Source organism: Micromys minutus, assembly GCF_963924665.1.
Source record: "Micromys minutus genome assembly, chromosome: 30".
NCBI lineage: Eukaryota > Metazoa > Chordata > Mammalia > Rodentia > Muridae > Micromys > Micromys minutus.
Window position 1 is genome coordinate 30,749,349 of NC_137965.1, and position 72,089 is coordinate 30,821,437.

General features: G+C 46.3%; 2 protein-coding genes across 3 annotated transcripts; both read right to left on the bottom strand.

Annotated features, from left to right (window-relative positions):
• Nucleotides 1-10,424: 10,424 nt before the first annotated feature.
• ZNF667 (zinc finger protein 667) lies at nt 10,425-27,294 on the bottom strand. 2 transcript variants are annotated; one of them, XM_080941790.1, is made up of 5 exons: nt 27,192-27,294; nt 24,657-24,736; nt 23,477-23,603; nt 21,054-21,146; nt 10,425-13,527 (listed from the first exon to the last, which is right to left on the bottom strand). In XM_080941790.1, the coding sequence occupies exons 2-5, from the start codon at nt 24,687-24,689 to the stop codon at nt 11,951-11,953; spliced, it is 1,830 nt and encodes a 609-aa protein (XP_080797916.1). In that variant the 5' UTR covers nt 24,690-24,736; nt 27,192-27,294; the 3' UTR covers nt 10,425-11,950. The 2 variants fall into 2 exon arrangements, with proteins under 2 accessions (XP_080797916.1, XP_080797917.1); XM_080941791.1 differs by lacking the exon at nt 27,192-27,294 and adding an exon at nt 26,971-27,006.
• A 3,943-nt stretch (nt 27,295-31,237) lies between these two features.
• EDDM13 (epididymal protein 13) lies at nt 31,238-57,824 on the bottom strand (the record flags this gene model as incomplete). Its single annotated transcript, XM_080941906.1, has 6 exons — nt 31,238-31,359; nt 33,765-33,802; nt 35,820-35,941; nt 38,881-38,907; nt 40,198-40,224; nt 57,740-57,824. The coding sequence occupies 6 exons, from the start codon at nt 57,822-57,824 to the stop codon at nt 31,332-31,334; spliced, it is 327 nt and encodes a 108-aa protein (XP_080798032.1). The 3' UTR covers nt 31,238-31,331.
• Between the last annotated feature and the right edge of the window lie 14,265 nt (nt 57,825-72,089).

The following is a 72,089-nucleotide window of genomic DNA, read 5'->3' on the forward strand; positions in this document are numbered from 1 at the left end:
ATGCCAGACACCATTATGTCTCTTGAAAGTAATTCTTTTGAGGGTAGAGAACATCCCTCTCTGATTTCAGTCTTTGAAATTTATTGACACATTTATCTTACAACCCGTGAAAAGCCCTGGCTTATTGGACACATCATAAATACCTATTGGACAGTTGTTGAATGTATTTATATTGTTATAGAGTAGGATATGGTAGTCGATTTTGATGACGCCCACTATGCATTTACTAATTTGGCCAAGATTTACCAATTTTGAACACCCTGGTCTCAAAACACACAAAAAGGTAATGTTGGGCCACTGAACTAGCTCAGCAGGTAAAGGCATTTGTTACCAAACCTGAGCTAGGGGTAGAGGATTTACCACTGAGCCTGATGACCCGAGTTCTGTACTCAGGTCTGACATGGTGGAAGGAGAGAGAGAACCAGCTCCACCAAGTTGTCTTCCGACCTCCACACAAATGTCATAACAGTCACTTGTGTGCACACATTAATTAAATGTAGCTTCAAAAAGAAGTAACCTAATTTAGGACTGATAAGGGTAAGACTAAGCAAAGCCTGTACTAAATAAAAGCAAGTGGTTTGATTTTAAAAAAAAAGTATGTTTTCATGAAAGTATTGCGGTTTCAGGAATCAACTGAGATTTTATATTTAGTTAGAACTTATTCCAAAGAAAATTGTTTTCAGAACCACCTTTCCTAGAATGTCGTGACTAGCCATAAAGTTTAATGACTCACCAGACAGCTGGCGTGCATTTAGGTCTGGGTATCCAATGGGGTACTTCAGCTATATTCTTGACATTCTAAAATTGACTTTTAACTTGAGAGAGGACGAAATGATGTTTGAAGATTATATTATTAACTCAGATATAAGGTCTTAATTGTATCTAAATTTTAGTTAATTAATTTTTTAAAAGATAATTGTGATTTTAGATGACCTCTTTAATTTTTTATTTTCTAAATTATATTTCATGGTTATGCATGATTAATTTAATCAAATAACTTTCTTTCTTTCTTTTTTGGAGGATTCTCACTATGTAGCTTTAGCTATCCTGGAACTCACTATGTAGATCAGGCTAGCCTCAAACTCACAGAGAAGGGCCTGCCTTTGCCTCTCAAGAACTGAGATTAAAGATGTGTGTCCCTGCACCTGGCTCAAGGGCCTTTCCTAACTTAGTTTTAAGATGCATTAAGAGATATTAAATCCTTTCATTTCTTTTGTATTTTACTTCTCTGAGCACTTTCTTTTCTTCTTATGAATGAATTTTAAAACATCTGCTTTCTTGGTATCTTTCAGATTGGGAATATGTTTTCAAAGGCACTGAGTTTATATCAAAGCAAGATATTTATAAAGAATCTGCCAAAGTCCTAACAATGGGAAGAAGCCATTTTAGTTCCAGCCTTGACTGTCCCAATTTGAAAGAAGCCCATAAAAGTGAAGACTGGTTTAAGAAGAGGTTGGGAGGTCAGGAGGTGCATTCCAATCAAGTGTTCATCACTCATAAAAAAGTCTCTGAAGATCAAAATAATGGGTGTAACCCATCCTGGCAAGCCTTCCATCAGGATGCAACACTAGACACGCCACAAAGTTTCTCTACCAAAGAAAGAAGTGAGCCCCAAAAGAGAAGTTACCGGAAAAAGTCTACGGAGATGAAACATAAAAAGGACCACGTAGAAAAGAGAATCCTGAAGTGTACTGAATGTGAAAAAGTCTTTAACCAGAGCTCATCCCTTACTCTCCATCAGAGAATTCATACTGGAGAGAAACCCTACGCATGTGTCGAATGTGGGAAAGCCTTCAGCCAAAGCGCAAACCTAGCGCAACATAAGAGAATACACACTGGGGAAAAGCCTTATGAATGTAAAGAGTGTAGGAAGGCCTTCAGCCAGAATGCACATCTTGCTCAGCATCAGAGAGTTCATACTGGAGAGAAACCTTTCCAGTGTAAAGAATGTAAAAAAGCCTTCAGCCAGATCGCACACCTGACTCAGCATCAAAGAATTCATACAGGAGAGCGACCTTTTGAATGTATTGAATGTGGAAAAGCGTTTAGTAACGGTTCATTCCTTGCTCAGCATCAGAGAATTCATACAGGCGAGAAACCTTATGTGTGTCATGTGTGTGGGAAAGCTTTTAGTCACCGTGGATACCTGATTGTACATCAGAGAATTCATACTGGGGAGAGACCCTACGAATGTAAAGAGTGTAGGAAGTCTTTCAGCCAGTATGCACACCTTTCTCAGCATCAGAGAGTGCATACTGGAGAAAAGCCTTACGAATGTAAAGTATGTAGGAAAGCATTCAGCCAGATTGCTTACCTCGATCAGCATCAGAGGGTTCACACTGGAGAGAAACCCTATGAATGTGCCGAATGTAGGAAAGCCTTCAGCAACAGTTCATCGCTTGCCCAGCATCAGAGAAGTCACAGTGGAGAGAAACCCTACATATGTAAGGAATGCAGGAAAACGTTTAGCCAGAATGCAGGCCTTGCCCAGCATCAAAGAATCCATACTGGAGAGAAGCCTTACGAATGTAATATTTGTGGGAAAGCCTTTAGTTACAGTGGATCTCTTACCCTACATCAAAGAATTCATACTGGAGAGAGACCTTATGAATGTAAGGATTGCAGGAAATCTTTCAGGCAGCGTGCGCACCTTGCTCATCATGAGAAAGTCCATACTATGGAATCTTTCTTGTCCCTTTCCTCTTCATCACCCTCTATTTCCAGTCAGTTGCCAAGAATTCTAGGTTCTTAAATATGACCCAAATCTGACCCATTGGAACCATTTCTATTTCATCATCCTGTCTTCTGTGTGTCACTCGGTGGTGTGGAAGAATGGAATGGCTTCCTAGTGTGTTCACCTGTGCCTCCTGTCAGTGTCCACACTTCCTAGTGTGTTCACCTGTGCCTCCTGTCAGTGTCCACACCTCACCAAACTTTACAAAAACAACTTTTGGTCATAGTATTTATCTCTTGTTAATTGAAATTCTTTACTGACATCCAAAAGTTTGTAGGGAAAAAGCACACAGTCCTTAAAGTAACCTAACTGGCCACCTTGCCCCCAGAACCTTGTTTCAATTACCAGTTAAAGCCTTCATATCAAGATTCTCTCCCTCCCTCTCTCCTCTCTCTCGATACATACAGAATTAAAACAGACCTAGGCTTTATTGTTGCTCTTCCATCTTCCATCCCTAATTTTAGGAGACCATCTAGTTTTTTGTGACCTTCAGTCTTAGTTATACTATGAGACTAATAATAGTTCTACCTCAAAAGTAATTGGGAGAAGTAAATAATGCATGTAGATTTTTTTTAGCAGAGTGCCTAGCATAAAATAATATTAATCTAAAATAAAAATGTGATATACCAAGAAGAGTTGATTATTTTAATCATAAAGAAGCAAAAAACAGACCTGGGGCATTATAACACTTTTATAATTAGAAATAATAGAGTTAAAGACTGAGGGTGTAGCTCAGTTTATAAAGTTTATAAAGTGCTTACTAGCATGCACAAAACCCTGGATTCATTCCCCAGCACCACATAAGCTGGGCATAGAGATTCAGGGTTATCCTTGTCTATATAGTAAGTTCATGGCCAGCCTAGGCTACATGAGACTCATAAAATATATATACTATTCAGGTGACATCTAATGCAGCTAGACTTCCACTGGGCTGGTGATAGAGGGAAACGAGTTCTATTTTATGATGAATATGTAAATATATGACAGGATAAGAAAAAATGATTATCCAAGTTCTATGAGTCCACATTTGCTTTTCTTTTTAAAACAAATGACGAGGTAGAATTTACTGAGAGATATTCATTATATGTATGTAAACAAAAGCAAAACAGATACTTAATAAAGCAAGACAGAAAATCTAACCAGTAACAGTGAACTAGATGTACCACAGTTTAGGCCTAAAAACACATCTTCAGGCAGGCTTGAGGGTACACACCTTTAATCTTAGCACTCTGGAGGCAGAGGCAGGCAGATCTCTGTGAGTTGGAGACCAGCCTGTTCTGTAGATCAAGTTCAGTACAGCCAAGGCTACACAGAGAAACCCTGTCCCAAAAAAACAACAAAAACAGACCTCACATTCTCCAGTTATTTTTTAAGTGTGTGTGTGTGTGTGTGTGTGTGTGTGCAGGAAAGCCAGAGGAAGGTATTAGATCCCCTGGAGCTGGAGTTATACCTGTTGATGAGTCACCAAATGCGAATGCTGTATTCTTAACTGAGTCATCTCTCTATCCCAACATCTGTTAATTAAAAGGGGCTCAAGTCTTGTGAAATGTTTTCTGACCAGAATGGAATGAACTTAGGGACAAATAACTGAAAGATAACCCAAATGTACCCAAAATTTGAACCATACCAGCACACTTGCCATGAACTCAATTCAAAGAAGAAATCAGAGAGGAAAACATAAAATACTTTAAACTGAGTCAACTGAGAACATAGCAAATCAGAATTTGCTGGATGGAGCTCACATGGTACTTAGAAATACAGCAGCATCTCACACTTGTGCTGAAAGATCTCAGGTCAACCTTAGTTTGTACCTGAACAACTTAGAAGAGGAAGGGTGATGAAGTCCATGGCATAAGAGTGGACACTAGGGTTTGCAGATACTGCTCAGTGGTTAAGAGACTGCTCAGTGGGCCTGGACTCGGTTCTCAGTATCCACATGGTGGCTCACTGCCACCTGTAACTCCAGTTCCAGAGCTTCTGATTCCCTCATCTGGTCTCCTTGAACATGTGTGCAAGTATTGTACATACAAAACATATGTATAACATACTAAAACATCTTTTTAAAAAAGAACAGGAACTATAGAAAGAAGGCTTGGAGTGTGTCTTATTGGCAGAGTACCAGCTTAGTATGCATGAGGGAGGCCCTACCTATTACTTGTACATACACGCACATAAACACATACACACAAAAATACTCACACCCATGAATGGAAATCAAATAGAAATTCAAACAAAAAGCTGATTCTTTGAGAATGTCCATAAAGCTAATAAAGCCATTTATGGGTATATTCAAAATGGAAAGAATATATATTGCCAATGTCCAGGATTATAACAACTCCTTTTAAAAAGCATTGACTCCATACCTAGTCCCACAAGACCCTGTAAAAAGTGCCCAGGGGTCTCCATTATCTTAAACCTGCACTCACCTTGGATTCTAGGAACAGCAGTGTGATTGATTTTAATGAGACTTCAGAAATGGCTCAGTAACATGCCTTCCATACGAGTGTGAGGACCTGAGTTCAGATCCCAGCACCCTCAGGAAAGCTTGGTGCTGCAGTGTGTCAGTCCATGACCACAGCACTGCAGATGCAGAGAGGCAGATCCCATTGACTCATCAGCCTTTCCAAACTGATGAGCCCCAAGCTCGGAGAGAATCTTTCTCAAAGGAAAAGGTGACACGCCATCACTATGACTCAGCCCATAAAACCTTTGCTGCACTAGCGCGATGACCTGAATTCAAGCTCCAGGACATACAGGGAGGTTGTAGCAGGAAGTCTACTTCCCACAGTTGCCCTCTCATCTCCATATTAGCATCGTGGCACACATTTCCCTGACATCATGAATACATATATACTGTAATCTTTTTAAAGTGGAGAGCAATTGAAGTCAACTGACATCAACCTCCAAAATTATGCTTCCTCTGGTGCACACATACTTCCTACGTGTGCATGCACATTCACTTTTTTTCCTGATAATGGGTGAAAATTAACCTCATATGATGGTGAGATTGTACCCTGGTCCAAGAATAATCATCTTAAGTGTTACCAAGCTCTAGCCCTGGCTTCCCCTTTGCATCCTAGTCTATATGATCTCTACTGAAAGAATTCAGACAAGACACAAACAACGAAGTGTGTATGACAGGTGTCTGTTAAAGGACAAATTATAGCATTTCCAAAAGGATCACTGTAGGTAAAATTGGACAGTAGCCACAGAAATCTAGGCAGTGTTTATACTATTTCTGTTGTCTCTAGAACAGAAAGTTTTCCTCAGAGTCATTTTTCAACCTGGTGATTGACAGGCTCTTTTGGATGAACTCCTAAAGAAAAAAATAATGGAATATAAACCTTGTTCTTAGGGTTTTATTGCTGTGAACAGACGCCACGATCAAAGCAACTGGTTTAATGGAAAATATTTAATTGGGGCTGGCTTAGAGTTGCAGAAATTTAGGCTATTCTCACCATGGTAGGAAGGAAGCATGGCTGAGTGCAGGCAGATACAGTGCTGGAGGAACTGAGAGTTCTACATCTTGATCCACAGGCAGCCGAAGGGGACTGTCCTGCTGACAGACAGGAGACTATTAGACTAGGCATAGCTTGAGTTTATATATGAGACCTGAAAGTCTGACTCCATAGAGATACATTTCCTCCAACAAGGCCACAACTACTCCAACAAGACCATACCTACTAATAGTGAGACTCCTTGTGGGCCAAGCATTCAAACACATGAATCTATGGGGGCCAAACCTATTCAAACCATTATTCTAGCCTTCTGGGAAATTCAGAATGGCATCTCTTTACTGAAGGACAGAGATATGATTCTGAACCCACTGTTTGATCAATAATCAGAGTCCTACATTTTGTTTTCTGGTTTTACAAGTTGCTGTTACTGAGGGATGTGTCCATCCTCAACAATGTTAAGTCTGCTAACACCTCACTAGCTACCTAATGTTATGGTGACAGCACTGTTTCCCTCAAGTGATGATAATGTTAACTTTCTGGAACCACCCTGTAGAACCATGTTGTATGATGGACTTTCCTGGTGAGCTGCAACATTTCCACATTCTCACACACACCTACTCATCCCAGAAAGGCAACCCACTACAGACCAGAGTAATGATCACATCCAAGCCCAATTTGGTCAACCAGTGATGTTTTTATTTTTTGGTTTTTGGTTTTTTTTTTTTTTTTTTTTTTTTTTTTTAGATTTATGTATGTGAGCACACTGTAGCTGTCTTCAGAAGAGGGCATCAGATCTCATTACAGATGGTTGTGAGCTACCATGTGGTTGCTGGGATTTGAACTCAGGACATCTGGAATAGCAGTCAGTGCTCTTAACCGCTGAGTCATCTCTCCAGCCCGGATTTTTTTTTTTTAATTTGTATTTTATGTTCATGGGGTTTTGTCTACATGTATGTCTACTTCCTGAGGAAGCCAGGTGTCACCCCGGAACTAGAGTTATAAATGGTTGTAAGCCACCATAAGGGTACTGGAAATTTCTCAGCACAATGGGTTTTATTGGGGTTCCTTATGTTTTATGAGGGATTATTTATAAGAGTAGGGATTATAGACATGGGTGCTACCGAATCTGATTTTAACATAGGTTCTATGGATCCAATTGAGGTAGCCAGGCTTTTGTGAAAAGTTCTTTACCAGAGTTATCTCCCAGACTTGTTGATTTTATTTGTAAGTGTGTGGGTGGTTTTGCCTGCATGTTTGTCTGTGCACCGTGTATGCCTCATATCTTTGGAGGCCAGAAGAGGGCATCAGATCCTCGAATTGGAATTGTTGCTGACCACCATCTGGCACTAAACTGAAGCTGTGTCCTCTGGAAGAGCACCAAGTGCTCTTAACCACTGAGCCATCTCTTCAGGCCTCTACCTTTTGGTTTTGTGGACTACTAACTATCTATATAGTAGTCCAGGCTAATTTTGAACTCATAAAAATCCCCCTACTTCTGCCCCCTGAGTTCCGGGATTAAAGGCATGTAACATTCCTGGCTGTATTGTACTTTTTGAGAATGTCTCTCAACGAATCTGCCATTCACCTTTTCAGCTATTCTGTCTAAGCAGCAAGCTCCCCGAATCCAGCTGTCTCTGCCTCGAAGAACTGGAGTTACAGACAGTTGTAGCCATGCCTGACTTTTTTAAAGATTTATTTGTGTATTTTATGTGAGTACACTGTCTTCAGACACATCAGAAGAGGACATCAGATTCTATTACAGATGGTTGTAAACCACCATGTGGTTGCTAGGATTTGAACTCAGGTCCTCTGGAAGAGCAGTCAGTGCTCCTTAACCACTGAGCCACCTCTCCAGCCCCATGCCTGACTTTTAAATTGGTGCTGGAAATCTAAATTTGGTTTTTACGCTTGTGTTTGGAGAGGGGTTTCCCATGCATGTAGCTTGACCACCACAGAGGTAGCAAAGAACTTCTTGTTTTTGAAAAGGTATGTGGGTAGCTCAAGCCAAGCAGGGATTCAGGTTGCTTCTATTGGTGCTTTAACATCATTTAATTTGCACCTCTGTAAGTCAACTTATGTCCTTTGAGATGATGTGTTTTTGGAAACTGACCCCTTTTTTTTCTGTTGAAACTAAACCCAGGGCCTCACCACATGCTAAGCAATTACTCTATAACTGCTTTTACCCCCTTTCCCACTTGTTTCAGCTTTTTGAGTGTTTATACTACTATCCCACCAACACCACACAAAAAGCACCATTTTACATTTAATTTATGTATTTAAGGAATATTTCACGTTGTTCAATCTTACATATTCTTTTTAAAGATTACATTGTGGTGGGTGCATGCGTGTGTGTGTGTGTGTGTGTGTGTGTGTGTGTATAACCTGAAGGAATTGGTTATCTTCTTTCACCATGTGAGTTCCAGGGATTAAACTCAGGTCCATCAGACTTGTAGCTTAGAGTCATTTGAGGACTCTGAGAACTGCCCAGATCAGACTGTGGGCATGCCAATGGAGGGTGGGTTTTAACTGTAAAATCAGGTCTGTGGATACCACCAGTCTCTGGGCCGGTAGTCCTGAGGTATGTGCTGCAGCTAGCTAAGCATGAACCTGAGACCCAGCCAGGAACCACCATCCCTCCAGGTTCTGCCTTCTGAGTTCCTACCCTGACTTCTCAATGCTGCCCTGGAAGTGTAAGGCAAACAGACTCTCCTCCTGAGTCAATACGTTATCACCGGAAACAGGATGCAAATCAGAATACACATCTCAGATGGCATCCTCTTAGGGATACTATTGATCTGGAACCAAGAGACTTGACAACGCATAAAGATTTGGACAGAGGTGAGGGGCACAGAAGAGGAAAACGGTCCTCGCCTGGAGTGTTCTCTATGCTGCTCTTCACACTTGCTGCAGTGGTTTTATTTGCTTACGTATCTGAAAACTTAACATTTCAGCTGCCTTTACCCTGCCTGCAAGTTTAACTTGCATATGTTTTGGTTGTTTTCTTGTAGTAGAATTTTTATTGCTGAGAAAATATACCTGAGCAAAACAAAGAAGTATTTATTTTGGGTTTAGTCCATCACAGCAGGGCAGGCAGGGCAAAACAGTTCCCTTGGTGATCAGAAAGGAGATGGGGAAAGGAGGGACAGGGACGGTCTGGTGAACGCTCTCTAACGTACTAGTTAGCTTGAGTTGTCATAACAAAGCACTGTACACTGCTTGGCTGAAGGGGCCGGAGGGACAGCTCGGCGGTTTACAGAGACGGCTCAGCGGTTTACAGCGCCTGTCATTATTGCAGCAGTTCGGTCCCCGCACCCACACGGTGACTCACAGCCATAACTCCAGCTCCAGGGAATCCGATGGCCTCTCTGGCATCTGAGCACCAGGCAAAACATTTCCACATGTAAAATATTTTGAACGTTTTTCTCTTTGCTTATGTTTCTCCCACGCATGCTGACAGCAGCCCCCACTCCCTCTACTCCTCCCAGTCCTGTCCCCATCACCTTCCCACACAGCCAGCTCCCCAGAGCCACTACTCCTCCATTTCCCTTCTGAGAAGAACAGGCCTCTGAGGGATATCAGCCAAACACAGCATGACAAGAGGCAGTGGGACTGGGCCCACAGGGACTGTGATCTCTGTGCCAGTCTCTGTGAGCTCCCACGACTCCTCCTTAGTTGACATCTTCGGGCCATGTTCTCCTGGTGTCTACCCCTCTGGCTCCTACCATCCATCCTCCCCCTTTCCTGAGGTTCCCTGAGCTCTGCCTAATGTTTGGCTATGAGCCCCTGCATCAGCTCAATATACTCACACAAATAAAATTTAAAAATTTATTCCTTAAAGGAAGTTTTCAAAGGAGAGGGTTGGACAAGACATAGCACCCAAGGACACCTCATACCCCCCCAAGGACACCTCATACCCCCCCAAGGACACCTCATACCCCCCCAAGGACACCTCATACCCCCCCAAGTACACCTCATACCCCCCAAGGACACCTCATACCCCCCCAAGGACACCTCATACCCCCCAAGGACACCTCATACCCCCCAGAGCCTCCTACCAGCTGGGAAGGATGAGCCTGTGGTGGGCATTTCCCATTCAAATCAAATGTTTGCGGTCAAAATTAGAACCCCTATAAACTTTTCTTAACAATATAAACAAGCATAAGCTTTTCTCACAAGAAACAGATGTTTTATTAAACAGCGGTTGCAGAAGGAAAACATACAAAAGAGCCTAACTGTATATGATCTAATCACACAAAAGAACTCAGATTTTATTTCTCATGTAGCTTACAGAAGCTGGAAAAGGGGACAAAGATTACATTGGACGTTGGACAGGTCAAAGGAAAGCAGCCAGCACCTTAACCTAGGAGTTCTTCCATGAACTAATCGGCTTGAGCTGCTCTAACACAGTATTACCAACGGTTGACTACGGGACATGAGGCTCTCATAGTTCCCCCATAAGCTGGAAATCCAAGGTGAGACTATCAAACTGGTCAGGTTCTGGTAAGGGTTTTTTCTTGGTTTGCAGATGGCCTGTTGGTGTTCCCACATGGGACAGAAGACAACACCCTCTGGTGTCTCTGATCAAAAAACATATCAAAAAGGTCCACCTGTACCATGACTTCATTGATTTCATTTCAAAATACCATCACATTAAAGGGTTAGGGCTTCAACATACGAGTTTTGGGGTGGCACAAATGTCCAGACCATTAAAACACAAACACATATCTCAAGAGTAACTTTTTGTACAGCAGCCAGCAGTACTGAATTAAAACACTGTTTAGTTATATAAATATAGATGGTTTATTTTCAAGTAAAAAAAGTAAAAAATAGCTTCTCCCTGATCTGAAGTTCCTCATTCTTCAGTATCTCCAGCCCAAGCCTCAGCCTGTCTTACTAAATTTTTGCACTGTATCTTCACAACCAGGGAGGCAGTGTGGTACTAACTACTTTCCATGCCCTCTGTAATTTCTAGCAACCTAAAGACTCACCCTTTTCGTCCTCATCCCAACACAGATCTGTTGGGAGAAAGAGGCACCTGCTTTGCCTGCTTTGCCTGTTAGACTTAACATTCTATTTTCCTGGGACCTCAACTCAGGCTCAAAGCTCTATCTAGAAAAACAGACTCTGTAGTTCCAGTTCCATTCCATTGTATGTATCCAATGATATGTCCTGAACACTACACTAGAAATGAAATGCCAACCAAAAACCACCTTCATCCATAACCCTGATCTTCAATTCTGAGCATCCTCGGCTGATTTCAGACCATCGCTTCAAAAATCCACGGACTACTTTTGTTCTTTGGCTTTCAAAGGGAGAATATCATTACATGGCCCCACATACACAAAACGTGTTATAGGCAGATAGTTCCCTTTCTCCAGTTAATGATTTTCAGTATCATGATGGTACAGAAGCAATATCCATTCAACTAGGAATTGGGTCAAATAGTCATCTCTCCCTAGGCTGATGTAAGCAGGACAATAACTCTCACGATGCTGGGCGACAGGATCAGGCCATAGCTTCCAGGAAGCCATACAGTCAGGAGAGTGAACAACTGGGACTCCACATTATATTGTGCTGCTAAATGATCACATTTGGTAGGTCAAGTATATTAAATATATATTTTGTCTCAAGTGTTTCAACTCATGATGAGTTTATTGGGACATATGTCGTCCTAAGTCAAGAACACTTACACACATTCTCCATGCCTCTGAGCACTTCTGTGATAACCGTTTTAGCTTCTGTACGCACAGCGACAGCTTCAGGATGTTTCCTCTGAATGTATACTCTGATGTCGAATCAGAGAGGAGCTTCGACTGTATGCCTTACCACATCTGCTGCATTCATATGGCTTCTCTGAAGAATGACTTCTCTGATGTCGGATGAGGTCTGAGCCGCTACTGAATGCCTTCCCACATTCATTGCACTCATAGGGTTTCTCCCCAGTGTGACTCCTTTCATGTAGGATGAGGGATATGCGCTGAGTGAAGGACTTCTTACATATTTTGCACACGTATGGCTTCTCTCCAGTGTGAATTCTTTCATGCTGAGCAAGATGAGCGCTCTGGCTGAAGGCCTTCCCACACAGATCACATTCATAAGGCCTGTCCTCACTGTGAATTCTCTTGTGTCGGGTAAGAGATATTCGGTGACTGAAGGCTTTCCCACACTCTTCACACTGATAGGGCTTCTCTCCAGTGTGAATTCTTTGATGTTCACTAAGAAATGACTGGCGGCCAAAAACTTTGCTACATTTATTGCATTTGAAAGGCTTCTCTTCTGAATGGATGTTGAGATGAACTTTAAGGTTTTTCATTCCACCAAACATCTTCCCACATTCCTTGCACTCGATGAGCTTCTTTTTCCTTTTATGAACTTTCTGGTGCTGAATAAAGGAAGCAAGGCGGTTGCACACCTTCTCACACTTGTTGCACTTAAACTGCTTCTCCCCACTATGAACTCTTAGGTGCAGAATAAGGGTCGAAAGGCGTCCAAAGTCTTCCTGACATTTATCACATTTGTAGGGGTTCCCTGAAGTGTGACTTCTCTGGTGAAGCATTAAGGCTGAGATCCTGCTAAAGGACTTCCCGCATTTCCTACATGTGAAAGGGTTTTCTGATGGGCAAGTTGTCTGCCTGGGACTCTGAATTAAGGCCGTCTTACTTTCACGACTTTTCTTTCCAATACAAATTCTTTCGTGCACAAGGACTGGCTTCTTTTTGAAGCCTCTCCCATATTTGTTGTATTTCTGTATTTTCTTTCTGTTGTGGATCCTCTTATGAAGTAACAGGGATGACACCTGGCTGAAGGCTTTCCCACACTTTCCGCACTGGTGGAAGCTATCAATGGTGTGATTAGTATGGTGCACACTAAGAGATGGACATAAATCTGGAGCCTTCTCATGGTGAAAACTTTCCTTTCCATTATGAGTTCTTCTATGTATCATAAGAGTTAACTTTCTATTAAAAATGTCCCCACACTGATCACACTCATAGCTTTTATTCCGATTGTGAGTTCTCTGATGAAGAATGAGGGACAAGATCTGCCTGAAAACTTGTTTACAAGTACTGCATTCATATGGCCTCTCTCCGGTGTGAAGGTCTCGATGAAGTTTAAGAGATAAGCTTCGGAAAAAGGTTTTCCCACAACTATTACACTTTAAAGATTTCTTGCCTGAATGTCCTTTCTTGGGTTTTCCTGGGACTGAATTCTTGCCATGTTTTGCCTTCTCTGTGGGAACCTTTTGTTGTGAAGAAGCTGATTTCTTACAGATGCTTTGCCCAGATTTGTTAAATTGATTTGACGGTAACTTCTTGGTTTCATACTTAGACCCTGATTCTGAAAGACACCAAGAAATTAGGATTAGTTTTCCTGTGGTGAAGAAACAAAACTCGTGTAATAAAACAGGAGTCATTATAATTATACACTAAAAGCATATTCTTGAATAGCAAATCCTGAAAACCACAAACATTTAAAACAGTAAAAACTTTAAATTAAGAGAAACAGGGAAAAACTCCAAGGAAACAGAGTAACATATTAAGCTAAAAAGAATGACTCTATTCTTTAGTGATCAAATTGGAGTAGAACACATTGGTCTGAAATGGCTCAAAATAATTACTTGTGCTGATAACAGTGCTGTCATGTCTGAATTCCAGGCAATCAGGAGGCTGAGTCAGGAAGATCCTGAATTCAAAGTCAGCTCAGCACATATGCATATATGCATGTGCAATGTGATAAGAAACTGACTCAAAATTAAAAGAAAAAAAATTGCCTTTAAAACAATTCTTTTCTGAAATAGTAATTACTTATGTAGTATATTGACTATAGACCTTAATTTTGGGGGCACAATAAACAGCATAAGCTTTAAAACGGTGCCATTCAATACAGTAGCAACTAGTCACATGTACTGAGTGGGTACCTAAAATGTGACTGGTATGATATGGGTATACAGTAAGCTGTGAATGAGAAGGGCTATATCCAGCCTGAGTATGGCAAACATGGCTCTAATAGGAGCCCTTCTCCTAACCCCTGTCCCCTGTAAACCCTTAGATTACATTCCTAAAGCTAGCCACCAAGGACTATTCCCTCCTCTAAGGCTAACACAGTCTGGGTATCAAAGTAATGAAGTGCAGCGATCAAAAGCTGCCTTTGGCTCACCTAATTAACACAGCCAGTTAAAATTAAACACCTCATCCTAACACAGGGGTTTCCCCTTTACCTTTATAAACCGCCATTTTCCTATGTGCCCCATCTGTCTCCTCTCTATCTGGAGGCAGTCCTTTGTCCCTCTGGGACAAATCCCCTTTCTCCTGATTCCTTGTTCCCTTCCCCTTCTCCCTCATTCACTGTCTCCTGTTTGTTGTCTCTTATTCCCTGCCCTCTATCCCCCTGGGGCAAATAAATCTCCTTTGTGCTGAGAACTTGGTCTTGGTGTGCCCTGTGCCAACACCAAACCTTCCAGCGAAGATGTTCCATTAAAAAGGCATGCAGAACATCATCTCACTGTAGGAACACTAATTGCATTCTGTAGCATTTGGGTAATACCAGATTAACAAAACTATTAAAGAGAGGCCCTGCCTCTCTTTAAAGATGGTAACACTATAAAAACTCTGCAAGAGTCCTGACTGACTATCTTTCTGTGACCCATTATGTTCTTTAAATTAGATACCACTGGGTAGACCAGTTTGCCACCAAGTTTGACCTATATTTGATCTTCTGGACCAAGGTACAGAACAACCTTCAAGTTGTCCTTTCATCCCCAAATCTGCACTTTGGTGCATGTGCATGTATGTGTAATGTAATTTTTTAAATTTATTTATTTATGTATATGAGTACACTGTAGCTGTCTTCAGACACACCAGAAGAGGGCATGGGATCGCATTACAGATGGCTGTGAGCCACCATGTGGTTGTTGGAAATTGAACTCAGGACCTCTGGAAGAGAGAAGCTAGACCTCTTAACGGCTGAGACATCTCTCCAGCCCTACCATGTAATTTTTATTTTATTTTATTCTATTTTTTTAAGATTACCATGTAATTTTTTTAAAAATTAAATGAAATAGATACAATTGCTACCTGACAGGATTTTCATGAGAACTATGAATAATAAATACAAACTTTCTGGTCCATACTGTCTCCTTCATCTGTTAATTCTGGTGTTCAAAGACCCGATAACTGAAGCTATTGGTTTATTATTGATGTTGGGTCATTAAGAACAAAAAGGACAAGACTCTTCAAAGTTTCTTCAATTATTGTATTTTAGAAGATGTGATTATCTCAATTGCCAACTAGATACCTGAGAGACAAGCCTCTGGGCTTGTGAAGGATATTTTGATTGGAATAAATGAGCAAAGATCCTCCCATTGTTGGGTGTTACATAGCACTTTCCTCTGGGATTAAAACCATTCATCTGGGAAAGAAGCTCATTAAGACACAGAACGTAGGAAAGCAGGAGAAAACAGTATGTTGTAAAGGTTCAATAAGACACAGGATATTAAAATGCACGCAAAGCATCCCATCATGCAATGAAACTCATTAAGATACAGGAAGTTCTAAGGAGAGATAAAATCATATTATCTTGCAGAGAAGCTTGTTAAGTTCAGAAAGCAAACATCAAAGACTTTAAGAAGTTCCTGAAACTGAACAAATACATTAGGTTTTTCCCTCCTTGAATACATGCAAGCAGTAAAGGTTCCTGAAAGACTTTCTCAAACAAAAGAGGCTCAGACTGAAAGGATAAAAAATATATAGCCTAACCCCTCCAAGGACCTCAAGCTACCTCACTCTAAAGGAGCCCTAACTCTCACTCCTTAGAGGCCCTAAATACCTCAAATTCCAGACCCAGTCTCTGCCAGTAAGTAGATATAAGGTCACACTTACTGTTCCGGAGCTGCTTTCTGTATGAAACTGGGTGAAAGGGCGTAGGACAGGCCCCTAGATACCTGAGCCGGGCCTAGTAAGTTAAGAGATAAGCTGACTGACTGCTTCTCTGGCCTCTGCAAACCACTCACACAATAGAAACCCCCGCCCTAGTGACATATCTTGACCGCCATTGCCACCCCCACCCAGGAGACCACGCAAACACAGACCTCTGAGAGTATAGGTAAATTATTGGTTTGTGATTCACGGGTTTTGCTATAAAATGATTGGTTTGTGATTTGCAGGCTTTGTCACGATTGGCCGGCTTTGTTGTGAGCCATATAAAATCTGTTCTGATTCTGCCCTTGTGGTCTGCAGCCCTCTACTCCAGCATGGTGTACGGTTGTGGGCCCCAGCCCGCTTGGAATAAAAACCCTCTTGCAGTTTGCATCAAGACTTTCTCGTGAGTGACTTGGGGTGTCGCCTTTCCTGGGAGGTGCGGAGAACCCGCACTTTGAGGGTCAGAAGATCCCGACCCGGGAGTCCATCCTTTCAAGACTACCTGAGCTACCTGCAAGAGATACTCCCAACCTATTAGGTAGACAAGGCAACTTGTACAGTATGCTCCAGTGTTACAGCCTTTGTGAGCTGTTTCTTGTGTTGCTGTGTAACCGTGTCCTCCAAGACTGAAACATTCCGTTCTGTTTGGAAGGTCTTTGGGCTGGATGATAAATACCTCAAGATACCATCAGGAAGTGCCCGAAACTGATTAGATTTACAAGGCCTCCTCCCCGCCAGAGTAAATAATAAAAGTTGAGAGTCCCTCTCAAACAAAGGAAGCTGAGGTACAAAGAACACTTTGAAACTAAATCAGCTGCCTGGAAGAAACAGAAACCAGCTGAGCTGCCTGGAAGCTTAGATCAGAGTCACTTGGAAAGGACACCCTCCAACCTGTTGAACTGTCTGCAGGCTATGTGGTATGTTCCAGGTTTCCCAGTTTCTGTGGGCTGTCACTCATGGTGGGGTCGGCTTGAGTGATGCAGCTGTATTTCAGTCCTTTCTGCTCCTGTAAGTAATTCCTCACCCACACTCCTGTTAAGTAACTCCAATAAAACTCATTGGTTTATCAAGTTGGGTTCTGGTGGTATCCTTAAGTTGGTCTGTCATTGGTTCCCATCTGGGGTGAGCAGATGCTTGTCCACCTTGAAGGGACTCAAGACATGCCACATCTGTCTCCTCTCTATCCAGAGGCAGTCCTTTGTCCCTAATAAAGCTGCCTTGCTTATGGTGTCTCTTCCCAGCAATAGAACAGTGACTAAGACACCTCTTTCCCTTAAGTTGCTTTCGTCAGAGCGTTTTACTACAATTGACAGGAAGGTAATTAAGAGAGCAGACTAGCCATACATGTTTTATCAAAATAGCAATGTGTGACTTTGAAGTACCTATCCAGCCCTTGTTGGATGCACTGTGCAATGGACAGTCTAGGACGTCTTCCCCTTTCTCAAGTCTGAAGGGTTTTGAATGGTGAAGCAAATGCTGCTTCATGAGTGCTGGGTAGAAAGTTCCTGCAACTGTCCAATACCCGGTAATAACTATCAGAACCATGAAAGAAATGAAGCATCTGGTAAAATGAGGAGTTAAAGTAACATAAAATCTCGCCCTGAAGCCACGGGATCAGATAAACAAGAAGTCCGGCTCCTCAGGGCTCACAGAACATGGTGGAGAAGGGGGTAGAAAGAATGTAAGAGTCAGGACAGAGAGGAGCATGGTCATTATACTCATAAATTCACTGCAGCTGTGGTCTCCTGCCCAAGTTGAAGCCAGCAAGATCAGTCAGCATTCTAGCAAGCAACACTAAGGAGAACATGGTGGTTCACAACAAACAAAACAAACAGAAAGTGGAAGGGGACAGCCGAGGGCTCAGGGGCGCTGGGAAGGCTGAGATATTGGAAGGACCTGTACTCAGCACAAGAAACCTCAAGAACACAGTTTCAGCACAAAAGGGAGGGACGAAAAAGCAGGAAATAAGAAACAAAGACAGGAGACAGACAGAGAACTAGGGAAAAGGGGAAGGAACAAGAGGCATAGGAACAGGTATTTGTCCCACATCTGGATAGAGGAAACAGATGTGGCCCACAGGCAAAAGGCACTTTAAAAGGCGAAAGGCCGGGACAACATCTCTTTTTAGAACAAAATAAATCGTAGTAGTAGCTGCCCCTGTTCTCCAGGGCCTGTGACTTTTGAGCCCTGGGTTTCTGAGCAAGATTATATATAATCTAAGGCATGGATTTCCCTTTGTGGACGCAAAGCCAGTGGGAGTGGCTGGTTACTTCCCAAACCTTCGGGGCAGCAGTACACTAGTGGGCATACCTTGTCTAGCAGGTTGCTACTGCTTTGGCCTCTTTGTATTACGTAACTATCTGGGGTTTGAGTGTGGAAATGTTCCCAGAAGGGCTCGTGTATTGAACATTTGGTCCTTGGCTTGTGGGTTTAATCACTAACAAGGGACTAGACAGTGAGAGCTCATCTGCTTTCGTTGGTAGGTTAGTCCCTTGATGGATTCCTAGTAGCCTGGCAGTGTTGAGAGGTGGTGGACTGGAGACAAGCCTTGAAGAGATAACCCTGGTCTCCAGCCCTTCCTGTCATCTCCTCTTCCTCTTCCTGGAACCAGTGCAGCTGAGCCAACCGTGCCCCACACCATGGGCTAAACACAATGGATCCAGTCAGTCCTGAACTGAACCCTCTCAAACCAGAAACCATATTAATCTCTCTCTTTTATGCTGTATTTGTTGGTGACTGGAAAGTGAAAGACACTCTTAGAAGTTCATAGTCACTAAGAGCTGCATATGGAGAAAGTGGCCTTTCTCCATAGCTTAGACCCAGCTCCTGGTATGGTGATCTGCAGAAAAATTCAATGAGTGCTATTTTAAAGACTCAAATTAAACAATGTTTAACTGGGTCAACCAAAGAGGAATTCATCCACAGAGGGAACAAGTAACCCAAAGGGAGCCAGAAAGAACAATCACAGAGGAGATGACACTTCAGGAGTGACAGAGTCATGCAAGTATGAGCTTCATCATCGTGACGTTGTCATCAGAGAAATCAGCCGACACCTCTTCTGATGGAAAATAAGAAAGTGGAGTCATGGGGCACTAGAGGGAAGGAGGGTGAAGGCCCAGGTTTTGGATGCAAAGGCAGACTGAGTTTCACCCTGGGTCTGTGAAGTCACGGGCTCTCTGGACAGCAGTGCCCCATTTACCTAATGCAGCCTAACCCCCCAGTTTTCAGGAGGAACCTGTATCTCAAAGCACTGTTGGAAACAGGCAAAGTAAACTTACTCTAAGAACAACCATTTCATTTCAGACTCCATTTAACAGGGAGAAACTAAATTCAACGCCCCAGGCCCTAGGGGAGCTAAGGATTTCCCAGCTGAACAGCTTTTATTATGAGGAAACAGTTGTCTGAGTCCAGACATCTCAAGGACATTTCCTTCTTGCTGGCAGGGTCAAACTAAGTTTATGTTCCCAGGCCTACAAACCCTACTCCTAACCTGTTCAGTAAAAACTCCCGGCTCAACCGCCCATAAAAATAATTTCTAAATTTCAAGTTCTCCTTTCCCAGCCCTGGCTTCTGAAATGACAACTCTGAGACAAATTGATTATTATTAAATGCCTAGGTTATAAATTCTGGCTCATTCCCTAACTAGCTCTTAACTTATTAACCATTTAATCTAGCCTATGTGCACTACTTGGTTAGTTACCTGTCCTCCAGTCCTGGCCAGCACCTTCTTTCTCATCTCAGCATCTCCCTGAGTGCGTCTCCAAGTTGCTCTGCCCACTAGTTTACACCCATTTCCCATCTCATATCTCACGGCCCTCCCCACTTCTCTCTAAAAGAATATAAGAACTATTTCCCAGAATCCTCTCCCTTCCTGCCAGTGTCCCACCTCCTATTTCCTGCCTCAGCGATGGGCCATCGGCTTTGTTATTGACTGGAGGTGCTTACAAGAGATTCTCTCTACAAACCCCTTATGTCAAAATATGACTGGGCGGTGCTGCCGCCCACGCAGCTCCCTCCCACTCTGTGGTTCTGTCCTTTAAACATGCTGTGCAGCTTCTTCCCAGTCGGAGCTCAGCTGAGTCTGTCTGCAGCCCTCGTGCCTCAGTAGCAGCTTGAGTACAATAAACTTTTGTCATCTGTACTGACGACTGTTTGAGTTTATGTTGGACTTAGGGAGACCCACACACACAACAACACCCAGTAGAGACTAAATGAACATTTGTTATTCTCATCCTAAGGCCTCATACTGAGCTCTGACCTCTCTGCACAGGCCTGAGGCTTTGCCATGTGTCTTGAGGAAGTCCCCTTGGCTGTGCATTCAGATACAAGGCAGGTGTGGTGGTTTGAGGAAAAGAAGCTCTGGCATGTAATCCCCGAAGTGAGCTTCTGTGTAACCAGAGGAAGGGTTGAGAGACCAGGATCAGGCCTTGAGGCATGAAGAGGAGTGTTAGATAGTAAACGGTTCAGTGTATGCAAGAGCCAAACGGGATTGGGAGTATTAAAGGGAAGGGGGGTTAAAAAACAACTGCAGAGGACTTTTAGAGTGAGGGTAAGACAGATAAGGAGAGAGGACTGGAGGAGGGAAGGGGGGGAGAGGGAGCACTCACATGAGCTGGATGGCTGGGAGGAGACCATGTCTGATATAAATACTTCAAGGAGTACTGGGATACATGGTGAGGGCCTGGGATTCCGTCTGGTTTTGTGGTTGAAGTTCTTGGGCTGGGATTTGTGTCCTTAAAGTGTTCCTTCACCCTTCCTGCCCTGTGACATCTATGAGCTGGCTCGTCATTAGATGCTACATCTGCTAGAATCTTCCTCCTAGGATTTCCGCCTCTCAGGACTGTGTGTGATACATTTCTGTTGTTTTCCAACAGCCCAGTGCTTGGATGACTTCGGCACCTTCGAAGCCTGATGACAAGACACAAGCCTTGGTTCTCAGTCACTCACCGGGGCCCCGGCGCTTTCTTGATGGCTCCACCATCCAGGGTGCTTTCCCCTTCTCCAACAAGGCAATGAGATTCGGTCTCCGGCAAGCAAGTCCTACATGTGGGACAAATACCAGAACCAGCCATTAAGTGGGCACCAGTGACGTCAGAGCCAAGTCCTGTGTTAATAAAATGTGGGTTCACCATCACAGTGGGAATACACTGTGACCCAGGCATACGATATGAGGGACGGGATGGGGGATGGTAGGAATAAGGGTAGGCATGGTAATCTCCTTTTCTATTTTTTGGGGGGAGGTAAGGTTTCGAGACAGGGTTTCACTGTGTAGTCCTGGAACTTACTCTGTAGACCAGGCTGGACTTGAACTCACAGAGATCCACCTGTCTCTGCCTTCTCAGTTCTGGGATCAAAGTCAAGTGCCTGAGGACAAAGTTATTTCTAAGAAATGTAGCTGGCACTCAGCTCCTAAAAACTTTGACCCTCCAAAATGGTGTCTTTCATATGCTAATGAGGCAGCAGGTGTCCAAGAGCTCTTCAAAATTAGCCAAAGAAATCAACAGTGATTATAATTTGGCCTCCATCCTGTCTCCTAACTTCACAGGAGGGCTGGCAAATTGAATCAGTTCCTGACTGATCAATCAAACCAATGTAATGAGGCCTGTATGAGCCCAAAGAAAGGGTTCAGGGAGCATCAAGGTTGATGAATTCATGGGGACTCTGCACTGTTCCTCCCCAACTGTTCACCTCTCCATGGGCAGCCTCTACAGCATCTTTTATGCTGAACCAGCAAACTCTTCTTTAAAAAAATTTATTTATTTTATGTATATGAATACACTGTAGCTGTCTTCAGACACACCAGAAGAGTGCACTGGATTCTATTACAGATGGTTGTGAACCACCATGTGGTTGCTGGGAATTGAACTCAGCACCTTTGGAAGAGCAGCCGTTGCTCTTAACCACCAAGCCATCTCTCCAGCTCCCTGAACTGGCAAGCTTAAAGCACATAGCTGAGTCCTAACAAACGTGGAGGAGGGCAGTTTGTGGGAAGCTCCAACCTACAGCTAGTTGGGGAACTCCAGAGGTCTGGACTTGTGAGTGGTGTCTGTGATGGTTTAAATATACTTGGCCTAGGGAGTGGCACTATTAGAAGGTGTGACCTTGTTGGAGGAAGTGCATAACTGTGGGGGACTTTAATACCCTCCTCCTAGCTGCCTGAGGACAGTCTTCTCCTAGTGGCCTTTAAATAAAGGTATAGAACTCTCAGCTCCTCCTGCACCAGGCCTGCCTGGATGCTGCCATGCTCCTGCTTTGATAATGGACTGAACCTCTGAACCTGTAAGCCAGCCCCAATTAAATGTTCTTTATAAGAGTTGCCTTGGTCATGGTGTCTTTTCACGGCAGTAAAACCAAACCTAAGACAGAATCTGAGGTAGGGACAGTCTTGTGACACTGAGTCCTTAATCTGTGGATCCCGCACTGACCCAGGTAGAGAGTATCAGAATAACAACGTCAGCCTGGTGTTCAAGTACGAACTGTTCAGTATTGGGGTAGCCTCATGCTCTGATATCAGACTATCCTGGGCTCAGATGGTTAAGTGTGAGAGTTGGTTTTAATTTTTCACATAGAAAAGATGAAAGCTAAGTTATATACAGTAGAGTTGTTTAATCTAACTCTATAAAATAAATTATTTTTCTGAACACAGGGTCAGGTGCTTCTAGCACAAGGTCTCACACTGTCATCTTTCAGCACGAAATCACCCTCATTCTATGATCCATTGGTATGTTGGACCTCCGTTCAAGGTTCTGAGGCCAAAAAGTACATGTATTTAAAAAGCAAGTCGTATATACGTTATACTACTTACAGCAAATATAAGCTATAGATAGATAGATATACGTATACATATGATCCAAAGAGACAGACGAGATGAGCTCCAGCCTTATAATGTACATCGGACTAAAGCACTGAAATGTGCAGCAACGGTGAACCTCAGAACACTATACTAAATGAGAAGGCCATACAGTTATGACTCCATTTGTACACAGGGCTCAGATTAGCACATCCAAAAGGATAGATGACGGCTAGGGACTTCCCACTCTCACAGGATATACAGACACTGGAAATGAATTGCCGTTAACTACCAGGTTTCACTGGAGAGTAGTAAAAAAGGTTCCAAAATTGATTGTGGTAACTGATGTCTAACTCTGTGACTACAGTAAAAAGCCAACCAACTGTGTAACTTAGAAACAGACACCGACAAAACATACACATGCACACAAACACACACACATACACACATACACTCACAACTTTTTTTAAAAAATGCACACAACTTCCATTTTCCTGAAAAGACAGTAAATGACACATGCCCTTTACATGCTGGTTCTGGATTTCTGACCGGGGCTGTGGTGGGGAACGTGACACCTTACCAACTGAGACCAGATTGTGATAGTTCTCCAACATGACATCTTCGTACAAATCCTTCTGACTGGGACTCAGCCATTCCCATTCCTCCTGTGAGAAGTAGATGGCTAAGTCCCCAAAAGTCACTGGTGCCTGAAATGAAAGAAAATTACAAGTCTATTTAACCATGAGCTTCATACGTGCTTCCTGCCTGACTAGAGAAAAGCAGTAACCTCAGGAAACATGTCACATCAGGGATTCTGAGACCAAGAACCCCCAGAGGCATTAAATAATTCTAATAGCACGTAACATAATAAAGTAATAAGATAAGAAAACTGTTATTAAAGGCCATGATGCTTTAAAATACAACAAAGCCATTTGGAGTCACTGGTTTTTATCTGGAGTCGCTGGTTTTTATCCTGGAGGCATTTTTGTCTCTAAGTACCCAACTGTACTGGCTTGGTCAGTAGCCACGGTTGGCAGTGGTAAGGCCTTGCCCAGGGGATCAGAGTAATACCACACAAGAGGAAACCGAGGCCTAGGGAGGTGAGGTAATTATCAAACGGTGGAGCTGGCACTCGTAAAGTCTGCCTCCTTCCAAATTAAATCCGTTCTTTAATCCGGTTACCAACGGTTCATCACAGCATAGGAAGATGGTGTGTATGGGATGGGCGGCAGTGGTACACGTGCATTTCAGTGTGTGTGTGTGTGTGTGTGTGTGTGTGTGTGTGTGTGTGTAAGGGCGCACACATGCCAACAGACAGAGGACCGAGGTCAGGGTTTCCCACTGCCTCTCTCTATTACTGAACCTGACCTTTATTTCTTCTTGTCTGACTTTTTGTTTAACATCTATTTACTTATTTATGTGTACATGGAGAGATATGTACCACGGTGCAAGGTGGATGTCAGAGGACAATTTGGAGGTCAGTTCTGTCCTAGCACAATGTAACGTCTTGGGAGTCAACCTCAGGTGGCCAGGCTTACTGGACGGATCCTGCCTTGATCCCCCTGCCTCAGCACTAAGCACTTTACTGCCATCTTCCTCAGCTCCAGGAAAACTTAACTTGTATAGAGTAGCTTGGTCCCACGCTGCGTTGGCTATTGGTATTGCTCCCATAAAAATGGGTGTGGGGGAGGGGCGCATGTACAAAATGTAAAATAAACTGTGTGGGACCATAATAAGCCCAGATCATAGTCACCATGTACCTTGGATTTTGACTTCCCTCCGGCTGCAGGCATCCTTTCCTCTCACCTTTGACGGTCCACATTCAGACTGAGGCACAGAACTAGCAGGAAAGAGACATCATGAAGCTCAAGAGCCTTTGGAGTGGCCCTGAAGTCTCCAGTCCCCAGTCGCCTCTCCCAGGCCAAGGCACCGGAAATGAGCACCACCCCCAGCCCCATTAGCGTCAGGAAGGGGCAAGAAGAGAATCACACAACATTGTCTGTTCCTATGATCACGGTAGGCTCCAGATGAAGAAAGTACACCTGGCCACCCATCTGATGGCAGGTGACCGCAGGTGTCAGGCACTGTAATGAGACTCAAGGCTGGAACGTTCTCCCAGAGTTAGCACACCCAGGGAGGCTGCATAACAAAAACCATGTGCTGGGGCTGGCGCGGAGCTCAGCTGGTAGAGTGGGGTGGCCTCACGTGCACTAAGCCCCCGGTTCCACATCCAACATGACATAAGCTAATGGTAATGCATGCACACCCTGAAGTGTAAAACGAGGACCAGAGAGAGATGCAGGAGCTGGGAAAGGCCTCTCTGAGGTGCCAGTGAGCTCAAGTCTGACTGTAGTAAGCATGCGAGCCACAAGGAACAGGGAAGACAACTTTCTAGGTACAGCCAAGGCCCTGCGCTAAGCACGGGCTTGATGTGCAGACATCATAAGGCTGTGTGCAGCCAGGAGGCGGAGGGCCTGAGGTGGGGTGGCACATGCCCTTAATCCCAGCCAGGGCTGTACAGAGAAACCTCCTACCCACCTGGATATCCTACCCCACTACCCCCCATTCCCCCCTTCCATCTCCAGCCTCTGGGGAAAGGGGGGGTGTGCTAAGACAGAGTGAGCTGAGGCAGGCTGGGACCAGATCAGGAAGTCGTCAGCGAGCAGATTCTGTGATAAGATGTTGCTGGGGGAAAGGTGGGAGGAACTGAGCAGGAGAGAGACCAATCAGACTTTCTACTTGACAAAATCTTATGCTACATGACATAAAAACAGCTTTGGTGACCGTGGAGAAAACCCGTGGTGTGGCAGAGTCAGTCACTAGGCAGCTGTATCAAAAATGTGGGCAAACTGGCGTACGGACTAAGGAAACCTCTTTACCTTTGTCTACAAGAGTCTCCATCCTGGATTTAGGAAGCAGTGCCTGGCCATGCTCCCCGCCCCCCCTTTTTGAGACAGTCTCACTGTGGAAGCCTGTCCTGGAAATCTATTCGTAGACCAGGCTAGACTTGGATTCACAGAGATCCACCTGCCTCTGTCTCCCAAGTGCTACTGTGTGCTAGCATTAAAAGTGGCTGGCCTGGGTCCCTTGTGCCCACTCCCACCTCCCTTCCACTGAAGTTACCCTGCTAAGGAAGACACCCAACGGGTTCCACAGGTCAGGGTAGGGTGCAGCTTCCCGTTGGGACCATACTTGGGCAGACGCCAAGAAGCCAGGAGTAAAGAAGTGGGGTGCACCACTACTCAAACCGGAACCCCTGCTAAAGGTGGAAGACGGCCAAATTCCAAAGTCCTTTGGAATTCACCACTACAGTCCTACCTGTACACAGGCCAACAGCACAACACAAAACCTGCACTCTCAGCACTATAACAAAGGCCAGACGCTATACTGCATTCAGTATGGCCCAAGCATTATACAGGACATTTCACCTGTATAATTTTATATCCCATTTAGCCTTTCCATCAACACTCTGATGGGCGCCATTTATCCCTTTTTACAAAAGGAAAAGTCTCATCCTTAACAGGTTCAGTTTCCCAGAGCAGGCCATCACATCTCCTCCTCTAGAGGAGCCCGTTGCCACGGTAACAAATGAGATGAGGTGCAATCACACACTGGCACACACTCACAAAGCCACTGTCATCTGGTGGCTCACAGTATCTCTAGACTTTGATAATCAAAATCATCCTCTCTCTCTCTCTCTCTCTCTCTCTCTCTCTCTCTCTCTCTCTCTCTCTCTCTCTCTCACACACACACACACACACACACACACACACACACACACACACACACAGCCGCACAGCTAGGGACAACAGAGAGCTCAGAACTGTGTCCCCACACCCTGGGCCTGTGGTGGCTTCCCTTTCCCACTGCGCCACTAATCAGTTCCCATACGGTCACCTGTTCCTGGGCCCCACGGGCCGAGTGCCCCCAGACTATGATAACAGCCCCATCAGTCTGTCACACTCAGTGTGACAACCGCGATGTTCAGAACTCAGTCCCTACGTCCACTAGCGGCCCCTTCCCGTGGTGTCTTCCTTAGTACAGGTCACACCACGCAGTCGGTGGTATTCACACCTGTTTGTTGCGGCCCACAGGCCCAGTCAGTCTCCGTGTCTCTCTCTCCGTCTCTCTGTCTCCGTCTCTCACACACACATAGACGTACACACACGCACACACTCACTCGCACACACACGCACACTCACACGCGCGCACACACACACACACACACACACACACACACACACACACGCCATCAATCATTCCCACTGAAGGCTGGCTGTCACCAGATTCCTCACCTGTCTCCTGCAGCGTCCCCCGCCTCACAGCTGCCACAGAACTGCCAGCAACTGAGTCCCCGCGCCTGCGCACTCGCCTCCCGGACCCACAGGGATCCCTTCGGGGCCTCTCCCCCATCCCCCCGCCCCTCGTGCACGACGTAGGCCGGTGCGGCCCCGCCCCCAGGGCTTCCCCGGGAGCGCGGAGCCACGCCCCGTGACGCAAACCAGACGCTGCTCACGCAGAGCCCCAGAGACTGCGCGAGGCCACGCCCTTGGCTAATTTGCATAGCGCGTGCGTGGACTCCTCTGCGGACGCCGGGACGCGCTCGCACGCTCAGCGCTTTTCTAACGGGAGCCGCCAAACTCGGTAACATCCTTACGGCATTCCTCCATTCCGGGGTGCTTCTCCTAGGGTTCCACACCTCGGCCTCACGCCATGCGCAACCGCGAGCTTGTGCCGCCAGCCTCAGGCTTTGGCTAGGGCCTGGATGTCCACGCCCAGAACCTGAAGGAAGGGTGTTTCCCCCTCGTTGTCGCCTGTCCGGAGACCTTGTGACCCTGAGATGGGAGGACAGATTTTCTTCTGTGGCTGTTCCGAAAGCCATGGGGAAATGATGGACGCGGGAGAAGGAAGGCCGGCGTACTACCTTGGGGTTTGAAGACTCCCCACAGCACAATTACTCCCTCCCAAGCTATAAACCTGAAATTTTCTAGGAATCTCAGTAGAAATCCCACTTAAAGGGGAAGGACCTGTTCTAAACCTCTTGAGCAACTCTAATTATTTCTGGTTCTACTTTATCAAATTATAACCACATCCAAGCCACTTCCGGAGCCACCCACCATTTTACCCAGAAAAAAAAGAGGTGGGAGTAATACTTGAGGAATTAATATACCTGAGGAATCACCAGGGTAAGAGTAGACTCCACACCAGACCGTGTTATGGCACCCCGTATGTCATTGGCGTGTGCATAAGTGAAAAGCTTTCAGCTGCACAATTCAGCACACCCAACCTGCATATAAACATAACAAGTGCCTAGAGAAAGGGAAGGGACTTATTTAGATCTTCAGTCAAGACAGTGATGAGTGTCAGCCGTGACATCTGAGTGGTCGTCGTGTGAGGAGCACTGTTCTTAAGATCCTATAACAGCTCTGCTGAGCGAACACGGCAATTTCATTTCGCCGAGGGCAAAACAGGTTCCAAGAATTCTGGGTTCTGAGACCCCAGAAATAGGAAGTGGGAGAGGAGCACAGAGCTTAAATTCTACACATCATTCCTCTAAAGGGGAAACCAAGAGAAAGTAAAGGGCCCCAGCCCACGAATGCGGGTACAGGGTGGGAATCCCCAAAGAAGACGTGAGGCTCAGAATCTCTCAACCCTTTCAAAGTCTCCATCTATCCAGGAGAAACTACGATGTTACCAACAAAAGAGGTCGGGAAGACTAAAGTTTGCGTTCACTTCCCAGTGAACGGAAAAAATAAAACGAAACGAAAAGGACGTGACTGTTCTAGGAACGGTAGAGGGAAAGGTTCATTGCAGATAAAAGGGAAACAGTCAGAGGCAGGAGGTCTGACAGAGCCCAAAGTGAACACCACCCTAAGCCATGTGGGGAGGAGAAGGGGAGAGGGGGCTAGACCGAGAGGCCAGGAGGCCAAAGAGAGTAGGACCAGGTAGCCAAAATGGTTGGATTGCATAGGGAAAGACAGCTGGGGGAGGGTAGCCCAACCCCTGGTCTGGAGAAGTTTAGGGTAGATGGCGGAGAATGCCTGCCCAGAGGGCCCTGTAATAGGTACAAACTGAGAGACAGATGCGGGGAGTACCTGGTGGCCAGGTCCCCTTTAATATCTTAAGTAGGACAATATCTTTGTCCCGAATTTGAACCTTAACACCCAGGGACCTCAGGAACACGCCTAACACACCTGACACGCTCACAACTGTCCAGCTGACCCAAGGAAATGAGGAGAGGGCACGACCGAAAACACGCCACCCTGAAATGGGTCCTCTTGTCTACTGGGGATGGAGGGACACAGGCCGGGGAAGGAGTTTGGAGAGAACTACGGGGTAAAGAGTAAATCCATGGAGAAAAAATATGTATGAAAAAGGCCATAAAGAAACCTAGAACTTGGATACTAATTTTAAAAAAATTAAAATGAAGACGTGAAGATGGCTCCCTGGTTAAAAGCACCGACTACTCTTCCAGAGGTCCTGAGTTCAATCCCATGTGGTTCAGCAACCATCTGAAATGGGATCTGATATTCTGGTGTGTCTGAACACAGCTGCAGCGTACTCACATACATTAAATAATTTTTTTAAAGAAAGAAAAAAGAAAAAGGGTGTGAACAAACAGGTCTCTCCACCAATCGAAATCCTGCTTTCTCAAGACGCAGTCTTTCTCCCTATAACCCTAACACCCAACCCGGTCTAGGGTTTCTCTGTCTCCAAGGCAACACAAATTGTAGGCTTGAAATGGCGGGGCGATTTCTGAGTATTGTAGTGTCAAAAAGGCAGGGAGGCAGGAGGTGCAGTAAAACGGAGTTTGCAGGCAGAAACGTCTGAACCAAGGGAAGGTTTGGAAGACTGAAAACGCTTTGCAGAGATTCTTAAGGTGTTAGTGTTTTACTAGAAAAGACGGAGAAGAAAAGGCAGGGCGCGAAGGCTTGTGGGAGTTGTAGTTTTGCATTCTGTGGCGGTCTGGAGAAGGAAATCATGAGACTGCCGCCTTGTGGCAAATGTGAGCACAGCGGGCCCTGCATTTAACCTACTGTTTCCCCAAGCCAGGGTTCCCACAAGGATTCTTACGAGGTGTGAGGGGTACTGGGGTGGGGGGTGAAGGATGTAGGACGGGGGGAGCATTTGTGCAACAATATATATGTGCAAACTCTCACGTCGTGTCTAGCTGCCGCTTTATAAGTGAGCAGAGTGCAACAATATGGAGCACTCAAGCTTTTTCCCCTCCTCCAAATTAGACGGGAAATCTTAGGCAAACTGGGTCACCGCCCGCTTTAGTGAGCATCCTTGTTCCTCTGGTCTGAATTGTAACTTATTAGGAGCTAAGTTAGTGTTGTTGCCAAGGAAAGGTAGTGCATAGAACCGGTAAATAGCTTTGAGCCTTATTTTATTTTAAGGTGCTTTTATTTTATAAGTGTGATTTGCCTTCACGATTTTAAATATGCCATGTGTGTGCAGTACCAGCAGCGGCAAGAAGGGGGCGGCAGATCCTCTGTAACTAGAGTTAACTGAAAGTTGTGAGAGGAGCCAGTGTTCTTAGCTGTTTAGGGATGCGAGGATATGGGTCCATTTTCTCTGACAGGAAATAAGCGGAACAGTGGTGGTGCTTGCCTTTAATCCCGCCACTCAGGAGGCAGAGGCAAGTAAATCTCTGAGTTCAAGGCCAGCCTGTTCTACACAGTGTGTCCAGGACAGCCGGGATACACAGAGAAACCCTGTCTTGAAAACACAAAGTGGAGTTACCAGAAACCTTGGGGAGTCCCAGCAGAGCCGACATATGATATTGAGGAAATCGGGGTTCTCCTTGGGGTTCTTATTCTCATTAAGAACATGAGAAGGGTCACACACAGACAGTCAAGAGCAATGCGCTGGAACAAGCAGGACCTCTGGGACCTGCAAAGGCCATCCTGCAACACAGGAGAGAGAAGCTTCAGAAGAGTGAGGAAGCCCAACACGCCAGGGAGCGTTAAAGCATCTGAAAACAAAGGCGACAGATAGTGCTTTCTGCTCTTGGAGTTTTGTTTGAGGAACAGCAGGATGGCTTAGTGGTTAGAGACGTTCCCTGCTGAGCCCATGCCCTCGGTACACACAGGATCACACAGTACTCACTGAATACACACTGAATCAAAATGTAACTTTTTTAATTTGAAAATTATAGATGATTCCTAGCACCCGTCCACCCTGCGTTATTTGCTGTTTTGTGAATGTGAGGAACATCTAGCTATTAGTTAGTGTGCAATAGAGAAAAATTGAAAATGGCCCAGAAGAGAAGGTGTTGGGGACATCCCTGCAAAGGCTCACTCGGCTGCTCTACTCCCTACTGTGCTGGGCCCCTGGACACACTCATTACTCTAGTTGGCAGGCAGAGTACAAAGCTTCCTTAGGAGGTGAAGTGCTCGGGACGGAGGGCTCCTCAGGGGTGAGGAGCAGCTTCACTGGAAAGAACAGCAGACGTCGTCTCTGAGGAAGAGAAAGGAGGAAAGTCACAGTTGTACACTTCATAAGTCCTCAGACTCCTTGCCTCAACAACCCCCATAGGACTTTACTGGAGACCCCTGAGCCTGGCTCCTCACCTCCATCCGGGACCTGCTCTGCTCCTGAGCCTGGCTCCTCACCTCCATTCAGGACCTGCTCTGCTCCTGAGCCTGGCTCCTCACCTCCATCCGGGACCTGCTCTGCTCCTGAGCCTGGCTCCTCACCTCCATCCCGGACCTGCTCTGCTCCTGAGCCTGGCTCCTCACCTCCATCCCGGACCTGCTCATCCCACTTTGTTCTTCCTCCCCCAGACTATTCCACCTGCTGAATGTCACTTCCCTCAGACCGCATGAGGATTTGTGGGGGTGGGATGAGCCATGCAAACAGGGGAGCAAGCCTGGAGCAAGAATGAGGTCCAGGTGTGTCCAAACCCCAGAAATCTCATCGTGAGACTGGCATCGTAGCGCCTGTGTGTGCTAGCTCACATACAGCCCCTACCTCTGCCACCCTTGGAGTGGTGGTGTAGCCTGGCAGCCAGGTTACAGGTTAGGCTTCCCCCATCCTCTAGGTAAGCCCAGCAAGCTCCTGAAATGAGCTATCTCACTGAAGCTGTCTCCCGTAGGCTGTTTCTCATGCACTCGCTGACAACTGAGATTCTGCATTGTACCCACCCACCCCAGCCTTCCCTTCCTCCAGTCCAGCTCGATAGGCAATGGGCCTGGATACGCTGGTGGGGAAAGCAGACATGGGCAGCAGGGATTGGCTCCTGGGCTAGCCTCGAACACAGAGATGTGCCTGTGTCTGCTCCCTGAGTACCGAGACTGAAGGCTGTACCACCAGCACCAGTACTTTTAAAGATATTTTAAAGGTTTATTTTACATATGTATTTGTCCACATGTGTGTATGTGCACACATGCATGAAGTGTCCAGGGAGGATGCCAGATCTCCTGGAACTGATGATGGTGAGCAACTCTGTGGGTGCTGGGGACCAAACCTGCGTCCTCTGAAAGAGCAGCCAGTGCTTGAACCCACAGAGACATCTCCCTGCTCCCTAGTTTATTTAATTATGTGTGTGTGTGAGAGAGAGAGAGAGAGAGAGAGAGAGAGGGACAGAGAGAGAGACAGAGAGAGAGAGAGACAGACAGACAGACAGACAAAGACAGAGACACAGAGAGAGACAGAGAAAGACAGAGACACAGAGAGAGACAGAGAAAGAGACACAGAGAGAGACAAAGACAGAGAGAGACATAGAGACAGAGAAAAACACAGAGATAGAGAGACAGAGAAAGACAGAGAGACAGAGAAAGACAGAGAGAGAGAGACATAGAGACAGAGAAAAACACAGAGAGAGACAGAGAGACAGAGAGGAAGAGCATCTATGTAAATGCAGGTGCCCTTGCAGGCCAGCAAAGGGTATCTGGTCACCTGTGGCTAGAGTTACAGGTTGTGCAGGTCCTGTCATGTGGGTGCTGAGGATTCTATTTGGGTCCTCTGCAAAAGTAGTGCATGTCTTTAACATCTGATCTCCCTAGCTGTCTTCGATGATAATGATGATTATGATAAGCCCACTTAGAGTTATATTTTATTTTATATATTGTGCTGGGGGAGGGGAGCACACATGTCATCTCTCCCGCAGTGAGGGAGAATGAACTTGGGACCTCCTGTGCAATTCTGTGACTGACTCTGAGCTCACAAACCCTACTTTGGACATTAGATTGCTGAGAGAACATCTTGTGCACTGTAGGGATGTGTCACCTGTCAGTTAAAAAGCCTGTGGCCTATGGCTTAAGCAGGAAATAGAAGGCGGGACATCTGGGGGAGAGTCAGGCTAGAGACTTGCTGGGAAGATGTGAGGGTACAGGCACATGGTACCTGAGCACAGGCCACGTGACAGACTGCAGGCTGGAATAAGTGGGATATCTTTAGCTAGATCTAGTCAGAGAAGAGCATAGCTATATGGCCAAGGTATCTGTGAATATATATTTTGAGTCTGAGTCTTATTTCTGGGAGCATGGGTCTGGGAGGAAGACCCAGGACCTAACTTCAAAATTAGTTATTTAAAACCAAGCTTCTGAATCCAGTGACAGCAGGTAAAGCCACAGCACTGCCAGGACTGAGGACTAAGGTCTGTCCTTGGAACTCTGAGGTAGAAGGAGAGAACTGACCCCACTAAGCTGTCCCTTAGCCGTTTGTGTGCCATGACACAAGTAAACAGACACAGGGCACACACACCCACACAATAGTAATGTCAAAATGTAATTAAATAAGTTTAAAGGCTCCCAGATAGCCAGGGCTACACAGAGAAACCATGTATCAAAAAAACAAACAAGAGATTTAAAGCTGACCTCCTTTGAGTGGAGAGGGTGAAGGACCCTCCCTCCCATGCCTACCTCAGATCCAGGTCCGGGTTACAGTAGCGGCAGTAACACTGGAGGAGACAAAGATGAAGGCATGATTGAAACAGAGAAAAGTCAAATAAAAAACGACAAAACAACATCTGAGATTTACCTCCTGGGTTCCCCTGTCTCCCTCAGCCCTCAACTCCAACCCTGACCAGCATCCTGCTAAGAGTCTAGCCCAGCAGTCCCTGACCCACCTGGGTACTGACGACCCATTCACAGGGTCACCTAAGACCATCGGAAAACACAGATGTTTCTGTTATAATTCATAACTAGCAAAATTAGCTGTGAAGTAGCAACGGAAATAAATTTGTGGTTGGGGGCGTCACCACAACATGAGGAGCTGTATTAAAGGGTCGCAGCATTGGGAAGGTTGAGGGCCACTGGTCTAGCAGACCTAGCAGGGATTTCCTTGGGTCCTACTACTACCTACAGCCCCTGGCCTGACCGTCCCTGTCTCTCTGATTCCCCTTGTATTCCGCTCCAAACTCGCTCCACACTCAGAGCCCGGAGGCAGTTCACGCCCATAACGCCAGGACTTAGGAGATGGGAGATGCAGGAGCTTCACACTGGTCATCCAAGGTCATCCTAGAGCCGAACTCTAGTGGAAGAGGTGGCCCTGAAATCTCCGGAGTGGGGGAGGGGGGAGGATACAAAGAATCGATTCCAATTCCCGGAGAAACAGCTCTTGGTGGAGAACCGCCTGGCTCTTGTCCCCTCTGTGGAGGGGACTCAGTAAGGAATCACTGAGGCCGAAAGAGGCAGCACTGCAGTGAACGGGAGTGGTAAGACGAATGCTGTATCAGACGTTCTCACAAGCTTGCTTAGGAACTATTACGTTACACGGAGAATTTAGCGGAAGGAGCACCGCTTCTAGCATGGCTGGCCAGGCTGGTGCGGGGTTTTCATTCCGGGTCATAATTAAAGTTTAGGGTTGTCATGAAAGTTTCTGCTTCTGTTTATTCGACAGGACTGTCCGTCAGTTAGGCTCCACTCCCATAACAAAAGGACGCAACCCAGACTTAAGAATCAGCAGCCCCACATCAAAGAACATGCTTCTAAGAGGCAGCTCAAGGGCGCAGCACAGGGTCACAACCACTGAATCCTGGTCTGCCTCAAGGCCTAAGAAAAACCATCCTTCTGCCAGATGGGTAGGACCACTGGGGACAACTTGAAGAAACCAGCACTGCTATACAAAGACCTGCTTCTGGCAATTTCTTGGCTGTGTACATCTCTCATCTGCCCAAGTGGCCAGACTGGCAGCCTCTGTTTACATTGTACAAAGCGTACTCTGTGGCAGCTACGATGTAATGCGTACGCCCACGGTGTGCATAAGTTACTAAAATCTCTTATCTGTGGCCAGCTCCTCTTTGGGCATTAGCTAGAGCCATACATGTGCGATTATTCAAACTTTCCGTTTTAAACTCTAATAAGTGTTCAGGGCAGTTTCTCACTGGGAAGACATATCAATTCTAGAACATTAGAAGGAGAGACCTGGCTTCTGAAAGCTGTCCTATAACATCCACGTGATTATGCACAGAAACACACACACACACACAAACACACATATACACACAAACACACACACAAACACACATATACACATAAACACACATATACACACAAACACACATATACACACAAACACACATATACACACAAACACACAAATACACACACAAACACATATACACAAACACACACACAAGCACACACACTATACACACAAACACACACACAAACACACACAAACACACATATACACACAAACACACATATACACACAAACACACACAAACACACATATACACACAAACACACATATACACACAAATACACACAAACACACACAAACACACACACAAACACACACACACACACCACAAGCGTGCTCTCAGGCAAGACCACTCCACACGACAGTCTCCCCTCCTACCTCCCCCTTCTGACAGCTCGGTGCAGCTTCTCCCATGCTTCCTCCTCCTTCTCTCCCCACCCTGTCTCTCCCTCAGCCGTCCTCCTCCGCAGATAGAAGTGCTCCCTCCTCACCCAGTCGCCTTTATTGTAGGACACGAAGAAGAACGTCATCACCATGTAGGCACACCTCAGCAAGTTCCATCCAGTGCTCCTCACAAGTGTCCTGGCTGTGGTGGTGGCCGGAGGAGGCTTCACTGAAGACAAACGCCGACACTGACTAGTAATACCCAGGAGCCCCCTTCATGTCCTTAGGTGTCTCCTGGGCTGGAAGCTTTATTTATACTTGAGGTTGTGGCCATTCTATCCCATCTTGGTCATCTTGTGGGCAAACCGTGTGCTCTCTTGCACTGAGTCTAACTGTACTCTGCGGAGGCTGGGCAGGTGGGTGACACAAGCCTCTCAGCAAACCACCTGTAGCTCTGAAGGAACTAATCTTCCTCTCCTTTTGTCCTTTTGACTGTTAGATTTGGTTTGGTTTTTTTGGAACAAGATCCTATGTACCTCAGGCTGGCTTCAAACTTACTATGTAGTTAGGGATCACCTCTCGATCCTCCTGCCTCACTCCCAGCCGGGATCACAGGTATGTACCTTCAAGCCCATCTGAATTGTTCTGCGATGTGTGCATTGTATGTAAGTATGTGTTGTGTGTGTGCGTGTGCACACATGCATGTCAGTCCCTTCACCAATCCCTCTCCATCTGATTCTTTCATTACATTTTATTTATTCTATCTTTTCTTTCTTCTTCCTTCCTTCCTTCCTTCCTTCCTTCCTTCCTTTCTTTCTTTCTTTCTGAGACAGGTTCTCTCTCACCAATCTGGAGCTCACCGATTGGCTAGGCTGACTAAAGTGAATTCCACACGGGCATGTGTGGAGGTCACAGAACACCTTGTAAGAGCTCTGTCTTTCTGTCATGTGGATCTTGGGGACTGAACTCCGGTCATCGGGTTTGGCAGTACACACTTGTATCTGCTGAGGCATCTTAACCCGCACTCAGAATTTTAATATTCTTTTTTTTAAAGACATATGTGGTGGTTTGGATGAGAACAGTCCCCATGGGCTCCTAGGTTTGAATACTTGGCTCCACAGTTCCCAGGATGTTTGGAAAGGGTGGGAGGTGTGACCTTCTTGGAGAGCGTATGTCACTGGGGTGGGCTTTAAGGTTTAAAAAGGCCACACCACTCCTCAGTGAGCTCTCCTGTGCTCTCTCTGTCTCTGTGTCTCTCTCTCTCTGTCTCTCTCTTTCTCTGTCCATCTCTCTGTGTCTCTCTTTCTCTGTATCCCCGTGTCTCTGTATATCCCTGCCTTGTGCCTGTGGACCACATGTAAACTGTCTGCCACTGTGCCCCCCACCATAACGGTCATGGACTCACCAAAACTGTAAGAAAACCAACCAATTACATGCTTCCTTTATAAGTTGCCCTGGTCATGGTCATCACAGCAATAGAAAAATGACTAAGACAATGATTTTATTATATTGTGTGGGCAAGCATGGTGTGTGCACAGGAGTGTGCATGCCACACATGTGGCCACACGGCAACTTTGTAGAGTCAGGTTTGTCCCCCACCTATACGTGAGTACTGAGTGAACCATTCCAAAAAACTCCTTTAACCACGGAACCGTCTTGTGGGCCCCAGTTTTCTTTATATCGGGTGGCTGTGGGGTTTGTATAACCTCCTAAAACATGTTACTTGATGGTTCTTTTAAATGACATCAAATCCCAGGAGTTGGCTCTCTTCCTCCACTGGGGATCAAATTCAGGCCCCCAGACTTGGAGGGAGCACCTTCACCTTTTCAGCCTTCTGGTCGACCCAGGAATTCACCTCTCTCTCTTTTTTTTTTTTTTTTTTTTTTTTTTTTTTTTTTTTTTTGAGGTTTGTTTATTTTATGTATATATGAGTACACTGCAGCTGTCTTCAGACACCAGAAGAGGCATCAGATCCCATTACAGATGGCTGTGAGCCACCATGTGGTTGCTGGGATTTGAACTCAGGACCTCTGGAAGGGCAGTCAGTGCTCTTAACCACTGAGCCATCTCTCCAGCAGGAATTTACCTCTTAACAGCAGCCCCATATTCTCTGTTCTAGAACTGTAATGCTTGTTATAAATTACAGTTCCTGGGGACGTTACTAATAGCTCTAGGGTTGTTTGTTTTTGGGACGAGGTCTTTTGGAGCCCAACAGCCTCCGGCTGACTCTGTAGCCTAGGTTAGCCTTAATCTTTTCTCTACCTCCTAAATCAGCAGCTAGCCTAGGTTAGCCTTAATCTTTTCTCTACCTCCTAAATCAGCAGCTTTTAACCTATTGGTCATGACCCCAGGGTCGAACGACCCTGTCACAGAGACCCTTGGAAAACACGGATATTTACATTACAATTCATAACGGTAGCAAAAGTACAGCTATGGAGTATAAAATACCTTTATGGCTGGATCTCCACAGCATGAAGACGGTTGGGAACCACTGTTCTAAGTGCTCCGTGCCCGGTGGCTTGGTTACTGTTGTTCATTTTTGGTTTGTTTTGTCTTGTTTTTAGTCTCGCTTTCCTAAGCTGGCACCGAACTGGCTTCAGTCCAATCCAGCCTGTAACCTGAGATACCCCTGCCTCTGTGTCCACGCTGGCCTCTGATAACATTTAGCAGCCTTACCTACCTTTTCTGATGTTTTATGTTTTGAAAAGGGGTCTCACAAAATCAAAACAGGCCTTGGACTAAGCTGCCCACGTTGCCCTTGAATTTCTGATCTTCCTGAGTGCTGGATTACAGGACTGAGCCACCAGTCCTGGCCCTGGTCTTTGTGCTTACTGGGCAAGTATCTTTAACACAATCCATCCACCGTCACCGGGAGGTTTGTTCCTGTGGTCTTCCGGTCTCTCTTGGTTTCCAGCCACATACGCCTGCCACTCAGCTTACCCAGGCATTTCCAGGGGAGAGGGCGGGGTCTGGAGATCGGCCGAAGCAGAGTGCCACATCTTACCTCGGAGAGCCGAGTGGAAGGGAGAGGGTGGCTGGGGCCGTGGACGCTCCCAGAAGCCTCGGGTGTCCCATTTGTCTGACCTTACTCCTACTACACCAGACCTCACTCAGAGGGCGGTGCTAACCGCCTGGCCGCCCCGCAGGATCGGCAACAGCCCCACCCACCTGCTTCTTTGCAGTTACTCGTTTCTTCTAAGAAGGACAAACATGGAGTAGAGGAGGATAGGAGGGGAAAAAAGGGAGAAGGGGAAAGGGAAGAAAAATAAAAGAAAATTAGGGACTGGATGGAAATCCAGCTGCAAATGGTGCTTCTGGGCCCCTTTGGTGAAAGGGGGACTTTCATCTCCTTAGTGTTACTTGACTCAGGACATTTGGCTATTCCTCTGTGTGAAGAGCCTTACCCACATGCACACACATGCACGCAAATGCATACCGTGTGCACGTGTGTCGATCTCTGCCCCTTCAAGCCTGTGCTTAGATGTCACTTCCTGTGGACCGTCTGGGCCCATTTCCCTCTAGCATCCCCTAAGAACGCCTCAGCCTCCTCCACCCCGGCCTCCGCAGGACACCAAACACCTCTTCAGACTCTGAGCCTGCTTCTTGACCACCATTCTCTCATCAGAAACCAGCCGCGTTTGTTTACCTGCTTTGTTTTTAAAATGACTTGTGTTTATTTGGTATATGTGTGTGGAATGCATGTATGGAGGTGGTATGTGTGTGTAATGTGGGGTCTGTGTGTAGTGTGGGGTATGTTTGTGTATGTGTAGTGGTGGTGGTAGTGGGGGGGAGTTGTGTGTATGTATGCGTGTGATATTAGGAATATGTGTGTATGTGTGTATGTGTGGTGTATGACGTGTGGTGGTAGTAGTATTTATGTATGTGTTGCTTGTGTGTGTGGTATGTGTACTGTGGTGGTGATGGTGTATATGTTTGTGTGTGTGTGGTATGTGTATTGTGGTGGTGATGGTGTGTGTGTGTGTGTGTGTGTGTGTGGTATAAATTTGTGTGCCAGAGTACACATGTGGAGGTCAGAGCCGACAGTTCATCCTCTCCTGCCACTACTTGCAGGCCAGGGATTGAACTCTGATGATCAGCCTTGGCAAGAAGTTCCTTTTCTCACTGAGCCATTTCTCTAGCTGTTTGTTTGTGACAGGGTCTCAGGTAGTTCAGGCTGGCCTTGAACTCATAAACTTCTGATTCTCCTGTGCTGGCACTACAGGTCTGTACCACCTCACTCAGCTTGCCAGCGGCACCTGGGACACATCTGACATGTCCTGTACCCTCATCTCAACGCCTAGAAGACAACTCAGCCCAGCAAATGAATGTGAAGTAGCGTCTGTGGCTTGAATACATGACGTCATGTGGTTGTGTTGCTAATGATGGTGGAGTTGAGGCATGTGGGGTCTGGTGACATCTCTTCCAACCCGAAAAGCTAATTCCTCTGTATATTCAAAACCGAAAATGATGAAGTCACCAACTCACCATTCAGCACTTGGAGGCTCAGCAGACCTAAGACAATAAAGAAATGCAATTAGAATCACAAGGTAGCCAGACAGAACTCAGGTCAGTGGGGCCCACAGGCTCACCCCAAACCCCGCCTCTCCTAAGGAGCCCTGCGGAATTCTGGTCCACTTGCCTGCCTGTCTCCTTGCTTACTACCCTTCCTTCCTTCCTTTTTCCTTCTTTCCTTTGACACGGGAGAAACGGGGAATAATCAATTGACATTATGAAAGCTCTACTGAACTTGCTAATGAGAATTAAGAACACAAAGAAGAAATTAGCAAAAGGAGCTCTGATTCTCTTATCCAGGCTGAAACAAGACGACCTTGGGTGACAGATGCATGGTACAGCAGTCCTAGTTCGTCTCAGGTAAAAGCGACAATATTTCATTCTGTAACCCCGTACATGTGTCCAAAATATCAGAGCTTGGCTTTTCTGTCTCTGTAGAACATGTTTAATTGCCCAAAATGTAACCTGGGCCATGAAACTGTAGAAGACAGGATGGTCTGTTCAGAGTGGTTCCCTTCTGAGCATTAGCCACAACTACTCAGCTCATTAAAGAGTTTTTCCTATTCAGTTCTAAGAGGTACAGCAATTTTCCACTGGGAAGGCTGGTCAAGTCTGTATTCTTAACACATTCTATTTGGGTCTCACTGAAGTTCTGGTTGACCTGGAACTTGCTATGTAGCCCAGGCTGGCCTCAAATTTACAGAGCTCTCCCTTCCTTTGCCTCTGGGATTAAAGGTCACTGTGCCCAGTACTGCCCCATCTCATGCCCCCACACAATCCCCACCACCACCCCCACCACCCCTACCACCCCCACCACCCCTACCACCCCCACCACCCCCCCCCACCACCACCCCTACCACCACCACCACCACCACCACCACCACCCCTACCACCATCCCTACTACCCCCACCACCCCTACCACCCCCACCACCCCCACCACCCCTACCACCCCCACCCCCACCACCCCCACCACCCCTACCACCACCACCACCGCCATCATCATCATTTTGTGTATATGTGTGTGTCTGTGTGTGTGTGTGTGTGTGTTTACCCATGTGACTATGGGCACAAGCATATTATAGCAAGCATGTAGAGGTTAGAGGACAACCTGCAGGAGTCGGTTCTCTCCTTTCCACCGTGTAGGACCTGGGGATCAAACTTAGGCCACCAGGCTTAGCAACAAGACCCTTTTACCTGCTGAAGCATCCTGCTAGTGTGTGTGTGTGTGTGTGTGTGTGTGTGTGTGTGTGTGGTTTCTGCCATGTGTACAGGCAGGCAGGCAGGCAGACAACCCTGGTTGTCATTTTTCAGGGGGTATCCTTCTTATTTTTAGAAACAGCGTCTCTTATTGGCCCTGAGTTCACCAAGCAGGCTATGTTGGCAGGCCGGTGAGCATCAGAATCCTCCGGTTGGTGCTTCCCCAGCGCTAGGTTTACAGGTATGCACCGTCACTCCCAGTGAATGTTCTGGTGACTTAAGTCAGGTCCTGAATTTCCAGGGAGTCCCAACTTCCCATACACTCCAGCACACGGTGATAGAAAGAAGCTTGTTGGTGCTTACCAAGGATCCCTGTGGCCCATCCAGGACACAGAAGGTATCATTGAGTCCAGGGTCCGTGGGAGAGAAGACCACAGGAGGGAGAAATTGATCACAACATTAGATGGTGGGAGATGAGACCAAATGAGCGCAGAGCCCAGGACAGGGGGCCTTAGAGCAGAGCTGGAGAGGACGGGCCTGAGACCTGGAGGACCAAGATCTGACAGTATTGAGGGGCCGAAGGGATAGGCGGGCATTTTAGACTTATCAGTATTTTTGCTTATCTATGCACCAATTCCATGTGTGTGAGCACTTTGCCTGCATCTGTCTGTGCACCACATGGATACCTGGTGAACGGGGAAGAAGAAGAGTTGGGTCCCCTAGAACTGGAGTTACAGATAGCTGTGAGGTGGCCTTCCAGCACCAGGAACTGAGACCCAGTCTCCTGAAGAGCAGCCAGTGCTCTTACCGCGGAGCTACCTTTCCAGCCCCCAAAGTTTGAAAACATTTGTTTTTGTTGTTTATGTGTCTCTCTCTCCCTCCCCTGCCCCCCTTCTCTCTCTCTCTCTCTCTCTCTCTCTCTCTCTCTCTCTCTCTCTCTCTCTCTCTCTGTGTGTGTGTGTGTGTGTGTGTGTGTGTGTGTGTGTAGAGGTCAGAGGACAAGGATAGGAGCCATTCTCTCCTTCTACCACGTGGGTACTGAGATCAAAGTCAGGCTTAGGTGCCAGCTCGTTTTACCCTCTGAGTTTCTTGCTGTGTCTCCACCTGCCCTTTGGAAGACTGGAGTAACGCACTTCCCCCTCTGCCTCCACCCCTGACAGGCCCTGAGCTGATGTGGGCCTCCTGGCAGGGATAAGAAGATGAAGCAAGTGAAAGAAGAAAAATACGAACTTACGTTTCAATACTGTTGAAACAGGGGCATCAAGGAGAGGAAAATCCAAGTGGGATCGTTGGGTATGGCCAGAAGTGAAGATCAGAGAAGAAAGGGGTGTTAACAACGCCCGACTTTCCCCATCCCCCCTGGAGCATCCGAAGCAGAGGCCCACCCCACAAAGGACATGGAAATATCACCCAGTCCAACGGCACAGGCGAGCCTGTGTACAGAGATGCTGGGTCACCTGTGACCTGTCTGCTTTAAGACACTTTCATCCCTTTGCCTGAATCTCCTGGCCCATTTCCCCTGGGGATTCGCCTTCCAGAAATCCAGAGAGCACCAGAAAAGCATCTTCACTCTTCTCTCCTGCCTCCCCCACCCTCACATCTCCCCTTCCACCCCACCCCCACCCCAGTCACGGCTTAGGACTATGGGGCAGTTTTAAAATCTGCTCAAATCCTGAGACTCCATAATACATACAGTCCCGGACCCCAGTTTACAGTCCCTGGAAGTGGCAGAGCCTCAAGGCCACCTGGATTCTCCTTACCAGTGGGGTAAACCCCTCTAAATCAACTTTCTCTCCCCCCTCCCTCTCCTCCCTTTCTTCTCCCCTCCCCTTCCCCCCCCCCACAGAGCCTTTGATATGTAACTGAGGCTAGGCTTGAACTGTTGTTTGTTTGTTTTAATGATTATTTATTTTATGTTTATGAGCACACTGTAGCTCTTCAGACACACCAGAAGAGGGCATCAGATCCCATTATAGATGGTTGTGAGCCACCATGTGGTTGCTGCGAATTGAACTCAGGACCTCTGGAAGAGCAGTCAGTGCTCTTAACCACTGAGCCATCTCTCCAGCCCTCTAGGCTTGAACTGTTAATCCCCCTGCCTCACATAGCCTTTAAAGTGCTGGGATCATAGACAAGTACCCATGCCTGGTTCCCTTCTTTCTTGCTTCTCCTTCAAGTATCTGGAAGCATCCAGTTACCCACAAAGAAGAAAGAAAAATAACTATAAAAACAATTTTCTTCGCTAGGCATGGTGGCATACACCTGTAATCCCAGCACTTGGGAGGCTGAGGCAGGAGGATCAAGAGTTTGAGGTTATCTTTGGTTACATGTGGAATTTAAGGCTAGCCTGGGCTACTTGAGAGTTTTCCACCAAACAACAAACACCAAAATTGACAACATCAATGATAAAAGGAGGAATAACTTACTTTTCACTGGAAGGCAGACAGGAAGCAGAGTCAAGGAGTCCGTGTGGGAAAGAATGGGCCAGAGAGTAAAAGGAATATTAGTCCCTTCTGTCCCGAGTGCCTTCCATTTTCTTTCATAAAATACTTTTTAAAGCGTCTGACAATTGTCCTTGTGTTCTGTTGAACTGACTTAGAGAGGAAAGCAGGTTTGCAGAATCCCCAAGCACATAAAACCAGCGGTCTCCTAATGTCTCCTAATGGCTTGCCTTATCTGTGAGCATTAGCAAAACCCAATCTGAGCTATTTCCCTTGCTTTCCTGCACATATTCCTAGTCCAAAATGGCTCAGTCACAAGATTTTTGAGTGCCAAGGTGATGCTCAAATAGTTTCACTTTGACTCGTTTTCATTTTTTAGTGTGTTTTTCTTTATGTGTGCATGCCTGTGTGAGTGTATGTGTACGCCCTCGCAAGCTACACGGAGTCACAGGCAATTGCAAACTGTCTTAAGTGGGTGGCACCTAACTCAGGTCTTCTAGGAAAGCAGAAAGTATTTGTAACCGCTGAGCCACCTCTCTGGCCTCCCTTTGTGTTTAATTTTTGAGACAGGGTCCTCTCACCCCACAGACCAAGGCTCTCCTGCAGCTCTTTCTGTAGGTTGAAATGCGGTTGAAATGCTGCCAACCCCACCACCACCATCAACTCCATTTCTCAAGCACTGGGATCAGCAGCCTGAGTCAACACATCCAGCTTTAGATTTGGATGCTATCCAATCAGATTTGGGGGTGTGTGTCAGGGTCTGAACCGCTAGAGTTTGATGTAATGTTCACAATTCTGAAAATGTCTGAAATTTGAAACACTTCCAGCTTCTGGCATTTCAATTAAGGAAAACTCATGCCACACTAGACTAGGGAAAAGCAGAATTTGGCTCAAAAACAAAATAAAATCCAATATACTCATATTGTACAGTCAGGGACTTTGCGATGGGCTGAACCAAGTCAACCGACAGAATTGCTGTGACATTCATGATCCTGTCTGTATTGCTGCATTATTGTCCCTCCGTCCCCTGTCCTCAGTGTCCAGTCCTGTCTGCACACAGTCCCCAGACTACTTGTGGTTTTTCCTCTGTGTAATGTGTGAATTACCTGCTGTAACAAGCATTTTGGTTGCGGTACTGGGGGTTCTCTAAACAATCTTATGTGGCTAGGAGAGTACCCTACAGCTGAGCTGTACCCCAGTCCCTCACTGGGGGATTCCAGGCAGAGGCTCTACCACTGAACTATACCCTCTTTTTACTTTCTATTTTGAGACAGTTAAGTTCATGGATGCCCTGGGTAGCTTAGTAAGGACTCATCTGAAATAGAAAGTTAAAAGCCAGGTGATGGTGAGACATGGCTTTATTATGCCTTTAATCCCAGTACTAGGTAGGCAAGAGGCAGGTGAATCTCTGTGAGTTCGAAGCCAGCTTGGTCTGCGGAGTGAGTTCCAGGACAGGCAAGGCTGCACAGAGAAACCCTGTCTCAAAAAACAAGAACAAAAACAATGCCCCTCCCCAGAAAAACAAAAGAAAAAAGGAAAAAAGAAAAAGATATAAAATAGGAAAATAAAAGTGTATCAGTACTACACTTGTTGGAATCCCCCGAGGAAGACCTGGGGTGTGATTCAGCAGCAGAGTCCCTGCCTAGAACACATGGTGTTCTCAGTACAATCCCCGGCAAAATGGGGGCAGGGAGCGTTGGGAGTCATAAGGTTTCATAGTACTTACTTTCTTCTTTTGTCCTGTCTGGAAGGAAGAGTGGATGCAGCCATGTTCAACAGGGAAGCAGAGAGAGGGAGAGAGAAGTGGGAATGAAAGTGGGGGTGGGAGAGAGAGGGAGGGAGGGAGGGAGGAAGGGGGGGAGAAGAGAGAGATTGATTAATAGTTTTGCCACCAGATAAACATCCCTGACCAGACAGAGACAAGAGATGGGGATGCTATCAGAAAGCAGGCACCCCAACTCTCTCTCAATTTACAGGATAGGACAGGGACTTGAGTCTGCAACCACTCTCTCTAATATATTTATGAAGCACCTACTGTGTCCAGGGCCTAAGTAAGGCTTGGGTGAGACTATATCTACCCCAGTGAACAATATCCATGGTTTTCCAGGAGCTTGCAGGGTGGGGGACCAAACGCCTTGTGAAGTGGGACAGAGCTGGGAGTGATGTTTTGTGTGGGGCGTGGCAGGAACTTTTAAAGGGATGCTGGTCGCTGACCTGGAGTGGTTACCAGGGGAGGCGTCTTGGAGGAGGACATGATGTTTTGTCTGAAACCTGAAAGATGAGCAGGGATTAGCTGAGTGGAAAGATCTTTGAAGGGGAAAAGAAAAATCACCCAGAGATGGGGAAGAGTGTGGGTACGGTCCTCCCGGGAAAGAACTGGGCTGTAAAAGGGCTGAGAGACAGGATGGAGGCTAGAAGAGGCAAAGATGTCTGCCACCGCAAGAGAAGGAAGGTGCTGCTGAACAAACAGGGCCTGTGTTCAAATCTGGGCTCATTCACCTCCTAGCTGTGTGAGCCTCTTCTGACATTTCCTCATACAAACAAAACCAGGACGGTTTGGAGAGATGGCTTAGCCGTCAGGAGCAATGACTGCTTTTGCCAGACCGAAGTTCTGTTCCCAGGACTTCCCCTAACTCCAGCTCCGGGGGATCCAATGCCCTCTTCTGGCCCCCATGGGTACTGCATGCACATGGTTCACAGACACACAAGCAGGCAAAGCACCCACACATAAAATAAAAATAAATAAATTTTAAACAACAAGAAACAGTGAGCTCCAGGCTCACTGAGGAGAGCCTGGCTCTGGAGGGTAACTGAGAAGATGGCAGTGCTGCTTTTGCTCCCTGCTCTTCGCTCTGTCCCCCCCTCTCTCCATGTGCTCATGGCCAGCCTCTACCCCTCTCCCCCCCCCCTCTCTCCTACACTCTCAGCTCCCCTCCCCATGCCCTGAATACACTCTATCCTATAAAAAATAAAATAATAAAAGATATTCAGTATTGATGTCTGGCTTCCACGGGTGCACACGTTGACGTGTACACCTGCACACACATACATACACACAACACAATCAAGTTCAGGTGGACACATCTGTGATCTCATGACTCAGTAGCAGAGGCAGGTGGATTTGGAGTTCAAGACAAGCTTGGGCCTCTCTGTCTCTGTCTCTCTGTCTCTCTCTGTTTTTCTGTCTGTCTCTCTGTTTGTCTGTCTGTCTGTCTCTGTCTGTCTCTCTGTCTGTCTGTCTCTGTCTGTCTCTCTGTCTCTCTGTCTCTCTCTCTCTCTCTCTCTCTCTCTCTCTCTCTCTCTCTCTCGATTTGTAGACGAGGATGACCTAGAACTCATAGATCTGCCCACCAGCACCCAAAGGAATCAAAGTGGAACACCCAGTGTTCATACAAAGGCTTCCAGAAAGAGAGATGTCACTGTTAAAACTGAAGCTATCCTGAGCAACACACACACACATGCACACACATTTTACACACACACAACAATATCTAACAGCATGGTACGGCATCTCTCCCTTTTAGAGATATCATAAGAGGAGGGAGAAAATCAAGAAAGATCTAAAAATTCATTAGCTCATTTAAGGTGCTTAATAAATTTTGTCTTGGTCTTCCGAGGCAGGATTTTAAATCCCAGCTTGGTTTGTGATGGATTTATACTGTCTGAGTCATGTGACCTAGGATCTGAGTTTGGGGAATATCATCCCATGAACTAGGGTCCCAGGCTTCATGAAAAAGAGAAGCCGAGGAGGTCCTGCTGCAGTCTGGATGCCATGTGGCCAGCTCCTTGACTTCCTGACACCATGTTTTCCCACCAGGCTACCCCACCATCACCACCACTGTGAGCTAAATAGACCCTTCCGTTCCTAAGCTCGGGGCAGTCTGTCATACCCACGAGAAAAACGACAGATATACCCTGACACTCACTACATAGCCCAGGCTGGCCTCAAATTTAAGAGCCTCCTAAGCATCAGAGTTACAGATGTGAAATGCTCCTTTTCCACCTTGTAGTCCTGAGGACGGAACTCAGGTCATCACGCTTGGCAGCAAGTGACTTGCCCAGTGAGCCATTGTGCTGCCTGATTGCTAAACTTTTGTCAGTGGCTACTTTGTCCTTGAAGATTCTGACCTTGTCTGCTCTCAACTCCATATTGAACAGACATTAAGGGGCTGCTGTTCAGTCATAATGGTCTATAGCAGTGGTTCTCAACCTGTGGGTTGATATCCTGCATTTATTATGTTACATTACAACTTGAAACATTGGCAAAATTAGTTATGAAGTAGCAGCAAATTGTTTTTTGGTTGGTGGCACCACAACATAAGAACTCGTCTCAGAGGGTCGAAGTATTAGAAAAGTTGAATACCTCTGGATTATATATACATATGTATGTATATATATATGTGTGTGTGTGTGTATGTGTATATATGTATGTATATATGTATGTGTGTATATGTATATATGTGTGTATATTTATGTATATATATATGTATATGTGTATGTATGTATGTGTATGTATGTGTGTATGTATGTGTATGTATGTGTGTATGTATATATGTATATGTGTGTATGCATGTGTGTATATGTATGTATATATGTATGTATGTACTATGTATATGTGTGTATGTATGTGTGTATGTATATATGTATATGTGTGTATGCATGTGTGTATATGTATGTATATATGTATGTATGTAGTATGTATATGTATGTATATATGTGTGTGTATATATATGCATATGTGTGTATGCATGTGTGTATATGTATGTATATATGTATGTATGTATGTAGTATGTATATGTATGTATATATGTGTGTATGTATGTGTGTATGTATATATGTATATGTATGTGTGTATATATACATATATATTATATATATTATCTAGCATCACAGCTATGAGTTTCCCACAACGTTGACATTGGAGGTGAAGGGCTTAGGAAGCAGCTTGGTGGTAAGAGCTCTTGCTGCGCAAGTGTGGGGATCTAAGTCCTGGCCCTCTTGGCACCTATATAAAAAGCTAGCTGAGGTCACCACACTGTAGTCCCGATACTGTGGAGAATCGGTGACAGAAGAATCCCAGGCTGGCTGACCAGAACCAACCGAAAAACAGTGAGCTCCAGGTTTAGTGCCAGACGCTGTCTCGTGGAAGTAAGACTGAAAGAAATGGAACTGGACAGCAATGTCCTCCCCTGGCCCTCTGTGCGCGCGCACACACACACACACACACTCTAACAGCAGTCTGGGTCAGTCTGTGAGGGTGTCTGCAAGCAAGTCTGAAGATCTGAGTTCCCCTCCTGGGCCCCACACAGTGGCGAGAAGGAACCAGCTCCTGCAATCATCTGACTCCCACATGCTTTGGCACGTGTGCCTGTTCAGTATAACTTTTCCTTTTTGGAAACAGGGTTTCTCTGTGTAGCTCTGGCTGTCATAGAACTCTCTGTGTAGACCAGGCTGACCTCGAACTCAGAAATCCTCCTGCCTCTGCCTCCGAGTCCTGGGATTAAAGGGGTGCACCAACACCACCCAGCATAATTTTTTCTTTTATTTTAAACTGAAGACATTCTGTAGCTGCCTCACTACTCGTGAGCCAGAAACATAGATTCACACTTACCATCCGGGGACAGTCTGTTCATTAACCCTGTGGAGGAGACAGAAAAACAAACAAGACAAATAAACAGATGACGGCAGCGAACAGCAGTCAGAGCGGAATCCACGGTGAGCGCACTTTCCCAGCCAAGTGTGGGGACTGAGGCTCTGAGGCTTCGCTGTGGAGGCCGAGGCCGGTTAGGATTGGGGGAGGGGCCACAATTAGCCCAGTTTGGTTGTTTTATTCTTTTAATGGATTTCGGCCCCCAGCAATACAGTGTTCTATGTATGTGTGTATGTGTGTATGTGTATATGCAGAGGTGTGTGCATATTGGGACCAAAGGTCAACCTCCAATGCTGTTTGAGGAGCCATCTATCTTGTATTTAATTTTTTAAAAATTAAATACAGCCCCAAGATTTAATTTTTTATTTTGAATTATGTGCATCTGTGTGGTGTGTGTATGTGAGTGTGGTGCCCGGAGACACTAGAGGAGGGCAGCGGGTCCCTTGGGGCTGGAGTTCTAAGCAGCTGTGGGCAGCTGATGACTGTTGACGCACCTAACCACGGAGCCAGCTGTCCAGCCCCTGCCGTTCTCCATCTTTAACAGTGAGGGGCTGTTTGAGCTGCAGTGCACGTATGGTGGGCAGAGGCGTTGGAGTTGCTTCTCTCCCTTCACCTTGTATGTCTCTGGAGGGACGGACACTCAAGATGTAATGCACGAGAGAAAAGTAAACATTAAAAACTATGCATATGTCCAAGTGTGTGTGTGTACGTGTGCTGTGGTGTGGAGGTCAAAAGACAACCTTGAGTACAACCCATAATTTTAATTTTTTTGACGGAGGGTCTCTCCAGCCTGCAGTCCTGGAACCCTATTAGACCAGGGCTGCTCTAAACCCAAAGAGACCCTGCCTCTGCCTCCTGAGTGCTGAGATTAAAGGTCTGCACCACCACAACTGTCCCCCAGCCTACAAATTCCTGCTCCGACTTCTCCATTGAACTCAGTCTGTGACAATGGGATTCACACACTTACCCAAGATTCCTGATGGCATCAGGACCAGGCCAGGTGACATGGAGGCCAAGATGGCAGATGAAACACAGGATGTTGAGTCAGATGGGACACAGAGACAAAGCCATAATTAAAAAGCCAAAACCAAGATCAGGCTCTGGGGACTGAACTTAGCGGGAAAATGGAATCTATAATGGGTCGTGATGGGTGGTTGGGAACGAAGATGGAGGCCCAGTGAGATTCCCAAGAGTGCCAGCAGACTTGAGGACTGGGTGGCTGGGAGGGGAGTACTGGTTTGGTTTCAAACCTGGGGACAAGGGACTGGGGTGTATATTTTACATAGTGATAGCAGACCTGGCCTCCAGGTTCTCTTAGCATTTCTCAGTGCCCCCAGTCCTGAACTTTCCAGCCAGAGGTGGGTTGGGGGGGACTGGGCTGCTATAGAGGCTCTTCCCTAATAACCCAGACATGTTGGCCTTCCCCCATCCTCCTTCTCCCTCCCCCTCCCTTCTTCCTTCCCACTCTCTCCCCTCCCCCTCCCTTTCTTCTCTGTCCTCATGGTGACATCCCCAGGGTCAGTGAATTTACTGAGTGCAGCGTCCCACTAGCCCTGCATTTAATATAATCTAATCTGGTTTGAACTGGCTCGTTTCACCAGCAGAGAGATAACCTATGAGGATTCACTGAGCTGAGAATGGAAGTCAAACAGCTCGCCTGCAGCTATGCTGGAAGGAGAGGAAAGGCTGCCCTTTGCTGTCTCTAGAATGAGGTACTGGGATAATCTCAGCTTGATCTCGAGATCTGTAATCTCCCCCTTCTGAGCACAAAATTACAGGTGGGTACTGTGCCCAGTGGCTTTTATAAAGAGCTCTGGAGATTTGAACTCATCTCCTAATGCTTTCAGCGATCAAGCGCATTAACCACTGAGCTATCTTCCCAGATCATGTGACTTTCTCTGTCTGAATGTATCTGCAAAATTAGATCTAGGGTAGATTTAAAATCTTGCTGGTTGGCCAGGTGGCTTTTTATAGCTACTTGGGCTCTCTTCTGTCCCTAGATTAGAAGCTTAGCTGTGTACACAGGAGAGGAAATGCTGGTTGAAAGTTGGCTGATACTATTTCTGAGGGACAAAGGCAACTAGATCAGATGGGGAAGGAAATAGAGACTCACCTTTGAGCACTGGAGGCACAGGAGCATCAAGGGAGAGGATGAGCCGGGACCAATGGAACATTTGTCAAACCAAAGTTGAGAAGGAATAGCAATCAATTAAGTCATCTTTTGTGCATTGGCCCTCAGTGTACGTCAAAGATCCCCAAAGGGGGAGTGAACTAGAATGGGGAGCCTTGATGTCACCTCTGGTTTTCCATCTCTTTGAAGATGTATTTATTCTGGAAGTGAGAGCTCCAGAGAATCTAAACCCTCCCTTTTCCCCATATTGGAAGAATATGGTCTTCGGAACAACCATCAGCATTCTGTTCTCAGCTGGAGGCCAGGATGGTTACTTCTCGGAAAAGAAAGCCTAACTGACCCGATGCTCACTTGATGTCCACCCTGGCTCGATGGAAGTGGGGCTCCCAACACGGTCAGCTCATTGATTCTATTGACATTAATATCAAACCATAGTCATAGGAACCAACAAAGGTTCTTTCTTTTTCTCTTGCAAACAGCATTCCTACAGGATCGGTGAGGGGTCTAGCCTTGAAATCTATCCCCAGCCATGACCTTTATATCTAAGTCAAGTGGCCATGTTCAAGTTGAGTATTCTCTGAGTCCGCTCCTACAGAATGTGATGGTTAGATGTTTGCCCCTCTCTTTTGTCCCCCTGAGTTGGACCCCCACCCCACCCCTGTTTATATATAGAGAGATTGTGACTTACATTTGACTGGAAAAGGAGCAGGAACCAGGAGCCATTGAGTCAGCCAGAAAAAGAGAGGCAAAGAAGAGGGTAGGGTCAGTACCTCAGTCTCTCATGTATTTCTGTTACATGCCCATTGTTCTATAGGAAGGGCTTCCATGCAGTGGCAATACTGACCGCCCAGTGTCCAGAACTCTGCGATAATTTTGAATAAGAATGGTCCTAGAGGCTGACCTCAGGTTCTCTGGTTTGGTGGCAAGTGCCTCACCACTGAACCGCTGTAGCGGGTCCAGAACTGAGCACGTGAACTTCCTCTCAAACGAGTCAGAGAAAGGACGACTCAGTGTGGGAATGCTGAGCTTTCGCCACCTGGGTTGACAATGTAGTTGCATGACACATTTGCAGTGCTCAGGCATGCTAGGTACGGAATTTCCATTGGTTCCCTCTCTCTGCTTTTAACGTTGATAGCTTTATCTTACATTTGCACAGAAAAGCTCTTTCCATTCATTCAGTTCTGCTAAATTCTAGGAATTTTCCTAGGCCATCGGAATAAAGACAAAGGACTCTCAATCTCAGAGGCCTTTTCCTCTTCCATGTGCCCCTTGGTGGGTGGGGAAGATTCTCAAAGGATCAGTCAGGAACCATTGAGTTTTCCCTGGGATTTTCTGAAGGTATACTGGTTGACTGCGTTAAGGGACACTGAGTTCCTGGGGAAGCATGATTTAATCTGTCTTAGAGTTTTACTGCTGTGAACAGACACCATGACCATGGCAACTCTGATGAAAGAGAACATTTAACTGGGAACCACTTTAGTCCATTATCATCACAGCGGGAAGATGGCAGCGTACAGGCAGACATGGCACTGGAGAAGACAAGAGTTCTACATCTTGACCTTCATGTAGCAGGAGACTGTGTGCCACTCTGGGCATAGCATGAACACACACTGCAAAGCCCACCCCCTCAGTGCCTCACTTCCTCTGCAAGGCCACGCCTTCTAGCAGTGCCACTCCCTGTGAGCTAAGCATTTGAACACTTGAGTCTGCGGAGGCAAAGTCTATTCACATCACCAGAATCTCATCACTGCGTTGGTGGTTCTTGGTGTGTCGGCAGCACCAAGCCCTTCCTCTTTTCTGAAACAGAAGCTTAAGTGATTTGGCATTTGTGTCAAATGACTGTGTGGCCCCGAGTATCCACAGGTATGTGTGCTGTTCAGCAGGCTGGCAGAGGAAAGGGAAAGGCCTTGCTCTCCTGAACTGTAATGTCCTTTATCTCCTAACCTTGGATATTAAAACTCCAGGTTCAGGCTGACATCAGTAGCTCCCTGGGTTCGTGGACATTTTCCTTGGACTGAGAATTATGTCACAAATGTGTTTGTTTCTGAGGCTTCGGGTTTGCGCTGAGCCAGTCTACCAACGTCCCTGACTGTCTAGCGTGGGATGGTCTGCTGTGGGTCCTCTCGGCCTCCACAGCAGATCCCCTCACACCTGCCTTGTCCAGTTCTGACGAGAATAGTCCTAGATATTCTATTTACCATGATAGCTATATTTACCCTGTTCTGCTGTGTTTCTTTATTTTCCTTGAGTTTAATGTCTAGAACCCATGTGAAGGTGGGATCTCGCATGGAGACCAGGTTGGCCTCGAACTCACAGAGACTCACCTCCTATGTGCGGGTACTAACAGGTAACTAACCCACTATTTTACATTTGCGTCAGACTTTGTTCTTGCTTTTATTCTGATCTCCTTCCATTTCATCATGCTCTCTTTATTCTCTCTGTTCTTTCCGGTTCTCTGGAGAATTCTAGCTAAAACAGCATTTCTCCAGCACTCCATCCTCTTCCATTTGAGATTACATTTTAATTTACTCCAGTCAAATTAACACATCATAACAGACTGGATGCAAGCACAGACATGAGAATCCATCTATTTTATATTAAACTAGCCTATTTTTTTAGACAAGGTATCATGTAGCACAGGCTAGCCTTGTACCCACTGTGTAGCTGGGGATGACCTGGAACTTTCGATTCTCCTGCCTCCACCTGATATTACAGGCATATTTCATCATGCCTGGCATCTGCTTGCTTTTAAATAGTTATTTTCTGGTTCTCAAGTCAAGATTTTATAGCAGACTGAAGCTCCGCCCTGAATTCCCAGAGGGTTCTCTAGGCTCAGAGTCTGAGAGGAGCCATCTGAGAGCACAGACGCGGGGTGTGGACAGTTCTTACTTTTCTCTTCTGTTTCGACTGGAGGCAAAGGCGTCATCACGTGGATTCCATGGAGACCGGGAAGCAGGTGCAGGGAGAGAATGAGACTCAGATCACTACACTGATCAAGACCGCAGCAGATGTCAAGTCTTTGGAGGCTAACACACAGTTTCCATCAGTTCCTCAGGGCCTTTCGTCTGCTCACCCACCTGTCTACCTGTCCATTGTCACCTGATTATCACTCACCTGCTTATCTGTCCATCCACATAGCTATAGTCCACCAACCAGTTCCCACCCACCCCTCTACCTACTCCCCATACACCATACACCTATCCATCATCCATGAACCCATTTTTTTAATTAAACAACTATTTACCCATCCATTTGCCCATCTATCGCTACTTGCCTTTCACATAACTACTCAATCTTCCATCCACCAACCCAGCCAACACTCTCTTGGTTCAACCTGGCCTGTGCTTAGAGCTTAGGAGACACATGGAAACTGGACTCAGCTCTATTCTAAAGACATCCGCTCAGCTGTCTGGGAAGAGTCCCTGGTAGAGGAGTAAAAAGAGCATTCCAAGAGGTGTTCTGGGACGTGCAGGCTGTGGGTGCCTGCGCCGTTTACAGGCACTTCTGCTTTAGCACATCTAGAAGGGCAACTGTGATTGTCATCCTGCCACCCATCAAAGATGACCGATTGATACACAGGGAGATGAGTTCACATTATATAAACATTCAAATGGATCAATCTCTTCCTTTTCATTTTTACCTTCATTTTCTTTTTAATCGCGTGTCTGGTGGTGCCAAGGTATGTGCACATGAGTAAAGGTGCTTGCCAAAGTCAGAGCCATCGGATTGCCCAGGGCCCGGAGATACAGGCCATGTGAGCTTCCCGACCTGAGTGCTTGGAACCAAACCCAGTTCCTCTGCAAAATCAGAATGCACTCTTAATGACTGAGCCATTTCCCCGACCCCAGTTCATCTCTTACTTAGGAATTTCAGTTAGTATGTATAACAGGGATAAAGAGAATAGAAAATCTCTATTTGATAGAACACTACAGTAATCCCTTCTTAAGGCAAGATCTACAGATGGCTGCGAAATTTCATTGGCCAACATGAAAAGAAAAAGAGTACATTCGTATAGTCTCAGTATCTCCCCCATATATATCAGTTACAAGAGGAGAAACAGTAACAGGCCATGGAGAAAGCCGGTAGATACAACCTGAGCCAAGAGATCAAAGACAGCATCTGTCTTAGTCAGGGTTACATAGCTGCAACAAAACACCATGGCTAAAAGGTTAGTGGGAAGAGAACAGTTCCTTTGGCTCACACCTCCATGTTGATGTTCTTTACTGAAGGAAGCCAGTACAGGAAAGTTGAACAGGCTAGCTCCCCAGAAGCAGGAGCTGAGGTAGAAGCCATAGAGGGTCCTGCTTACTGGCTTGTTTCCCATGGCTTGATTAGTCTGCTTTCTTATGGAAACTCTAATTACCAGTCCAGGGGTGAGCCACCCACATGATCACAAACTGGGAAAATGCCTTACAGCTGGAGGCATTTTCTCAATTGAGGTCCCTTCCTTTCCAATGATTCTAGCTTGTGTCAAGTTGACACACAAACCAGCCAATATAGCATCACAGGTAAGAGAGAAACCATTGTCAATCACTTGGCTATAACTCATCCATGAGGGTACTGTGACTTCAGTATATTCTTGCCCCCAATGCATAATCTCAATCTAATCATGGGGAAAATCAAAGCTCAGAGAAATTCAATCTAGGAGACATTCTGAGACTAACTGAACGGGCTCAATTAAAGGTTTGAAGTTCTTGAGAGACAGAATGATTTGGACAAAGGAAAAGAAAAATAAGGAGGAAGAGGAGGAGGAAGAGAGAAAGAAGAAGGGTGAGAAGGAGAAGGGAGAAGAGGAGAGGGGAGGGGAGGGCAGAGGAGAAGAGAAGAGAAGAGAAGGAGGAGAGGTGACTCAGTAAAGCTATTGTCCCCAGCAAAGCCTGATGATTTGAGTTCTCAGATTGCTGATATTCACATGGTGGAAAGAGAGAACCAATCCCTAACTCTTGTCTTCTGATCTGTATATGTACTCTTCGACACACACACAACACACACACACACACACACACACACACACACACACAACTCTTGAAATGAAAGGAGAAGAGGAAGGAAGGAGGAGAAGGCGGAAACCGTATCTTTCATATGACCCCCACATATAACCAGGAACTGGGTATCCCGGTTTCCACACTCTCCATTCTTACTGTGTCTGGCTCACCCACCAGGCCCCCAGTCTATCTGCCATCTTTCTGCCACACTGACTGTTCCCAGAGCCTTGAGGAGACTTGGTGTCTTCTAGCCCGACATCTTCGCACATACAGATCTGTCGGCATGGAACAGTCTCTCCCCCTTTAGCTGCCCAGCTTCTGCTTCTTGGCGAGGTCTCTCAAAAGTCACTTTCTCAGAATGGTGTCATCTAAAGCCTCTGCTGGGTAATCATTTGTTTATCATGAAAATGACATCAAGACAGAAGAGCTATGCCCACCTTTCCCTGATATTTCCCAGCGTTGAGTACAAATTAAAACGGAATCACTGCCGACCTAGTAAGGGAAAGACGGTTTCATGACAAGGCTCAAGTCTTTCTGGTGCTGTAAGGGACAGTATCTACCTCACGGTCACACTGACTACAGGGCTAGTGAGTCCCAGCACTACACAAATGCCATCTCTGCAAGGACACAAAGCAGTCCAGGGGGATTCTAGGACTACTGGGGACTGGATGGGGACAAGAGACTGACCACCACATATGGTGTCCCTCTAACATGACGAAAAGTCACCGCTGAGAACCAATACATCTATCTCCATGGAGGAGCCACCAGCCGGGACTATGAAGCCACCAGTGTCCCTAAGAATAGGCCAACCAACACAAGATTTACTAAGCTACCAGTACCTCCGAGGGCAAGTCCTCCAACCTGGGACTAATGTAGACACACTAGTCCCTCCAAGGGAATGGCTACCAACTAGAAACTTATGAAGCCACCGGTATGTCTGAGGGCAGGACCAACAACCCATGACTCATGCAACCATCTATCTCTGCAAGGGAGAAGAGAATGGGCTGTCTACACCAAAGCAAAGAAGCCCATGGTAGAACTCAGAGTTGCTTATCGACTCCAGCCTCAATGACTTCCCCACCCTAAGATACCATGGGCTGGAAGCCGTACCTTCACGAGGAACACAGGCCTCTGCCAGGCCCAGGAGAAGGAGGACGGCCAGGGACCTCTTCAGAAATGGCTCTAGTCTGCACATGGTGGGCCCGGATAGGCTGACTGGTGTTCTCCCTCCAGGATCAGTGGGACACTGGTCACTCCGTGTCCTCCTGTACTCTCAAGACGAAATTCGCTGCCCACACATGCCCTCCAGCTACCTGGAGCCAGCTGGAGAGACTCATGCCCACGCCACCAGCTGCTGGCCCAGGTTCCCACTGGCACCTGCTATTTTTTTAAAGCATCGCTCTGTAGTAATTCTATGTTGTGCCCACTTACTTGTTTTCCAGGGACTCAAGTGCAACGTCTTGTCTGGTGACATCCAATTAATTTTATGTTCTCATTTTTATTTTTTAGTTTTTAATCTCTCTGTGTGTATGCATGTCTGTGTTGTTTCTGTGTATGTGTGTCTGTGTGTCTCTCTCTACATATCTCTCTTTGTGTAACTCTGTATTTCTCTGTCTCTGTGTCACTGCCTTTCTCTGTCTCTTTCTCTCTGTGTGTATATTTCTGTGTGCATGTCTATGTGTGTGTCTCTCTGCATGTATGTTTATATGTCTCTCTCTGTGTCTCTATTGTGTGTCTCTGTGTTTATGTATCTCTGTGTCTCTGTCTCCTTCTGTTTCTTTCTCTGTGTGTGTCTCTGTGTTTCTCTCTCTTCTCTCTGTGTGTCTTTATGTGTATATGTCTCTGTGTGTGTCTCTATGCATATGTCTCTGTCCCTCTGTATGTGTTTCTCTCTGTTTTTTTTTGTGCATATGTTTCTGTCTGTCTGCCTCTCTCTCTGTGTGTGTATCTCTGTGTGTATGCATCTCTTTGTGTCTTTGTCTCTCCGTGTGTGTTTCTGTGTGCACCTCTGTCTCTTTCTCTGTGTATGTCTCTGTCCCTTTATCTCTGTTTCTCTGCATGTGTGTCTTTGTGTGTGTAAGTGTGTCTATTTGTGTGTGCATGTGTGTGCAGGTGCAAGAGAGAGTGTAAGCACGTTAATGTACAGGAGCTGGAGTTCTGGACATTTGTGAGCCACTCATCATGGGTCCTGGGAATTGAACTCCAGTCCTGCAACAGCAACAAATGCTCTTAACGTCGGAGCCCTTTCTCCAGCCCTTACTAATTTTGTTTAGGTTTTTTTATATTTTTTATTTCATATGTGCAGGTGTCTTGCCTGCATGTATGTTTGTGCATCATGCAAATCCAGGGGTGCCAGGAATCAAACCCAGGTCCCCTGGAAGAGCAGCCACTAGTCTTAACCACTGAGCCATCTCTCCAACTCTCCAGCCCCTGTTGGGTTGGTTGTTGTTTTGAGACAGAATCTCATTTTGTATTCTGGAATTATAGTCATGTGCTACCACACCAAGAACATTTTTTTTTTGAGGCAAGCCTAGCCTGGGATTCACTGTGTCACTGAGAATGACCTAAAGCCTCTGACCTCTTACCCTTGCCTCACCAGTGCCGGAATGACAACTGTCACTACCCCCCACCTAGTGTATGTGGTTCTGAGGACTGAACCCCGGCAAGCACTAAGCACTCAACCAACCGTGTCCCCTGTTTCTGTTGTACATGTGCTTATTTATTACTTGTTTTGAAGGGTGCTGTGGCTGTATGCACATGAATGCAAGGGCATGTGGATGTAAGTCAGGGGACAACTTGGTGGACTTGGGTCTCAGGAACAAGCTCAGGTTCCCAGGCCTAGCAGCAGGCACCTTCACCTGCCTTGCCATTGTCTATGTCCTGTTCGTATTTTTTAAGATGTATTTATTTATTATATGTGAGTACACTGTAGCTGTCTTCAGACACACCAGAAGAGGGCATCAGATCCCATTACAGATGGTTGTGAGCCACCATGTGGTTGCTGGGATTTGAACTCAGGACCTCTGGAAGAGCAGTCAGTGCTCTAACCACTGAGCCATCTCTCCAGCCCCAACACCTATCTGTTATCCCCACCAGCCTGTGGGATCTTCAAAGGCAAGGGGATCTTCTTTTGTCCCACTGTCCCCGGCACCAACGCATCACCTGATAAAGAACGGTTACTGCAAGCTCTCTGAGCATCTCAAATGTTACTCATGGGAAGGTAGGGCTGACTGCCTTCCAGTTCTCTCCCTGCTCCTGCCTTGGGGTGGGACTGGCCGAATTTGCTTCCTGTTACTGTGATAAAACAGACTAAAACCAACTTGAAGAGGAGAGGGTTTGTCTGGCATACAGGTTCCAGTCAAAGATCTGAGGGACCGCAGGTGGCGGATTATGACCGTAACCTGGAGGCAAGAACTGAAGCAGAGACCGTGGAGGAACACCGCTGCCTAACTCTCTCCCACTTGCTCACACAGCCTGCTTTCTTATCCACCCAAGACCATGTGCACCACCCACAGTGGACTGGGCTCTTTCTCGTCAATCACTAATCAGGAAAACGCCCGATAGACTCGTCTACAGGACAATCTGATGGAGGCATTTTCTCAACTAAGGGTCCCTCTTCCAAGTAGTCTTAGTTTGTGTCAAGTTGACAAGAAAACCAGTGAAAGTCCTAAGGGTCAGATAAGGAGAGTTTTGGGAAGCCGCCAAGGGCTTCCCTGGGGCTCTGTCTGAGAGCAGGCAGTTGTGGCTGGCAAGAGACTGGCAGCAATGGTGGGGAAGCCCTTTGGCATTTTGGGAGCGAGTGTGTAGGTTCCACTGCCAGTGTGATCCATGACGCAGTGACAGAATTCTGCAGTCCCCATCCTGGCAAGCCAGCGTTCCGTGTCCCCCCTCAGAATCATGCCAGCCACCCCTTTGTTCTCCCCACCCTGGGCAGGCATCTTCTAACTGCCAAAGTCCCCTGCAGTCTCTTTCTCCTATTGACCTCAAACCCGGGGACTCCCCCCCCCCTTCTTTAGTCCTTCCACAGGTCAGTTCCGCCAGCACCGATCTGAGGTGTAGCTCCTGCCATATTCTGAACGTTGAGCTAATGAAACCCTCTCCAAGACAAGCAGGGTGTTGATGTAACTCTGTCTCTAAAGAGAGAGAAGGGAGACAGAGGGAGAGAAGGGGAGAAAGGGGGAGAGGAAGGGAGAGAGAGGGGGAGAGAAGGGGAGAAAGGGGGAGAGGAAGGGAGAGAGAGGGGAGGGGAGAAAAGGAGAGGACAGGATGAAATGGAGAAGTGGGAAGAGGGAGAGGAGAGATGAGGTAAGGTGAGAAGGGGAGGGAGAGGAGGAGAAGAAAGGAGAGGTGAGGGAAGAGGAAGGGTGGGGAGAGGAGCAGTGAGGGCCGGAGAGAGAAGAAAGGTGAGAAGAGAGGAGGAAGAGAGGGGGAGGGGAGAGAGGCGGAGGGGAGAGAGGGGGAGGGGAGAGAGGGAGGGGAGAGGGGGAGGAGAGAGGGGGAGGGGAGAAGTTAGAGGAAGAGAGGAGGGAGAGAGGGGGAGGAGAAAAGAGGTAGGGAGGGATGGGAGAAGAGAGGGGGAAAAGTAGAGGTGAGGATGAGAGGGAGAAGAGGGGAAAGAAGCAGTGAGGAGAGGACAGGAGGAAGAGGGGAGGTTAGAAGGGGAGGGGAGAGGTGAGAAGGGAAAGGGAGGAGAGGTGAGAAGGGAAAGGGAGGGGAGAGGTGAGAAGGGAAAGGGAGGGGAGAGGTGAGAAGGGAAAGGGAGGAGAGGTGGGAAGGAGAAGGGACGGGAGATGAGAGGACCTCTCTATTTGCTGACCACGTGAAGTGTCTACCCTGAGCTCTAAATCCGGGTATGCCATGGTCCCCATATGTCTCTGGAGACCTAATGCTCTCCACCCCAGGTCTCCTCTCCACTACAGCCATCTTGCTTTTCTTTATCACCATCTGAGACAGCGACTCCACCAGGAACTGTGTCTTCCATGTCTCCAATGACGCCAGGCTCTTTCTCTGCACCACTTCCCTTCTCAGTAGCACCACAGACAAGGGTGCAGTGTCCACTCAGGCTTTTAAAGGAAACTGGGTCATGTCACCCTCCAAGTTTAAACTTCTGTAGTGGGCCCTAAGCTTTGAATTTTAAACTAAATATGTAGCAAGGAAGCAAGAAGGAACGCCAACTGGAGGGATAAAGATCTCCTGTTGTAAGAGGGCAAAGGGTACAGGAGACATGTTCCCAGCGGCTGGGGTATGGGCCGGGTGTTTCCAGGTTCCTGACTAAAGAGTTGGAGATAAGGGGTCTCATGGGTTTGCAAAAGAAGGAAGATGACTTCATTCTCGGCAAAGCATTAGTACGGGGTGCAGAGGGATGTGCTGTCAAGCCTGACAGAGAACCAGGTGATGGGAACACTCAGGCCCCTAATTATTCTTTGGGGCTTCATTTTGTGGGGTTCAACAGAAAGTTAGTTACTGGGGAAACGTAGTTTGGATAACTCTTTACTTTGATAAATTAATTCATATAGTTCTTTTGTCCTACTGTGCACCTGCTTTCCCATAAAGCATCTGATCTTAATCATGTGACTGCCCAATTACGCATAAGCATGGAATGGTAATTGCAGGATTCTCCCCGAAGGGTGACTAAGGGCAGTTTTGTCCTCACGCTCATGCACTCAAAACCAGTTCAGGCCGGATTGACCCTTCTGTCTTCACATCCAGATATGGTCAAGAATACATACATATAAGTAGGAATTGTCTAAATTTGTTTCTTACCAGGGCCAGTGAAACTTATTGCTCAGAGCTGTGAGTGCTTGTAGCCTGATACTTGTGTTAGGGTGGAGGAGGGGTTCTGAGGCCACTAGACACCTTGTCTGCAGGGGTGCTTGTGCACAGTAAGTGCAAGACCTAGGCTACCATGGAGGTGTGGTAACACAAACCAAACAGGAGCATAGGCTAACTAATGATTCTCAACCTATGGGCAGAGACCCCTTTGGGAGTCAAACAGTCCTTTCACAGGGGTGGCCTGAGACCATCAGGAAACACAGATATTTACATGACAATTCACAGCAGTGGCAAAATTACAGTTATGAAGTAGCAATAAAAATCATTTTATGGTTGGGGTCACTACAACATGAGGAGCTGTATTAAAGGGCCGCTGCACGAGGAAGGTTGAGAAGCACTGGACTAAACTGTCTCCTGTGTTTTCTGCCTCAGGCAGAGGAGAGAGGAGCAAAGGAAAACCAAGAGTAAGGGCACGTGTGTGCAGAGACCATGATAAGACTCATTGCTTTGTATGCTAGCCTAGGAAAATCAATTTGTGGCTGCAGAGGTGGCTCAGCAGTTAGAGCACTGACTGCCCTTCCAGAGGTCCTGAGTTCAATTCCCAGCAACCACATGGTGGCTCACAACCATCTGTAATGGGATCTGATGCACTCTTCTGGTGTCTGAAGACAGCTACAGTGCACTCACATAAATTAAAAAAAAGTTTTTAAAAAATTTCAAATGTGTTCACATCATATATGCACATACATGCTCATTTTATATGCATAGATTATATATTTGTATTTGTATATGTATAAACAATGCATTTATAATTATAAGAGACCAACTCTTATATATAAATGGATAGACATAAGTATATACTTATACAGTATGTGTTTGTAGATACATGAGTAGATATCTATGTATATACAATCTTTAGAAGCCATTTAGTATTAAATTTGTCTAGTGTTAAAATTAGTATTAAGAGGGCTGGAGAGATGGCTCAGTGGTTAGAGCACTGACTGCTCTTCCAGAGGTCATGAGTTCAATTCTCAGCCACCACGTGGTGGTTCACAACCATCTGTAATGGGATCTGACGCCCTCTTCTGGTGTGTCTGAAGACGGCTACAGTGTACTCCTATACATAAAATAAACAAATAAATCTCTTAAAATAGTATTAAAATTACCTTTAGACATTTTATTAGTGTGAGTATTATAACAGTCTCTAGAGTGAGGAATAGTGAGGCCCTGCCTGTTAACCTAGCACTTGGGAAGGGGAAGTAGGAGGAAAAGCCAGATTCAGTGACCTAACCAGTTAGAGGTCAACCTGGGATTCGTGACACCTGGTTTAAAATCAAACAAAAAAACAAACACATAGGCCAGTGTGTTCGCTCAGCAGGTAAAGGCATTTGCTGCCAAGACTGGCAGCGTGCGCTCTGTCCTCTCAGGCCCAACAGTGAAAACCGAGAGCTAACTCCTGGAAAACTGTCTTTCCTGATCTTCACATGGGCTTGGTGGCACACGCAGGCTCACGTGCACAAAAAATAACCGTAAAGAAAATGGTGGAATTGTGGACAATATAAATATGTTCTATTGTTCCTTCTTAGTGTTATCAAGTGTACTGATGAATATGTTAGCACCTTACAATCAGACATCAGCAGCCACCACTTTTTAAGTTAATGAGCACTGAGGAAAAGCAGGCCCCCGTGGAGACCAGCAGCTGACAAAGGGCCTTTGCCAGGTTCTTAGAGTTAACTTTCTGAGGTTACTTTAGACCTGCAGCTGGCGGGAACTGAACCTCGTGGTCTGGGGCTCATTAAAAGTGGTAGGAGTGCTTCCCACAGGGACCCTGAACACAGATGACACCCCAGGCTCAGCTCTTCTCACTGCTGGGTCACCCTGACCAATTTACTTAACTCCTGGCACACACGAAACAAACAGCAAAGAGGAAAAAATAGCCTCGGGAATGGCAGGAGGATTTGGGAATAAATCGATTTGAACCAATTCAGAAAAGTTAAACTTTGAAAGAGCTACACATGTGTCACCGTGTTGCACTGGGGACTAATTAGCCAGCTTGCCCGTTTGGGTTCCTCTGTTTGCCAGATGACAAACATGCTGAAGTTTCTAAATTCTCTGTGGTCCTCTCAGCAAGGACAAGCATCATCTCCACTTTCGTCCTGTGTTCTCAGCTGGCTCTTGAGCTTGGAGACGTGTGTGTGTGTGTGTGTGTGTGTGTGTGTGTGTGTGTGTGTGTGTGGTGTTTCAACTGGCTTAATATTTATCAAGAAACTTTGTAAGTAGCAGGTCGACCAGATGACTCAGTGGGTAAAGGCACTTCCCCCTCAAGCATTATGATGGTCTCAGTTCCATCTTAGGACTCAAATGGTGGCAAGAAAGACCAACTCCAGCCGGTTTTCCCCTGCCCTCTACATATGTGTATGCACAAGATATAGATACACATGCAAATGAACAGACAAAAATTATACATACAAATTGTTTTCCTGTTTCCAATGACAGAAACTAAGATTGTTGAGAAAGGACAGATCTCCCTATAGATTATTCTGAATGGTTCTCTCGCATCTTGACACTGTGTTGTAGACCTTTGTGAGTGTACCATGCCTCTGGTTAACTAGTCAGCATTTGGGAAAAAATCAGTTGTCAGTATGTCACGGATAAATTCCTCAGATGAATAAATGAAGACCTTATTCGTTAGTGGGCACTAAGTAGTGGTTGGTGGGGAAAGAGGCGCTGATACGTTGCTGTCCAACAGCAGGAAAGGGGGCTTTGAAAATGTCCCCATATCAGATGTTGGAGAGATGTAGCTTTAGACGGTGTACAACCTATATATGCACTGAAGTATCTATGGTGCCCAATAGAGAGCTTAATTATGTCACTTAAAAACAGGGATGACGAAGGAAGGTCAAGAGCACTGTCACCCCTTACAGGGGACCCGAGTTAAATTCCCAGCTCACCATCATTGTAACTCTACAGGTAAAACACTTACACATAATAAAAATTAAAGAAATAGGGCTGGAGAGATGACTCAATAGTTTAGAGCGTGTATTCCACTTGCAGAGGACCTGATCTGGATTTCCAGCTCCCACACTGGTGGCTTGAAATTCCAGCTCCAGCAGCTCTAATACGCTTTTCTGCCTCTTGGTCCACTGTAGTCATGTGCACACACCCCACTGTCTCCCCCATGTACATATACAAATATTTTAGACAAAATAAATATTTTTAAAAATGCATAAGCCAGGCATCGTAGTGTATGCCTGTAAAGCCAGAAAGGACAAAAGGGTTAAAAATTCAAACCAGGCCTCATCTGTGTACGGAGTTTCATGCTAGCCTGGGCTACATTCGAACATGTCTCAAACACATTAATATTCAAAATTAGGCCATGAAAATAGGCAGCGGTAGCTCACTCCTTTAATCCTAGCACTCAGGAGACAGAGGCAGGTGAACCTCCAAGTTTGAGGCCAGCCTGGTCTACAGAGTGAGTTCCAGGAAAACTGGGGCTACACAGAGAAACCTTGTCACAATAATAATAATAATAATAATAATAATAATAATAATAATACATTATGAAAGTAATTATTAATAAATTATTATTATTGTGTCTGTTGTTACAGCCTGTAATTCTAGCTACCAAGAAGACTGAGGCATGAGGATCCCAAGTTCAAGACCATCCTGAACTAGAATGAGTTCCAGGACCCTGTCCCCAAATTAAAAACAAAAACTGTAAAGGAGAGCGGAGAATGTAACTGACTCAATAGAAACATTCTTTCCTGGAACCAGCGATGAGGCACTGGAGGCATAGCTCAATGGCAAAGCACTCGCCTAGGATGCTAGAGGCCCTAGGACCAATCTCCAGTACTGAAAATAGATATGTAGACAGATACACAGACAGACAGACAAACAAACTAAGAAGCAAACAAATACATGAATCCAAAAAGCTGACATAGCAAAAACAAGTTGCAATTAAGAGATTATTACAGGGACTGAAGAGAAGGCTCAACAGTTAAGAGCCCTAACTGCTCTTCCAGAGGACCCAGGTTCAATTCCCAGCACCCACATGACAGCTCACAACTGTAACTCCAGTTCCAGGGATCTGACAACCTCACACAGACATACAAGCAGGCAAAACACCAATGTGCTCACAATTAAAGTTACAATGAATAAAAAGAAATGATTCCAGGTGGTGGTGGGCATTCAGAAGGTAGAGGCTGATCTCTGTGAGTTCAAGGCCACCCTGGCAGCTCCAGGACTGTTATGCAGAGAACCTTATCTTGAAAACAAACAAACAAACAAACAGAGATCATCCTACATTAAGAACCAACTTTATACATTTCAGGGTTGTAATAAAACACCTCATAAGATTTTTAAATTATGGAAAATCAGATGCAAGGAAGACTGCTCAGCCGGTAAAGCCACTACCACGTGGAATGACCTGAATTCGATACTGGCTGTCACAAGGCAGAAAAAAAAACCCAGATATCCTCCATGAGCACATCATAGCACATGCCCACCTCCAAACACAAAATAAATTAGAACACTAGGAGCTGGGGAGATGGTTTAGCATATAATGAACTGGCAGGGACTGGGCTTCATTCCCAGCATCCACACTGGGCAGCTCACAACCCCTTCTAACCCCTGAAGCAAAGGAGTGGTTTTCTGTCATTTTCTGGCTTCTCCAGGCATATACTCATACAGACACACACACTTAAGAGAGGGTTTCTCCAAGTAGCTCTGGCTGTCCTAGAACTCCCTGTATAGACCACGCTGGCCTTGAACTCCGAGGTATGCCTGCCTCTGCATCCTAAGTGCTGGGATTAAAAGTTTTCTTCACCATCAACCACCAGAAAATGAGAGTGTTTTTATACTGTGTGGTTTTGTGTCAACTTGACACAAGCTGGAGTTATCACAGAGAAAGGAGCCCTAGTTGAGGAAATGTCTCCATGAGATCCAGCTGTAAGGCATTTTCTCAACTAGTGATCAAGAGGGGAGAGGGCCCAGCCCATTGTGGGTGGAGCCATACCTGGCCCAGCCCATTGTGGGTGGAGCCATACCTGGCCCAACCCATTGTGGGTGGAGCCATCCCTGGGCTGGTAGACCTGGGTTTCATAAGAAAGCAGGCTGAGCAAGCCAGGGGAAGCAAACCAGTAAGTGACATCCCTCCATGGCCTCTGCATCAGCTCCTGCTTCCTGACCTGCTTGGGCTCCAGTCCTGACTTCCTCTGGTGATGAACAGCAATGTGGAAGTGTGAGCTGAATAAACCCTTTCCTCCCCAACTTGCTTCTTGGTCTTGATGTTTGTGCAGGAATAGAAACCCTGACTAAGACAGTTTTGTTTGTTGTTTTTGTTCTGTGGATGTTTTGTTCAAATAAATCCTAAAAAAAAAAAATGGGGAAAACAAAGCAGGTAAGTTTAGCTTTACATTATTTGCACAAAACTCAACCTGATTTAAAAAAGATTTCCCTTAACTCAGGTTCTCCAGTCCATGACTCGGCGTTTTACTAGCTTGTTGATCCTGTGGAAAATCCAGGTTTGATTTCCAGCACCCATATGGTAACTAATAGTTATCCATGACTGTAGCTCCCGGAGATCTGACCAGCACAGACACTACACACATCAAATAAATAACCGTAAAAACATGAAAAGGAAAAGCAATACGGCATAGTACTATCTAGTCAAAGCAGAACCCTCCCGCCCCACAGGTCACAAAGGAGCCTTTGCTGCCACCTGCTGTACATTTTCCAAAAGAGCCACACGTGGTCACTAAAACAAAACAAAACAAAACAAAAAACAAAAAAAAAAAAAAAAAAAACCATAAAACTGGATATCTTGGCTCAAATCTCAGAGCTCCGGAGGCTAAGCCAGGAAGATGGTGGCAAGTTAAGGCTAGCCTGGGAAACAAGGTAAGATTCTGCCTCAAAAATTAAACTCTGTGCAGTGAGTGTGACACTCAAGCCTGTAATTCTAGAACTAAGACAGAGGCAGAAGGGGTGGGTGCCAAGAGAGATGGCTCAGTGGTGAAGAGCAGTGGCTGTTCTTCCAGAGGACCCGGGTTCAATTCCCAGCAACCACGAAAGCTGTTCCAAGTGATCTGAAACCCTCATGCAGAAATATGTGGCCAAAACACCAATGCATATGTGCTAGTGCTTATGCAGAAGCTGAGTTCAATCATATTCAAGTAGGGTGAGGTGTTTCCATACCTGGCTCTTGAGTGGGTCAATTAAAAAGGCGGACAAAGAGGGAAGGGTGGGACTTCTGGGTCCCAGGAAGAAAAAAGGACTTGAGGAGTCGGACCACCAAGGTGGGCAGAAGGAGAAAGCAGGGAGCCTGAGCGGCGCTGCCTGGATTCCCCTGGTTGGGAGGTCGGGGTCGAGCTAGAGCTGGGGGGAACCACATGGGCACCCGGAAAGGAGATTGCGTGTCTTTAAAAATCCAGGCTCACGATCCCAGCGCTGCAGAGACAGGAGGATCTCTGATCTGATCTAGAGACCAGGCTGGTCTACATAATGAGTTTCTGGACAGCCAAGACTACTATCTCCAAGTAAGTAAGTAAACCAATGAACAGATGGTTAAATAAAATTTTAATTTAAAAACATTTAACTTTGGTATATATGTTCTAACACTAAAAACAAATGAAAACCACAGTGCACAGTGAACACTCTGTACATGACCATGAAGGGATGAGACCTCGGGGAATAGGGGCAACCCAGCCTCCATTTCTCTGGGAAAAGAACAATCTCAGTCTTTCCAGAAAAAGACTGGATCCAGAATTATGAAGACTCCTTTCTCAAGTGGGTTTTCATGTGCCGCTTCCAAGTCCCCTGCTGTCGGAAAGATGCGTTGCACTGCTTACAGATGTAGGGTTTCAAGTTGTAATGGATGCGGAGATGAGCAGTTAGGTTGCCCTTGTAGCGGAAGCGATGCCCACAACTGTTACACGCATAAGGCTTCTCCTTCATGTGGACCCGACTGTGGCTCTGCAGGGTAGACCCTTGGGTGAACTCCTTTCCACAGACTGCACACAGGTAAGGCTTCTCCCCAGTGTGGACACGCTGGTGAACTCTCAGGTTGTAGGACTGAAGAAAGGCCTTGTTGCACAGGTTGCACTTGAAGGGTCTCTCCCGTGTGTGACCTCTGGTGGAGGTCACAGTGAGACCTGTAAAGGAATTTCCTCTTGCATTCAGTACACTGAAACCAAGCCCGATCTGCAAGAATGTTAGCTTGTTCTATGGGCTGTGTGTAAGCAGCAGGCTGGGGGTTGGTAAGCAGCAGGCTGGGGGTTGGTAAGCAGCAGGCTGGGGGGTAGCAGCAGGCTGGGGGTTGGTTAGCAGCAGGCTGGGGGTTGGTAAGCAGCAGGCTGGGGGTTAGCAGCAGGCTGGGGGTTGGTTACCAGCAGGCTGGGGGTTGGTTACCAGCAGGCTGGGGGTTGGTAAGCAGCAGGCTGGGGGTTGGTAAGCAGCAGGCTGGGGGTTGGTAAGCAGCAGGCTGGGGGTTAGCAGCAGGCTGGGGGTTGGTTAGCAGCAGGCTGGGGGTTGGTAAGCAGCAGGCTGGGGGTTGGTTACCAGCAGGCTGGGGGTTGGTAAGCAGCAGGCTGGGGGTTGGTTAGCAGCAGGCTGGGGGTTGGTAAGCAGCAGGCTGGGGGTTGGTAAGCAGCAGGCTGGGGAGTAGCAGCAGGCTGGGGAGTAGCAGCAGGCTGGGGGGTAGCAGCAGGCTGGGGGGTAGCAGCAGGCTGGGGGGTAGCAGCAGGCTGGGGGTTGGTAAGCAGCAGGCTGGGGATTGGTAAGCAGCAGGCTGGGGGTTGGTAAGCAGCAGGCTGGGGGGTAGCAGCCTCTAGCCCATCTTCTATATTGTCCATTCCTTGGGAAGTGGATAAGTTGAAACCAAGAAGATTCTGAAGATACGAATTCAAGGCTAAATCTCTTTGGGTGAACGATGGTACGGCATCCACAGCAGTGTCTTTTGGGGGCAACATGGCACGCATTACTCTAAGAGAAACAGCTGGAAGAGATTCTACATATGCTATCTCCAAAAAAAGCATTACATTTATTTGATTATGGAAGGATGTGCTAGCCTAAGAATGTGGGGGTTAGAGGATAATTTGGGGTGATTCTTTCCTGCCCACTTTACCCACTGAGACATGTAGTACTTAATGACCACTCTGTTTGCCAGAGGTCTAGAGGTACAGCAGATGGAGGTGACTGTCACACAGCATGCTGACCTCCATTGTCTGGCTCTGAGCATGCCCTGCCTTGTGGGACATAAGAGTGTCTCGCTTCCTTGCAGAGGCTACAGGGGCCCCAGGAACAAACAGGCTGAAACAAACCTAACCCACTGATCCCTTGCCAGTCAGGTCCACCTGGAGCACATCATTCCCAGAGATGACAGGGGTGGGTGAAGTGAGGAGGACCTGGGAGGAGAAGGGGCTGCAATTGTGGTATAACGTGAATAAACAAGTGGAAAAAATTATGTATGCAAGGGAAACATTTTTTAAAAGGCCATTCCAGTCATACCAGACCTGCCCAAACTCTGTGGTGACCGGGAACTTCTCACCAACTTCCCCAGCCTGCTGAACAAGGGTAAGACTACCCAGTAAGTCACCAGGTACTCACCAGGACCCTGTGCTGGAATCACAGATGCGAAGGCAGGAACTTTCCCCAGACTCTGCTCAGGTCTCAGGCAGTCTGGCTGTTTCCTCTCATGAATCAGAACCTGCAAAATGTCCTCTTTCTTGACAAAGGTCAATTGACAATTACGGGCATTGTTCGGTGGAAAGATGGCGCGTAGAAACCTGTCTCGATGTGAAGCACTTCTAACCTTCTTCCAGAGCTTTGGGAATATACTTCTGGAGCACACATTATCCCACATGATGAGTATTCTCCTATTTGTACATCTGTTATGTCCCAGCTCCACGCTCCCAGCAGCATTTACAAATACCTTGGCTATATAGCTTTTCTCTGACTCAATCGTAATAAAATGATCTCATTTATTTACATTCTGCCACGTGGCTGGTTACCTGTGCTCAGGTGCCACGCATCTGCCACATCCTCCTGGGAAGCTCCCCCACACCTGGCTCTATCCCAGAATTCCTTCTGCCTCCTGGATGTCCTGCCTCCAACTCTACCCTTTCCTATGATTATATAGTCATAGGGTTTTGTGATTGACAGGTGATGCATCCATACCATAATAAGACATTCTCTCTACATACATGTCATTCGTGTGTAGCTACCATACCTTTAAATCTCACATTGGTTGTTACTTTAATTTTCTAAACACATTCTTCCCTGCTCTTGGCTCTACAAGCAAAATGCCTCTCAACCTTGGCGATACTAAGACTTAGGGCTAACAGAATGGAGAAGACGTGGCTCAGAGATTAAGATCACTGACCGCTCTTGCCAAGGACCTGGGTTTGCACCCAAGGAGGCTCATAGCCACCTGTAACTCTGGTTCTGGGGTCCAACACTCTTCTCCTCCAAAGGCACCAGGCACACATGTTATACAGATACACATGTGTGAAAAAAATACCCACACATATAATAGGATGATATAATAGGAAATTGGATGATTATAATGGGGGGAAGGTCTCCTTGGTACATATTGGGAACTTTGAAATGAGTGACTAGACTGTTATATCTATTAGCCAGGCGTAGTGCCCCATGCCTTTAATTCTAGCAATCAGGAGGCAGAGGCAGGCAGATC

Excerpts from the sequence above, each read along its gene's own strand:
- ZNF667 (XM_080941790.1), bottom strand. The coding sequence starts at position 24,689 with ATGCCTGCAGCCGGAGGGAAGTCAAAATCCAAG. Across the intron at positions 23,604-24,656 it reads GAGGGAAGTCAAAATCCAAG|GCACCAGTGACTTTTGGGGA; the intron begins GTACATGGTGAC and ends CTTTCATTTCAG. Across the intron at positions 21,147-23,476 it reads TCACAATCTGGTCTCAGTTG|GACTTGCTTGCCGGAGACCG; the intron begins GTAAGGTGTCAC and ends TCCCACATGTAG.